We start from the raw sequence: 72089 nt of genomic DNA, 5'->3' as shown, positions 1-72089 counted from the left end.
ACTGATTAAAATTTCCACTGTAGACCTGGTATAGTTTGACTAAAGACCTCATGAATAATGTAGGTTAATAACAGGTATGAATCCTTTCTAGAACTAGGCATAAATCCTTCCCACCTGAAGAAATGTTGCAGTGCATTGTATGTTCCTATGCACCAGTTCACCAAAGCAGTTCTCCTGCTTTCTGGAAACAAAACAACTGTTCATCACCCCCCACACCTTGCCTATTACCCCAGGCAAGGACAAAAATACTAGTTTTAGTTAGGTGATGGGATTCAGGTGTCTTTGTGCCAGCAGAGCTCAACAAAACAAGGAGGAGTTAACGAAATTTCACTTTTTATAAAAGGAAGCTCAGGCTGGTGGAATCATTTATTTTTCATTTACTAAAGCCTATCAAGTCTCAGAAGCTTCAGTACTTTTGAATGGAAAATACAATTGCTACAGTAGGGGTTTAGCCAATTTTTTCTTAAAAATACCAGGGGGTAGCTACATTCCACACTGAACTTTCAAAGAGATCAAGTATCCTGCAATGAATAGGATAGATGAAAAAATGTTCTCTTTTGTAACCATAGGCAATCCTTGATTCCATAGCAAGGTTGTGTTAGCAATCAAAATTTCCCAAATCATGGCATTTGGAAGCTAGAAGAAATCTCCATATCACCTGAATTACTTGAAATCAGTGACTATTAAGCTATTAGTTAAAAAAAAAGAGTGTGCTTAATGAACTACCTATGTTATTAAAACCATTCTAAAAGATCAAATAAATAAATCTTCAGCCTTGACTAACTGGTGGAACTATTCAGAATCCATGTGATATTTTGCAGGAAGCATTAGCCTATTCAGCATTTAGCCATAATAATGGATACTTCTCCTTCACTCCAAGTTTAAAACTGCAGCAAATTCATTAAAATTCATGTTTTAGTCACATAAAACTGAAATTTATGAGAAGTTCAACCTGTCACTTTCCTAGGAATGCGTTCTGATGAACATCCATTGATGACTGATTAGTGGGGAAAAGGAAAGTTGTCATATTGAAATTACACACCTCTGAAATGCTGTGTGTAGTAAATCCAGCATATAGTCCTTTTATTATTTATTAAATTATAAAGGAAATGAATATTGATTTCTGTAATTGAGGTAAAAAAGTAACCAAGTAATTGCTTTGTGCTAAGGCAAGATAAAAACTATATACCATTTCATGGAAAGAATGAAAAAGGTATGAATATATTCTTAAATCATTGCCTAGGTAATTAATAAATATAATGAAAGCATTTCACCTCTAGCAACTGACAGAAACATAATAAAAACTCCTAAAAGTATCCAAATGTCACTACTGCAGACTGTGGAAATAACTGTTGTTCCCGTGCTGTTCTCAAACACACCTGCACACTCAGATGGTAAATTGTCACCAGGAGCTCGAGTTGGAAAAAATGAAAAAGGAAAACCATCTTTTTACAGTATCATTTAAATTTTTTAGAACATAGTATATCCCAACATATAAGAAAAGAACAGCTTTCTTTTGTTTGGTGTGGGGAGGGATCAATCTTCTTTTTCTCACTCTAAAAGAGATACCTGCTCATTAACAGAAATTTCAGAAATTCAGAAAAGTATAAGAAAGGAAAGATCTCTCTCACAAATCCACTATTTTGGTGTATAATTTTGATATATTTCCTGTTTTGGCCAGTGCATAGTTCTTTTATATTATTCTGATCACATGGAGCGCAGTTGCAATTGAGGAATGTCCAAAACTGGTTGGTAATCACCAAAGATTATTGAAGCTGAGTGACAAAATAATCTAAAACCAGAAGGAATATTTATATCAGAGGTATAGAAGGTACTATACATAATATCTATGGAGGTAATATATACCCAGAGTAGGTAACATGGTTTGGGGCAAAAGAAAAAAATATATCCCTTTATGAGCTCTGAAGACAGTTTCAAGTAGACATTCTGAACATATTTTGAACAATGTAAGTTTAATTGGAATGCACTGTGTATCTTTCCCTTGAGATTCAGAGCCCTCAATGTGGCTCTATTCCCCAGGAAAACCAGTCAGACCCTTGGTAGCAGGTTGCTTACATTGGATCTCTTCCATTATGGAAGGGGCATTGATTCAGTAAGTGACTATTCAGGAGGTGAGAGTACTTTCCCTGTCCACATGCTTCTGCCAGCACCCACAATATAGATTTAGGGAATGTCTTATTCCCTCATGTTATCCCACATACAGCTGCTCCTGACAAGTGAACACATTCCTCAGCAAAAGGAGAAGGGAAATAAGCTCACATCCCCATGATTCATTGGTCTTACCCTGACAACACAACCAGCTGGCCTGACAGAGCAGTGGACCAGACCACTGAAAAGTAGGCCACACAGCCAGCTCGGTTAACTTGTGTGCGACAGTCTCTTGTAAGTTTGGTTCCTCAGGAAGCTGACCCTTCCAAGGTGATTAGCACAAGAAAGTCTTGGGGTTAATATCTGTGGAAGAGATGGAAGGAAGTAGGGTTGAGCAGAAACAGAAGCTGCAATTCAGGCTGAATGGAAGCCTCAGCTAACCCTGCAGGGAGAGCTGAAGATGAGACTGTCCGGAGTTGGGGCAAGAGGATGGGCCTCTGTACCTCCGTGTTAACCAGTCATTCAGTGCAGCAGACCCTGGGAAGGGGATGTGACCTCTTCAGCAGAAGCAACCCTGGAAGGAGCCAAAAACTAAGGGCTCTCTGTCAATCGTACCCTCAGTGGCTGGGAATTAGTATTTTATTTCTGAAAAGGGACCTGGATAATGCACCACAGTGTTTACCTTAAGTCCTGTCCTAAGAATGCAGTACATGCTCGGAACCAGGAAAATAACCACATGGTTTCTGGGAATTAGATGGTGGAAGCAAGGTGATTCCCTTCACTATTATCCCTAATAACTTACCTTCAAAGTGTTTGCTTCCCATGTCCTGACATCTCTATGCTCTGCTGTTGTGGTTGTCTTGGTTCCCAAGAAAAGAATACTTCCACCAGGAAACAAAGACTTCCTTTTAACTAGAGGGTGAGACTGCTTCCCAGCCACGTCTGATTCTTTATGTCACTGAGTTGGCAAAGGATAAATTTCTGTACTTCTAGGGTAATTGATTCTGATTATTAAGGGAAAATTGTGTTGCTTTTAAACAATGAAAAGAGGGAGAAGTATGCATAGAATCCAAAAAGTAAAAGTCCATTGAAAAGTCAGTGGGATACTCCAGTAACCTAATGCAGGAAGGACTGCTAATAGCACCAACCATTCAGGAATTAAGATTTTAAGTCACTCTGCCAGGTAAAGAAACCTAACCACCTGAGGTACTGGGGTAAGAAAAGAGAACATGGAATGGGTGTTGGAAGAAAAGATTCATATATACCAAGCACAGCCACATGGCCAGTGTTAGACACAAGGACAACAGTGGCTATATATTTTTCCTTCCTTGCTTTTGTAGTATATCTATATTTATTAACTGTTTTTTCCCTTTCTATGTCTAAGGTTATGTTTGTTCATAGTGGTTAGCCTTATAATTCAATCTTTAATTTATAACACATCAAAATGGAATTATAACTAATGTAGGAAAACCATAAACATCCAGAAAGGCATGCAGCTAGAATGTAGCCCTGCTCTCTATAAATGCCTGAAAGAGCAAGGCTGTTTATCAGAAGGCCATCCTATTGAGCATGATTCTCACAGAAGTGTTAAAATGTAGATTTCATACGTGTGTCACAAACCAAGTCTATATTGAGCTCCTACAACCTAAAACATGCCAGTTTCTGTCCACAGAGTCCAAGACACAGGAAACCTACACTATAAATTCTCTTCTCTGTTCCTCTTACTTGAAACATTCATCCCATCAGCATGAAAAGAGAGAGAGAGAGCTCTTGAAACACTCACTTTGCTTGGCTCCAACCATGCCATACCTTCCTCCTATTTCTATATTCATTCAAAATCTCCTCTGCTGTCTCATCTTCCTCTATGTAGTTTTTAGTGTTATCTTGAAGCTCAGCCTTTTTTTTCAGTCTGTACTCTCCATCAGCAATCTCATCAGTGCACATGAATTCAATTAGCAATTAATATAGGTGTTTCACAAATTCATACTTTAACACAGGCCAAACCTTTCCTCTGAACTCAACCTATATATCAAATGTGCTACTCAACGTCTTCATTTGGAAATCTCCATGATGTATCAGACACAACACATCAAAGCTCAAATTCACTCTTTTCCCCAAAATCTGGTGCTCAACTCAATGAATGGCACCACTATCATTCAGTTTCTCAAGGCAGGAACCTAGATGTAATATTTATTGCCTTCCCCTGACACCTTACATCCAAATTAGCTTGTCCAGTTGATTCAGCTTTTAAGTTTCTACATCTGTGCATTTCCACTGCCACCATCCTATTCCAGAGTGACAGGTATAGCATGGTGCCCTCAAAGAAGAGTTCCTGGACTCAGTGAATACCATGGTTCTTGGGTTTAAGCCCAACATCATTACCACTAACCATAAGGCTTTGACAGGTCTGTGTCCTGCCTATCATACTCTTCCCTTCCCATGACCACAGCACATTGGCTTTCTCTCAAATCTGCAAGCATCAATCCTCTTTTCTTCCACAGGATCTCTGTACACACTGCTTCCTTGTCTGCAATAAGCCTGGACCCCTGTCAGGAATTAGCCTTCACACATGTACACACACACATAAACACACATGCATGTATGTGCACACACTCACTTAATTAATTCCTATTCAGGTTAATCCAATTCATGATAATCTCTTCTTCAGAGGAGCCTTCCTCAATGCCACAGTCAAGATCCAAAAGCTTTGCTATATACTCTCAAATCACATGTTTATTTCCTTCATAGCTTTTAATTAAACAATCATTTCTGTGATTATATTATTTAATTTCATTTCCCCCACTGGACTGTAAGCTCCACAAGAGCAGGACTGTGATAATTTTGCTCAGTTTATCCTCAGCATCTAGCACAGTGCCTCACACAGAGGTAGCACTTTCTAAAGGCTTGTTGAATATAAAGTGGCAAAAAAGGGTGTATAAAGACTTTTAGTCTTGAGCGATTTTCTAAAAAAAATAAAATGATTTAAAATTTGTAAATCACTTTCACACACATAATCTCATTTTATCTACACAAAAGCCTATGAGATGAACTGGTTACAATGCTTTTCCACCTTTCAAATCTCTGCCCCTTGCACTATCAGATGTTCATTCCAGTCTTCCTAGTCCAAGTACAGGTATTTCTAGTCTATGGCCAAATATGCCTTCCTGAAAAACCTCATGTGTTTATGGGAAAAGCAGGGTTTTGTCAGACCAGTAAAAACCTATGAGACTCTATAATCAGAAAACAGACAAAAACAATCACAATCCTGTTAAATCCATGAGTATAGTTAATCCTCTGTTGGCATCTGCACCTAAAATCACCCTCAATACATCCTTTGCAATCTTATACCCTTGCGCCTGTGCTTCCTACTTTGAGATGTAGATTCTTACAGAATCTATTTCTAATAGAGGTCAATTATATAAAATTTATATAAAAATTTAAAATTCAATCCAGGAATACTCTTCTCCATTACTTTTTTTTTAACATGGGAGCAATGTGTTATCTGCTGCTGCTCCTACATTTGCAGCTTCCCCAAAAGCTTCTCATGGCAGAAATTATCCCATTTCTTCAAGCCACTATGCTAGAAAGGCACTTCCTTAAATGAAAGGAAGTCACTTCTGAAGTATTTTTCAGCTGTTTTCTTAAAGTGTTCCTAATTGCTAAGGCTTTCTCCTCAATTGTGAAAGAGTTTACATCTGACAGCTATAAAATATTAACATTCTGGGACATAAAATGGCACACATTCCATATTATGCCAACATCACCTCCTGATTTGTCAGTTGCATATAAGCTAATCCACATTAAAGAAACATGCATTTCAGCAGAACAATTTGTATAGTGTTCATTTCATTTACTATATCTCTGATATGAATGGAATTGTCAAGCTCATTTCAATATTGAAATTTTATCTCATTATTGAAAGTGTGTCTCTTCAACTTACTACCATTTGTACAAAGAAATGTATACTCTAACAACTGTAAATCTATCTTTCTTATCAAGGTGTTTAATAAATGACAGCCAAGGAAAAAGTCTTTATCAAAACAGAATGCATCATTAAGGGTTTTATTTTTTTTTTCCTTTAAAAGTTCAGTGTTGTTTCCTGAAGGCTACATAGACACCTCAATAAACATTAAAAAAAATTTTTTTATAAAAAAAAACCATTAGGTTAAGATTATCTGTATTACAGAATAAAAATATGCCATTTTGATGTCCATGCAATTTATGAACCCAGCATCTTCAAAGTAATACCATATACTAAAAACTGAGTCTAACTGATTTGTTCCACAATTTGAAGCTGTCATGCAGTTGACAAATAAGAAAAATCACACCAACTAGAACACATCCCTATGAGCACAATGCTACACACACTGGAGGTCAATATCTTTCTACAAGACTTTGTCATATGCTCAGACATTTTTCCCAACATATGACTTATCCTTGACAAAAACTGAAGGCATTTTGCTGTGCTTATTCTGTTGACATTTTGTGAAATATTCTAAAATGGAATCCCTTTTTCTGTGGTCTTCAAAAAAGGAAACATAATTTTCTCAAAATTTTTCTTTAAATAAGGCAAAGTGCAATGGATTCTAAAATGAAATCAATATATTTCACTCTTCTTTTAACCACAATGTATATAAAACAAATTTGCTTAATATTTCATATACACATGACAGTTAGTAGGAAGGTAGCAAATTTAAAACACCTACTCCTCCCTATTCAACTGCCAAAAAACCAGTAGAAATGTATTTTTAAAAAAACCAATAAGTTACGCTATTTACCGAACTAATAAGGTTCAAAAACAATGGCAATGTGAATAAAAGTAATATATATCCAAATCCCACACTCTTGGTGGCTCTGAAAGACAATGTGAAGAGCAACCATCGAAATGGAAGAAGATCTTTTGAGTGGTACGTCCAATCATCCACTCCTTGTGGAAGGGGAGATGGTCTGAAGAATGGCTCCACACTGATTGGTGGGCAGAAGCTGGCTAGGTGGCAAGGGTTTTAGAACAAGAATTCAAGATTAATGACAAGAAGGTCTGGGAAAGAGGGATGTAAATGGACTTCACAGAATGGACACAAAGTGGGAAAATACTTCTGCTGTATTTGTGTGTACATAAATATTCATCAGAGGTCACTACAAAACAAATGGGCAAGGGGAGCCATCCTGTGAATGTCAGTCATCACATTTTCACTGCCATTCCAGTATTTAATCTGCAGGCCATGTAAAAGTGGCTATGGTGGTATGAGTAGAGGCAATAGATCAGATCATCAACCATTGTTCATCTGGTACTATGAGTGCCCTTTCTGCCAAACACAGGGAACCACGATGAGACATCTAGAACAACTATCCAGCCATCTGCTGGTGAGATGATTGTCTTAAACTCCTCTCACCATGAAGAACACATGGTCTACATTAAAATAAAGACCACTGTTCTACCAGTTACCACTATCCATGGACTTTTGAAATGCCTTTATTTCTATTCTCTTACTGTATTCCAGAATTGATGTTATTCTAAGGAGTTTTGCTTCTGACAAAAGACTGAATTTTATGACCAAAAAATGTGAAGTCATCAGCTGACACCTGTGATACTTCCTGTTATTTTCATGAATCATCATGCAAAAGCAGGTGACTCCACAGAACAACATACTGACTTATTGAAGACTCAGTTGCTGCATCAGCTTGGAGGCAACACCTTGCAAATTCAGAGTGTTCTCCTACTGGAGAACTGGATATGCTATATGCTCTGGATATGGTGCCATTTTTTCTAGTGATAGAATCCATGCCTGGTGGGAACAGCACTTCTTATCATTACATTTAATTGCAAAACAAAAGTTTTCTATCACAATGCATAACGTTAAGTTTTACTGGTTTAGCTCCCTTAAAACCCAAGGGAAGAATGCTTCCAGAAGGGACCAAATTATTGGCTTCACTAAACTTGAGGTTGAGACAGTTATATGACCCTTATAAGCATTTTAGGCAGTTTAAGTCATGAAACAAATAGGAAAAAAGAGAGAAGGAGAATTATTATGATGTTTAAGTAATTACTCTTGATTATCAAGGAGTAATATTTTGCACTACACAAAGAAAGTGGAGGGCCTCCCTGGTGGCGCAGTGGTTGAGAGTCCGCCTGCCGATGCAGGGGATACGGGTTCGTGCCCCAGTCTGGGAGGATCCCATGTGCCGCGGAGCGGCTGGGCCCGTGAGCCATGGCCGCTGGGCCTGCGCGTCCGGAGCCTGTGCTCCGCAACGGGAGAGGCCACAACAGTGAGAGGCCCGCATATCGCAAAAAGAAAAAAAAAAAAAAAAAAGAAAGTGGAAAAGTATATCTCCTTCCTTTCACCATGTCCAGTGGTAAAAGTTTATGGAAGACTAGAACAACCCAGCACAAGCAGGACTGTCAAGGTCCCCATTGCCTCAGGATTGAGGTTTGAAGTATCTCAACTCACCCAAGTTTAAAAATTAATTTAAAAAAACTAACTCAGGTGCTGGCTTAGGAAAAAAGGAAACATAAAATAGAAAATGAAGAAGATACAAATACCAATTATAGCTCCATGACCAGTTGCAGAAAGAAAGACTATAGGGGCTATATTCTTCTTTGTTCTTAATATATACAATATTTTCATTATATTATTAGCCACTTTCTCTCTTTTTCCTCTAACAATTTACATAAACTTGTTGCTGAGGGTTAACTCAAAATTTAACCTTCAGGTTAAATATGTCAAAGTAGAATTGTGACTAAAGTAAAAAAGGAATAAATATCACCCAGAGATGGTATAGGAACTAATGGGATTTTAGGTCTTACATTTTGGGAAAATGATTTTATGAAGAACAATTGTACTGTGTTAGACAGGAACATGTTGTTGTTATTATTTTAATGATTGTTTGAAATGGTTGTTTCAATGGTTTTTTTAAGAAGGTTTAAGCTTGAGGACAAAGACCTTACCAGCTATCCCATCATTATATCCACAATATGACAGCCAAGTGCCTAGCCCATACATAGCGAGCACCAATAATTACTGAAGATCATAAATATGGAACCTAGATCATGGGTTGAGGCAAAAGAACTTTTAATGAAATTAGGGGATTAACATTTCCATTGTTAGCAAGAACAGTAACTACTGGCCTCTGCCACAAAACTGGAATCTCACTGGCATGCGTTTTACCACCAATTCCACTTATCTCTATACAAGTAATTATCAAAACTATCAGGCTTTTATTTAACCCATAGCTTTTGCTCTACAACTGACTGACTGATATTTGTAATATTCAACAACCATTACAGCAAGTCATCCATTAATTCACCTGATTAGAGAAACTATGTCCTAATATTGATTAGTCTTTCAATGATTTCAATTACATTTATTATTTTAGGACTCATAATTCTAGAATTTGCAGTAGCCTTCATTCGAGCTTACATATTTACACTACTAGCTATCCTTTATTTATATGATAACATTTACTGACCCACCAAACACGTATCTATCACATAGTAAATCTTAACCCTTGGCCACTAACAGAATTATCCACCCTTTTAATAACGTCAGGATTGATTATATGTTTTCATTTAATTTAACAACTTCATTAATTTTAGGCTTGTTAACAAATATTTTAACAACATATTAGCATGACCAGATACTGTGAGAGAAGGTACATTTTAAGGTCAGCATAAAAGAAAGAGAAATGAGTTTAAAAGTTAAGATAATAGGGACTTCCCTGGTGGTCCAGTGGTAAGAATCCACCTTCCAATGCAGGGAACATGGGTTCGATCCCTGGTCATGGAACTAAGATCCCACACACCTCGGGGCAACTAAGCCCGCACACCACAACTATTGAGCTCACATGCCTCAACGAGAGAGCCTGCGTGCCACAAACTACAGAGCCCACACACACTGGAGCCTGCGTGCCACAACTAGAGAGAGAAAACCCTCATGCCACAACTAAAGAGAAGCCGGAGTGCTACAACAAAGTGGCCACGCGCTCTAACAAAATATCCCGCACGCCTCAAGAAAGATCCCGTGTGCCAGCAACTAAGACACGATGCAGCCAAAAAAATAAGGAAAATAAATATATAAAATAAATAAATATTTTTTAAGTTAAGATAATAGTACAGATGAGAAATTATGTAAATCTGTACAGAGTAGTGGCATTTGGATAACGAGAAAGGCAATTAAAAGTATTTATGAGTCAGAGCTGCTGAGCTGAGTGACCACTTGATGTGGGGTAAGAAAGAAAAGGAGAAGACTAGAATAACTCCCAGCTTGTTGGTTATGCAACTATGTGGATCATGGTGACACCAAATGAGCCTGGAAGGAGAAGGAGGTCAGTTTTGGAACACTGTGCATTAGGCATCAAGACACTTGGTTGTATTATACAGAGTTCTCTGGACTGGAACTTATTTGAGAGTCATCGGTGTCTCGGTAGCAGTTAATATCATGCATTTTATAACACTTCTCCCATAAATAAAATATTTACTACTTGCTCTTCCCTTACTCAATCTGTTATCTATATAGACACACTGGCTGTACTGATCCTGTCTCAAAAAGCAGTGAGAGTGAAACAGGGTAGACCCAGAGGGCTAGCAGAGTTGTGGGCTAGTTACTGCTCTGGGCTTAAACATGGATAGGTTAGTTGCATTCTCTCCACCTTCAGTTCATAAGCAGCTCCTGAAGATCCGTGCAGAGGAAGTGAGCATGTGCCCAGGATCCCCTCTGTGTCAGCTGTTGAGCACCTTCTCCCTGTTCCACTATATCCAGTGCCTAAATCTGGGAAGTGAGTCCAGCTCTAGCTTCCACATAAACTCAGATTAGCCTTCCTCTACCACTCTGTTATATATGAGATCATGGGGCCCACTCCCTCCCCCAAGGGCACAGCTCACTCCTTTGCCGGGACTTATGAGCTCTGGCTCCTTCTTATGCCTATTAACAGTCCCCTCAGTCATCCTCTTTTCCCACATTATACCCAAAGGACCTTGAGCAGTCACCCTCTGATGGCTCACCAAGACAGTATGGAGAGATGAGGACTGAGAGTGATGTTATATAAGAGGGCAGAGAAGAAGAGGCACCAAAGGGGAACTGAAAATGGACAACCAGAAGCAAAAAATGTTATTGATAATCAAAGCAAGAATAGTCTTAGTGTCTGAAGAGAAGAAAAATCAGTGGATTGAGGAATATGAGGAACTGGCTAAGAGGTAGGAAATAGAGGTCAATTTCTCTAGAAGCATGGTTGTTAGTCCTAAAAGATGTAAGACAAATTGCACAACACATATACTGTGCAAGTTCATGAACTTTACTCTTTAGAGAGTTCCTGGGAACCCATTTATCTTTACTGCTATTTCTGCTTCTAATATGCTTGGTTATCTAGATTCTCATACCGTACAAAATTATAATGAACAAATCAGAAGGGAGAATGCACTAAGAATAATAAATAAAACACACAATTTGAGGGCCTCCCTGGTGGCGCAGTGGTTGAGAGTCCGCCTGCCGGTGCAGGGGATGCGGGTTCGTGCCCCGGTCTGGGAGGATCCCACATGCCGCGGAGCGGCTGGGCCCGTGAGCCATGGCCGCTGAGCCTGCGCGTCCGGAGCCTGTGCTCTGCAACGGGAGAGGCCACAACAGTGGGAGGCCCGCGTACCGCAAAAAAAAAAAAAAAAAAAACCACAATTTGAGAAAAGAGAACTAGGGGGAAAAAAGAATAGCAGTCCTCAAACAGAACAATCCAGCATCATTTAGTGCAAACATAAACTACTCTAAACAATACAGCCTGAGAAAAAAATCATTGCATTTCAGCATAATACAATAAACAATATTCTCAAGATCAATCTTAGTTGTCAAGAAAATGCTAAATGATGCTCAAAGGACTCGATCTTAAAAGACTATAAAGTGAAAGAGCTTTACCTAAATTTTTTTTGGAAATTTGAATCCTTAAAGGGGTAGTTTTCAATTACCTAGGAACACACACAAATACAAAACATGTTATTGCCCAATGATGCTTAGCAAATGAGATTTTACTCAACATAGAACAGGAACGGTAACCAGTTATCAAACTCAGAGAGACTAAGACCAAATCAGCACTGGATAATTTGGAAAAAACTCATAAAATACTCTCTGCTTATCATTTGATCCATTGATGGATTTTCAGTTAAACATTTTTCTTTATGTGTTGATTTTATCTTCCAGACAACTTCTGCTTCTCATTGCTGTTACATAAAGTATATCCTATATGGAATGTTTAGAACAATGTTCTTCTATGTTCTTTTATTTTCTCTGAACAATAAGACCAAGTCTATAAATGTGAGATTTGTAAATACTGAAGGTGGGAACCCTCTGTATTCACAATTCTGAATGTTCACCCTCAATACTGACAATATATTTCCATCCACTGAGGCCCCTCTTGACCCAGCCCCGAGGTCCAGGCGAGCTTCTGTAATGATGTTCCTCAAACCAGTCCCACTTGTTAAAATAAGAAGTAGCAGCAGTGAGAATGAACAATATATTAGCATCTATTGGAAGCTTACTTCTTGCTATTGCACTGAAAGAAAAGATTTGGAGAGAAAGTCTGTATTTGGGGAAAAGAAAAACTCTTATGAAGAAAACAAATTCTGCTTTATTATTTGTGCAACATAGGTAAAGGTATTAATAAATTGATTAATGATTTTTTATGTCTGTGCTTTATAGAAAGGATTTATCTATCTCATAGTTAAGATTCACCCACACAGGAGAAGACAAAGTGTGCAGGAATCACTATGACCCTTACTTGTCATAGCCATAGTTTCTTTCTAACTGACATAATCTACAGTGTAATAGCGATAGCTTTTGATTGATTGTGAAATGGTTGAACACCCTGATATATCTCTTTAAAAACTTTCTGTCTACACTCTAGGTGGAACAGTTAAAACTAGCTGAGAACTTCAACTTGTAGAATATCCAAAATGAGTTTCCAGGACTCTGGGCACAGAGTATGGGAGACAGAACAAAGGAAAAGCTGAAGACTCAGGCCACGGTGACCACACAAGAGAGGGATGCTGAGCAGAAGAGAATGAAGGTGATGAGACAAACCCAGGAGACACACTGAGTCAGGAAAATGACACCTACTTTTGCTTCACAGCCATAAAGAGTCCATTAATATTTTGACTAACCCGATAAAAAGGCCTTGCAACCCTGGGCATTTCAGCTTCATCTCTGCCTTTCCCAGATTGCAATCACTTCAGTGCCTATATAAAGCTGTCTAATAAAAAAAGTATTACTGCTAATTTTAACATATTGTACTTTTCAAGGTTGCCCAGCCACAGTTATGCTCTCCTGCTGCCATTTCTCAAGTGAATTACGTCTTTATTTTCCCTCTCCCTCCCTCTGTTTTTGCCTCCCCCATGCAGGGTCCTTCACGGTCTCAATATTCTCTGGATAATAAGGCTGCTTTCCATCAGGTACAAAGAAATGGAACTCCACTTGAAAAAGGTGTTAGGTATTCATGAATCAACGGAGCTAAGGATTTTTATCCACGATTATTTAAACTAGAAAAGGAACCACAAATGTACAAACTTGACAACAGGTAAGTGCTTGGAAAGAAGATTTTTAAGGCTTTTAGAGGGGACAGTTTTTCCAGAAAACTGTAATGCCAGAAAAATTACAATAGCAGAAAAAGGAGGGATCCTAATGATCACTAATTACATTAGGAAAGCAAAACAGAGCAGATATAATCTCTAGGGTTGAGCTAGAGAGGGCTGTGTCGATGATGGCAGAGTAAACTGCTCAGAATCACCTCAATAACAAGGCAGATGGCATTCACTCGTTCTGTGACCTTGGACAGGTTACTATACCTCTCTGGGATTGTTTTCTAATCTGTAAATATCTTAAAAGATTACTGTGGGAAATAAATGTAATGCTCTAAGAACACAAAAATCTTAAAGCAGTGCCTGACACACAGTAGGTGTTCAAAAAGTGTGACCCATATATATATATATATATATATATATATATATATACATACATACAAAATGCCACCACTGCCATCACTAGACAGTTTTTATTCACCTACCAAAACCAAATAATAGGCTTTCCCCAAAGGATAGAGGCAGAGAGTCTGAGGGCCTATATGAATTATTGGCCAAGAGCCTCTGGTTGGAATTCCAACTTGCCCTGCTTCTCCACCTGTAGTAACCCTAATGCCCTTTGTGTATGTTGATATAACTCATTTTTTGTTAATTTCTGTCTGGATGGTCCTGAATCTTATTATAGGATATATTTGTCCTAGATATTCAGCTTCCCCCAGACTCATAACTAAATTAAGATTGTTGAATTTTTCACATCCCTTTTCGTATTCTAATCGTCAGATTTTTATTTTTTGAAAATCTCATATGTAACAGCCCCTGTATAAGCCTCTTTATTTTTTGTTTGTTTGTTTGTGGCATATGTTTAATGGATTTATTCATTCAACAAATATTTATTGAGTGTCAATGATGTGTCAAGCATGAGGGGTACAGCTCTCACTGATGATCAAACAAATGTTAAATTTTCTCTTTCTTTACCATTCCCTACTATTTTCTATAACCTCTATCCACCAAACTCCTAAGGATTTGAAACAGTAGAATTACTCTCATAATTGAATATGTGTATACATAACATTCATCTTTTGTTTAGAAAACACGACCTTCTGAACTTTCTTCTTTTAAAATGGATCACTAAAGCAGCACCCTCTAGCTCTGCTGACAGTTGTGCATTCCACGTGGACTAAAGCAAGAGCTGGGTTCCAGGCCAGATTGCTGCCTACCTGCTTTGTGATCGATCCATCATTGCCAGTTCACTTCAGCCTCTCAAAGCCCCTGACTTTACAGTCTGCAAGAGAGCAAGAGCCATTCGTGCCTTGTAAACTGTAAAGTGCTGTAAGGAGTTGCAAGGATTCGGACCCAAAGCCTGAGGCAAGAGGCAGAGGCAGCCAAGGTCCCAGTGCTGTCCCATGAGGTGTGAGGCCCCTTCGTCCAAATCCACTTCCTTGGGCGGCAGTCAAAAATACAATGGCGACATCTGCCCCACTGTGGGAGATGTGGGACTGTCTGGTGAGGACTCACACGGGGCTGATTGCCTGAGTCTCATCAGCCTGCATCCAGACTAGGTCAACTTGGCTTCTGTCAAATTGCCTGCCTCTCTAAGGCACAGGAACCACAGTCACGGGTTAGACAGAAGCACTGGGTCCACTCTCTGGTCTCAGCTGTGAGATTCAGCTACATTGCTTTCAGGAGGGGAAGGAAACTTATGATGGGACCATGAAGGGACAGGGTAGGGTGGCCCTGGGACACAAGCATCTTTAAATTCATTATCCCTACTCCTTTCAAAAACCTGCATATTAGGTATTATCATCTCCAGTTGACAGCTAAGGAAACCTAACCAAATTCTGCCTGAATTTCCAGATTGATGACACTGAATTTGAACCTTAATATGTCGAGATTGTTTTGCTTTGCTTTTTCTATCACTTCATGGTGAACCTGGCTCTTTTCTCCTCTGCTCGGCATTTTGCTTTTAGCCCAATATTCTCTAAGTTTATAACAAGTCAACTTTTTTTTTTCCCTGAGACAATGGGAAATAAGATTTGAAAAAAAATTTTTAAGTGAAAAGAAAATAAGAATCACCTATATTCTCAGGATACAAAATTGGTGTTTAGATCTATTTGCTTCTAGTATTCTAATACTGTCTCCATGTATAAACTTTTTTAATGCACAAGTAATATATGAAGAAATTCTCTGTAAAAAAAATTTGAAGATCACAACTAAAACCAAAAATCTTATTTTTAGTCCAATAATAAAATTAAAATTTCCTTTGATTATCACTCCAATACTCAACCCCAATTTCCAAGACACTGTGAGTTGGTGTATATCCTTCCAGTCCATTTTTATACTTTCACATAAATATATTGAAATGTAATAGCATATTTTGTGGATGATTTTGAATATAAATATATCATAGTGAATGTATTAATTTACAGTTTGCTTCTTTATTGAACAATTCTCCTTGAAGTTCTTGTACCCTTTGTTAGGTTTATTCCCAGATACTACATAGATACTGTTGCAATTTTGTTGTTTTTTGGGTTTTGGGGTTTTTTTAATTTTATTTTTCTTGTTTTTAGGTTCCAGCAAACTATACCACACTGCCACAGGAATCACTCATGGCAAGCTTGACTGGAATCAGAGTTGATTACTGAAAGTCATTTTTTATTAATTTTTATTGGAGTATAATTACTTTACAATTTGTGTCCATTTCTGTTGTACAGCAAAGTGAATCAGCTATATGCATACACATATCCCCTCTTTTTTGGATTTCCTTCCCATTTAGGTTACCACAGAGCACTGAGTAGAGTTCCCTGTGCTATACAGTAGGTTCTCATTAGTTATCTATTTTATACATAGTAGTGTATATATGTCAATCCCATTCTCCCGTTTCATCCCACCCACCTCTTCCCCCCTGGTAGCCATATGCCCATTGTCTACGTCTCTGTCTCTATTTCTGCTTTGCAAGTAAGTTCATCTATATCATTTTTCTAGATTCCACACATAAGTGATATTATACATTTGTTTTTCTCTTTCTCACTCACCTCACTCTGTATGACAGTCTCTAGGTCCATCCACATCTCTGCAGATTGCACAGTTTCATTCCTGTTTATGGCTGAGTAATATTCCACTGTATATATGTACCACATCTTCTTTATCCATTCTTCTGTTGATGGACATTTAGGTTTCCATGTCCTGGCTATTGTAAATAGTGCTGCAGTGAACACTGGGGTGCATGTGTCTTTTTGAATTATGGTTTTCTCTGGATATATGCTCAGCAGTGGGATTGCTGGGTCATATGGTAGTTCTATTTTTAATTTTTTAAGGAACCTCCATGCTGTTCTCCATGGTGATTGTATCAATTTACATTCCCATCAACAGTGTAAGAGGGTTCCCTTTTCTCCACACCTTCTCTAGCATTTTTTGTTTGCAGATTTTTTGATGATGGCCATTCTGACCAGTGTGAGGTGATGTCTCTTTGTGGTTTTGATTTGCAGTTCTCTAATAATTAGTGATGTTGAACATCTTTTCATGTGTTTGTTGGCCATCTGTATGTCTTCTTTGGAGAAGTGTTTATTTAGATCTTCCACCCATCTTCTGGTTGGGTTATTTGTTTTTTTGATATTGAGCTGCATGAGCTGTTTGTATATTTTGGAGATTAATCCCTTGGTTGCTTTGTTTGCAAATACTTTCTCCCATTCTGAGGGTTGTCTTTTCATCTTGTTCATGGTTTCCTTTGCTTTGCAAAAGCTTTTAAGTTTCCTTAGGTCCCACTTGTTTACTTTTGTTTTTATTTTCATTACTCTAGGAGGTGGATCAAAAAATATCTTCCTGTGATTTATATCAGAGAGCATTCTGCCTATGTTTTCCTCTAAGAGTTTTATAGTGTCTTGCCTTACCTTTAGATCTTTAATCCATTTTGAGTTTATTTTTGTGTATGGTGTTAAGGAGTGTTCTAATTTCATTCTTTTACATGTAGCTGTCCAGTTCTCCCAGCACCACTTATTGAAGAGACTGTCTTTTCTTCATTGTATATTCTTGCCTCCTTTGTCATAGAGTAGGTAACCATAGGTGCATGGGTTTATCTCTGGGCTTTTTATACTGTTTCTTTGATCTATATTTCTATTTTGTGCCAGTACCATACTGTCTTGAATACTGTAACTTTGTAGTATAGTTTGAAGTCAGGCAGCCTGATTCCTCCAGGTCCTTTTTTCTTTCTCAAGATTGCTTTCATTATCCAGAGGCTTTTGTGTTTCCATACAAATTATAAAAATTTTGTTCTAATCCAATGAAAAATACTACTGATAATTTGATAGGGATTGCATTGAATCTGTAGATTGTTTTGGGTAGTATAGTTATTTTCACAATACTGATTCTTCCAATCCAAGAACATGATATATCTCTCCATCTGTTTGTGTCATCTTTGATTTCTTTCATCAGTATCCTATAGTTTTCTGCATACAGGTCTTTTGTCACCATAGGTAGGTTTATTCCTACGTATTTTATTCTTTTTGTTGCAGTGGTAAATGAAATTGTTTCCTTAATTTCTCTTTCTGATCTTTCATTTTTAGTATATACGAATGCAAGAAATTTCTGTGTATTAATTTTATATCCTGTTTGTTGCAGTTTTGAATGGAATCCTTTTCTTATTCCATTCTCCAATGGGCTATTGCCAGGATATAGAGAGGCAATTGATTTTGATATGCTGATCTTATATCCAACAACCTTGCTATACTCTTATTACTTCTAAGAAGGCAGGGCTTTTCTACTGCCTTATTACCTCCAGAGAAACTGAGTGCCACATTTTAGTCCTGAAAACTGGGCAATTTGAGAAAGGTTCTGAATATAACAATATTACACTACAGTAAAACTGTGATGCTCCATGAAGTTATTGATAATGGGAATTGGCCTGTCATGCATTGCTGATTTATAGCTCTATCAGACATTACACACACATCTACCCTCAAGATAACTGCACTGACTTTCTTTCTGTGTCTTTTTAATGTCATAGCACAAAGTTATAGTTATACTCACTTTTCTGAAAGCCAAAGTCATGTTTAATTCTCCTCTGGTGGACTATGGTGATGAAGATGATGGTAGGTTTCTTAGGAGTAAGCTGCAGGAGGTAAGAGGGAAGAGATGTGCTCTAAACAAAAATTGAAATTTAATGCAATGTCACCAGATTCCCATAGTAAGCAATTAATAAAGAAAAGATGAACAAAAAGTTTATAATTGTTATTGAAGAGAAAGTAACACCTTACAGATAGTGATGTCAGTTAAAGCTCAAAGGTAAAATGACTTCATATATGTAGATTTTCATGCTAGTCCTAATTATTATTTGCATTATTCCAAGAAAGCCAATGGACTTTGGTCATATCTACCTGTACAAAATGAACCCATAGTATAATCCATCTGCTCATTTCAATAGAATGAATGGTTAATCAGCCTGGGCTATTCAATGGATTCATCAGTGATGATCATTATCAATCATAAGTGCCCAAAGTTAATAAATTGGCCATCCTTTTATTTTATCTTCCTAGTCTATGTACATAAACTTCTATAGAAACTGGCTTGCTTTTCTTTCTTTCTTACTTTCTTTCTTTCTTTCTTTCTTTCTTTCTTTCTTTCTTTCTTTCCTTTCCTTTCCTTTCCTTTCCTTCTTTCCAGAGCATTTCAATCAAATGAAAGGAAAAATACCACCACAAAATTCATTTTCCAAAAGGATGAAATCTTCTTAAAGGATTTTAAAATGATGACTATGGACCACCCACCCACCCACACACCTGCCTCCTTCACTTCCCAGTCAGACTTAGGATTTGCAAAACACTATTGAAATGAACAAATAACCATTTGCTATAAATGCCTTGAAGAGAAATGATTTGTTTCAAGGCACAATGGATCTGAGCTCTCTCCAAACTCTCAAAGGCACTGGAAGTATGATGGCATCGGGGTGCCCTAGCCTCATGCTATAGGGCCTGTTTTTATGCAAATCAGGGTTTTTTTTAAAGTATTTCCCGAACTACAAGATAATTTTTTCATTCAAAATGAACATTATAGAGAAAGTAGGTGGGGGAAAAAATACAGACTTGACATAGATCTTGGCCTCAAAGCAGCTAGTTTTCCTCTTGTTACCTGGTTGAAAAAATGGCAAATTAGCCATGACTTAACTGGTTTCCTCAATCCCACTCCTACTGAAATGGAGGAAAGTCATGAGGTCTTTGAGGATAGAGATCTAACAGTTTGAAGATTTTTAAATAGTTTTAAATCTATTTAAAAGAAGCTGCAAGTTTTTATTTTATTCTTAAGAAAAGACAGTAGTGAAAACAGATGATTAAGGCAGAAATTAAGTAAGTAGGTGCCCCTGTATGGTGAGTAATTATGCTCTTCTGGCCCAGAGGATCACTATAATTTATGCTATGCAATGCAACATGAATCCTTCTATTGCAAAGCATAGATAAGCCACAAGTGAAGAAAATCTGACATGCTTTGAACTATATACATAGGTCACTCCCTAGAATATATATCCCATAATACTGTTCTTTGCATTCAGACAAATAACAAATTATCATTAATGAAAAGAACTATTTTTTCCATGGATCATGGTTTAAAGTGGTATAAATGAAAATATCCCAGAAGGATGTTTTAGTAGAGTCTCAATATCATTTTTAGATAGGTACTTGATATCAATAGTATTTTAAGGTTTTCCCATGAACTTAGTCACTATACAAAAAGATATTTTCTTATATTTTCTCTCAGTAGGAATAACAATAATCTACTTTGTCATATATGTGTCTTTTCAAAAACATTTGATGACATGGAAGCAAAATTAATTTATTCTCAGGAAGTATATTGAAACATACTGTGACTAGGACTGAAGGATAAATTATATCCCTTAAGAGGAAATCTTGGTAGAATGCAACAGGTTTAACTGTAAAGTGTTCTTAACTAGGAAAAAAGAGAATAATTCTTATGAGTACATTGTAATAATAGTTCAAAAAGATTTAATCAGGTCAAGCATGCAATTTTCTTTTTTTCAGGAGTGGAGGTTTTAAAGTGCTTTAACTATTAGCCCTACATTTATACTATTTTTTATCCATGCTCAGCCTTTTGTTGAAAATGTAATACTGAGTGAAGAGAGAAGAGGAAAAAGAGGATAAGAGAAGGGAAAGAGCATGCAGATAGGAGCCGAGTGCTTTGGCAAGCGGAGCCTGTTCTAGAAAGAACATTACTGTCAGGCTCTGTTCTGCCCTGTATGCGAGGAAAGAATCGGAACATACTTAGGGGAGCCCTGCTATGCTCCTTAGGAGGTGACTAGTATAGTGACAGCTCAATGGCACGGGGTACACCTCCTAACAATGGCTTCTGGTGGTGTAACATGCAGTGGGTGCCAGCTGCCAGGAACCTTGAACTCACAATTATACGCGCCGGCGTTTCTATGTAATGACCTTCCACTTACGACAATCAGCTGCTGATTGCCCCGAGCAGAAGCCGGAAAGCATGCAAACCTAGAGGAGGATTTTAGGTACCCACGGAATAGGTAGTTCTCAGAGCATAAGTGAATTAGAGAGAATCACCCTCTCCTTACTTCCTTCTGAGAAACAACCCTTTGGAAATCCAAATAAGAAAAATATTTTCTTTTTAAATGGAGAAGAAGGTAGAAAGTCTGTGTGGTTTGAACAGCATCTGCCATGGTCTCCAGGCCACTCGTGCAGCTGAGATGTTGGGAGTAACAGAAAAGGTTTCTTGAAGATGGAGCAGCTACTCAGTTCTGAGGCATTGAGACACATGAGATGCTACAGAACTTGTTTCAGTCCATTTACAAAGGACGAAAAGAATCTTGTGGAGGGTTTTTACATCACTGAAGAAAAGGAGAGTTCTGAGACCAACTGTGGCAGTTTTCGGGACTTCTCAGATATGGGTTCTCACTATCCCATTTGCTTATGTCTGTATCAGTTGGCAGATATGCCATATTTTCAGGATGGCACATAATTATGCAGTAAATCTCCACACGCTAAGGTGAATAAATTAGTAACAGGAAAAAAATCTTACAGAGGCAAAAATTTGTCAAAAGACAGCTTTTAAATTACTTTTGTCTTAAAATTCTTCCAGAATTCTCTTCCTTATAAGAACTTCAGCCTACTATAGACAAAAATAAAAGCACTGCCCTGATCTTATCAGGGCAAAGACAGCAAGGAACTTTTCCCAGGCTGATTTGAGAACACTATTCATTCAGCACATAGAAATTAAGTCAGTAGTTTCTTAGTCCCTTTGGAAGTTGTTTCTTTTTTGTTTTGCTTTCCTTGGTTGTGAGGAAGAAGAGAAATGATATAAGAACTTAAGAAAACTAGGGAGAAATGTCATCATTGTGTCAAAATTAATATTTAGCTGAAAAGGATTCATAATTTTTAATGTATATTCATCACACACTCTGTGATGGTGCAAATGTTCTGGCTGGGGAATGCAAACTATTGATAATATGCATTGTAACTCTGCCTTGCCAACTGCATTAATTATAATTAACCAAGAGATTGACAGCTACATATTGATGGACAGTGTGGTGAAGATTCCCTTAATGTTACTATGTATAGTGTGGATGCATATTCACAGAATAAATAATTAGCATATTTCAGATTGATCACATCTAGTCTTGAATTTTTTCTGATATCAATAAATACAGTCAGAGCCTGCTGTAGGGTCTTTGTTAAGGCATGTCAGCTCCTGAGCCTCGATTTCTTAGTTGTCAAATGGGAAGTTAGATTAGAAGGTTATTTCTTCTCGGACAAGTTATATTTTAGGACTTAATACATTGCTAGCTCTGGAGGAGACCTTCAAGATGGCAGAAGAATAAGACGTGGAGATCACCTTCCTCCCCACAAATACATCAGAAATACAACTACATGTGGAACAACTCTTACAGAACACCTACTGAAGGCTGACAGAAGACCTCAGACCTCCCAAAAGGCAAGAAAATCCCCATGTACCTGGGTAGGGCAAAAGAAAAAAGAATAAACAGAGACAAAAGAATAGGGATGGGACCTGCACCAGGGGGAGGGAGCTGTGAAGGGGGGGAGGAAAGGTTTCCACACACTAGGAGCCCCTTGGCGGGCGGAGCCCCTTCGTGGGTGGTGGAGGGGGTATCTTCGGAGCCGCGGAGGAGAGCACAGCAACAGGGGTGCGGAGGGCAAAGCGGAGAGATTCCCACACAGAGAATCGGTGCCAACCGGCACTCACCAGCCCGAGAGGCTTGTCTGCTCACCCGCCGGTGTGGTCGGGGGCTGGGAGTTGAGGTTCGGGCTTCAGAGGTCAGATCCCAGGGAGAGGACTGGGGTTGGCTGTGTGAACACAGCCTGAAGGGTGTCAGTGAGCCACAGCTAGCTGGGAGGGAGTCGGGGAAAATGTCTGGAATGGCCGAAGAGGCAAGAGACTTTTTCTTGCCTCTTTGTTTTGGGGTGCCTGAGGAGAGGGGATTAAGAGAACTGCCTAAATGAGCTCCAGAGATGGGCGCGAGCCGTGGCTATCAGTGCAGACCAGAGACGGGCATGAGACGCTAAGGCTGCTGCTGCAACCGCCAAGAAGCCTGTGTGCAACACAGGTCACTATCCACACATCCCCTCCCAGGAGCCTGTGCAGCCCACTGCTGCCAGGTTCCCGTGATCCAGGGACAACTCCCCCAGGAGAACACATGGCGCGCCTCAGGCTGGTGCAATATCACGATGGTATCTGCTACTGCAGGCTCACCCCGAATTCCATACCCCTCTCTCCACGGCGTGAGTGAGCCAGAGCCCCCTAATCAGCTGCTACTTTAACTCCGTCCTGTCCGACCAAAGAACAGATGACCTCAGGCGACCTACATGCAAAGGCAGGGCCAAATCCAAAGCTGAACCCCAGGAGCAGTGTGAACAATGAAGAGAAAGGGAAATTTTTCCCAGTAGCCTCAGGAGCAGTGGATTAAATCTCCACAATCAACTTGATGTACCCTGCATCAGTGGAATACATGAATAGAAAACAAATCATCCCAAATTGAGGTGGTGGACTTTGGGAACAACTATATATATATTTTTTTTTCCTTTTTCTCTTTTTGTGAGTGTGTATGTGTATGTGTCTGTGTGCAATTTTGTCTGTATAACTTTGCTTTTACCATTTGTCCTAGGGTTCTTTCTGGCTATTCTTTTATTTTTTTAGTATAGTTTTTAATTGCTTCTTATTATTGGGGGCTTGGTTTTTGATTTGGTTGCTCTCTTCTTTCTTTCTTTGTTTTTTTAATTACTTTTTAATTTTTTTATTTTTAATAATTATTTTTATTTCAATAACTATTTTATTTCATTATTTTTCTTTCTTTCTTTCTCCCTTTTATTCTGAGCCATGTGGATGACAGGACCTTGGTGCTCCGGCTGGGTGTCAGGCCTGTGCCTCTGAGGTGGGAGAGCCTAGTTCAGGACATTGGTCCACAGGAGACCTCCCAGCTCCATGTAATATCAATGGGCAAGAGATCTAGCAGAGATCTACATCTCAACATTAAGAGCCAGTTCCACCAAATGGCCAGCAAGCTCCAGTGATGGACACCCCATGCCAAACAACTAGCAAGATAGGAACACAAACCCACCCATTAACAGAAAGGTTGCTGAAAGTCATACATAGTTCAAGACACCCTAAAACACACCAAAAGACATGGCCTTACCCATCAGAAAGACAAGATCCATCCCAGAATACAGGCACCAGTCTCCTCCACCAGGAAGCCTACACAAGCCACTGAACCAACCTTAGTTACTGGGGGCAGACGCCAAAAACAATGGGAACTACAAACTTGCAGCCTGTGAAAAGGAGACCCAAACACAGTAAGTTAAGCAAAATTAGAAGATTAGAAGACAAAAACACACAACAGATGAAAGAGCAAGGTAAAAACCCACCAGACCAAACAAATGAAGATGAAATAGGCAGTCTAAATGAAAATGAATTCAGAATAATGGTAGTAAAGATGATCAAAAATCTTGGAAATAGAATGGAGACAATACAATAAATGTTTAACAAGGACCTAGAAAAACTAAAGAGCAAACAAACAATGATGAACAACACAATAAATGAAATTAAAAATTCTCTAGAAAGAATCAATAGCTGAATAACTGAGGCAGAAGACCAGATGAGTAACCTAGAAGATAAGATAGTGGAAATGACTACCACAGAGCAGAAAAATAAAAAAGAATGAAAAATATTGAGGAGAGTCTCAGAGACCTCAGGGATAACATTAAATGCACCAACATTGGAATTATAGGGGTGACAGAAGAAGAAGAGAAAAAGAAAGGGACTGAGAAAATATTTGAAGAGATTAAAGTTGAAAACTTCCCTAATATGGGAAAGAAATAGGTAATCAAGTCCAGGAAGTGCAGAGAGTGCATACAGGATAAATCCAAGGAGAAACACGCCAACACAAATATTAATCAAACTATCAAAAATTAAACACAAAGAAAAAATATTAAAAGCAGCAAGGGAAAAACAACAAAAAGCATACAAGGGAAACCCCATAAGGTTAAGAGCTGATCTTTCAGCAGAAACTCTGCAAGCTAGAAGGGAGTGGCAGGACATATTTAAATTGATGAAAGGGAAAAACCTACAACCAAGATTACTCTACCCAAAAAGATTCTCATTCAGATTTGACAGAGAAATTAAAACCTTTACAGACAAGCAAAAGCTGAGAGAATCCAGCACCACCAAACCACCTTTACAACAAATGCTAAAGGTACTTCTCTAGGCAGGAAACATAAGACAAGGAAAAGACCTACAATAACAAACCCCAAACAATTAAGAAAATGGTAATAGGAACATACATATTGATAATTACCTTAAATGTAAATGGATTAAATGTTCCAACCAAAAGACATAGACTGGCTGAACGGGTACAAAAACAAGACCCATACATATGCTGTCTACAAGACATCCACTTCAGACCTAGGGACACATACAGACTGAAAGTGAGGGGATGGGAAAAGATATTCCATGCAAATGGAAATCAAAAGAAAGCTGGAATAGCAAATCTCTTATCAGAAAAAAATAGACTTTAAAATAAAGACTACTACAAGGGACAAAGAACGACACTACATAATAATCAAGGGATCAATCCAAGAAGAAGACATAACAATTGAAAATATTTATGGACCCAACATAGGAACACCTCAATACATAAGGCAAATGCTAACAGCCATAAAAGGGGAAATGGACAGTAACACAATCATAGTAGGGGAATTTAACACCACACTTTCACCAATGGACAGATCATCCAAAATGAAAATAACTACGGAAACACAAGCTTTAAATGATACACTAAACAAGATTGACTTAATTGATATTTATAGGACATTCCATCCAAAAACAACAGAATACACTTTCTTCTCAATTGCTCATGGAACATTCTCCATGATAGATCATATCCTGGGTCACAAATGAAGCCTTGATATATTTAAGAAAATTGAAATCATATCAAGTATCTTTTCTGACCACAACACTATGAGACTACATATCAATTACAGGGAAAAAAAATCTATAAAAAATACAAACACATGGAAGCTAAACAATACACTGCTTAATAACCAAGACATCACTGAAGAAATCAAAGAGGAAATCAAAAAATACCTAGAAACAAATGACAATGAAAACATAACACTGAAAACCTATGGAATGCAGCAAAAGCAGTTCTAAGAGGGAAGTTTACAGCAACACAATCCTACCTTAAGAAAAAAGAAACACCTCAAATAAATGACCTAACCTTACACCTAAACCAATTAGAGAAGGAAGAACAAAAAAGCCTCAAAGTTAGCAGAAGGAAAGAAATCATAAAGATCAGATCAGAAATAAATGAAAAAGAAATGAAGAAAACAATAGCAAAGATCAATAAAACTAAATCTGGTTCCTTGAGAAGATAAACAAAATTGATAAACCATTAGCCAGACTCATCAAGAAAAAAGGTGCAAAGACTCAAATCAATAGAATTAGAAATGAAAAAGGAGAAGTAACAACTGACACTGCAGAAACACAAAGGATCATGAGAGATTATTACAAGCAACTATATGCCAATAAACTGGACAACTTGGAAGAAATGGACAAATTCTTAGAAAAGCACAACCTTCTGAGACTGAACCAGGAAGAAATAGAAAATATGGACAGACCAATCACAAGCACTGAAATTGAAACTGTGATAAAAAATCTTCCAACAAACAAAAGTCCAGGACCAGATGGCTTCACAGGTGAATTCTATCAAACATTTAGAGAAGACCTAACACCTATCCTTCCCAAACTCTTCCAAAATATAGCAGAGGGAAGAACACTCCCAAACTCATTCTACGAGGCCACCATAACCCTGATACCAAAACAAGACAAAGATGTCACAAAGAAAGAAAACTACAGGCCAGTATCACTGATGAACATAGATACAAAAATCCTCAACAAAATACTAGCAAACAGAATCCAGCAACACATTAAAAGGATCATACACCATGATCAAGTGGGGTTTATCCCAGATATGTAAGGATTCCTCTACATATGCAAATAAATCAATGTGATACACCATATTAACAAATTGAAGAATAAAATGCATGTGATCATCTCAATGGATGCAGAAAAAGCTTTTGACAAAATTCAACACCTATTTATGATTAAAAAAAAACCTCCAGAAACTAGGTATAAAGGGAACTTTTCTCAACATAATAAAGGCCATATATGACAAACCCATAGCCAACACTGTCCTCAATGGTGAAAAACTGAAACCCTTTCCACTAAGATCAGGAACAAGACAAGGTTGCCCCCACTCACCACTATTATTCAATTATTTTGGAAGTTTTAGCCACAGCAATCAGAGAAGAAAAAGAAATAAATGGAATCCAAATTGGAAAAGAAGTAAAGCTGCCACTGTTTGCAGATGACATGTCACTATACATAGAGAAACCTAAAGATGCTACCAGAAAACTTCTAGAGCTAATCAATGAATTTAGTAAAGTAGCAGGATACAAAATTAATGCACAGAAATCTTTTGCATTCCTATACACTAATGATGAAAAATCTGAAAGAGAATTTAAGGAAACACTCCCACTTACCATTGCAACAAAAAGAATAAAATACCTAGGAATAAACCTACCTAAGGAGACAAGAGACCTGTATGCAGAAAATTATAAGACACTGATGAAAGAAATTATAGATGTTACAAATAGATGGAGAGATATACCATGTTCTTGGATTGGAAGAATCAACATTGTGAAAATGACTCTACTACCCAAAGCAATCTACAGATTCAATGCAATCCCTATCAAACTACCACTGGCATTTTTCACAGAACTAGAACAAATAATTTCACAATATTTATGGAAACACAAAAGACCCCGAATAGCCAAAGCAATGTTGAGAAAGAATAACAGAGCTGGAGGAATCAGGCTAGCTGACTTCAGACTATACTACAAAGCTACAGTAATCAAGACAGTATGGTACTGGCACAAAAACAGAAATATAGGTCAATGGAACAGGATAGAAAACCCAGAGATAAACCCATGCACATATGGTCACCTTATTTTTTTATTTATTTTTATTTATTTTGCAGTACGTGGGCCTCTCACTGTGTGGCCTCTCCCATTGCGGAGCACAGGCTCTGGATGCACAGGCTCAGTGGCCATGGCTCATGGGTCTAGCTGCTCTGAGGCATGTAGGATCTTCCCAGACCAGGGCACAAACCCATGTCCCCTGCATCAGCAGGCAGGCTCTCAACCACTGTGCCATGGTCACCTTATTTTTGATAAAGGAAGCAAGAATATACAATGGAGAAAAGACAGTCTCTTCAATAAATGGTGCTGGGAAAACTGGACAGCTATGTGTAAAAGAATGAAATTAGAACACTCCCTAACACCATATGCAAAAATAAGCTCAAAATGGATTAAAGACCTAAATGTAAGGCCAGTCACTATAAAACTCTTAGAGGAAAACATAGGCAGAGCACTCTATAACATAAATCACAGCAAGATCCTTTTGACCCACCTTCTAGTGAAATGGAAATAAAAAATAAATAAATAAATGGGACCTAATGAAACTTAAAAGCTTTTGCAAAGCAAAGGAAACCATAAACAAGATGAAAAGACAACCTCGGAATGGGAGAAAATTTTTGCCAATGAAGCAACTGACAAAGGATTAAATTTACAAACAAATCAAAAAAACAAACAACCCAATGCCAAAATGGGCAGAAGACCTAAATAGACATTTCTCCATAGAAGATATAAAGATTTCCAACATACACATGAAAGAATGCTAAACTTCACTAATCATTAGAGAAAGGCAAATCAAAACTACAATGAGGTATCACCTCACACCATTCAGAATGGCCATCATCAAAAAATCGACAAACAATAAATGCTGGAGAGTGTGTGGAGAAAAGGGAACCCTCTTGCACTATTCGTGGGAATGTAAATTGATACAGCCACTATGGAGAACAGTGTGGAGGTTCCTTAAAAAACTAAAAGTAGAACTACCATACGACCCAGCAATCCCATTACTGGGCATATACCCTGAGAAAAGCATAATTCAAAAAGAGTCAGGTACCACAATGTTCATTGCAGCTCTGTTTACAATAGCCAGGACATGGAAGCAAACTAAGTGTCCATCAACATATGAATGGATAAAGAAGATGTGATACAAATATACAGTGGACTATTACTAAGCCATAAAAAGAAATGAAATTGAGTTACTTGTAGTGAGGTGGATGGACCTAGAGTCTGTCATACAGAGTGAAGTTACTTATAAAGGGAAAAACAAATACCATATGCTAACACATATATATGGAATAGTAAAAAAAAATTTTATGAAGAACATAGTGGTGGGACAAGAGTAAAAATGCAGACCAACTAGATCATGGACTTGTGGACACGGGGTGGGGGGAAAGGTAAGCTGGGACAAAGTGAGAGAGTGGCAGGGACATATATACATTACCAAATGTAAAATCGATAGCTAGTGAGAAGAAGCTGCATAGCACAGGGATTTCAGCTCGGTGCTCTGTGACCACCTAGAGGGGTGGGATATGGAGGGTGGGAGGGAGGGAGATGCAAAGTAGTAATATAAGTGAGTCATCTATTCTAAGAACTAATATATGAATTTTAAATAGGAAAGCATTTTCAATCACACACACAAATAGAAAACTTCTATGCACTAGGATGGGCTCAGAAAGGCCACACCTTCTCATTTTGCTAGCTCCCAACTTGAGTAGGTTGGTTGAATGGATGGCAGTTGGAATTTCATGGGCTCTGGGGTCAGGCTGACATGGTTTTAAAGTGCTCTACCACTTATTAGCAATGACCTTGGACAAACTATTCAACAACGATTCACTTTTCTCCTTAGCAAACTGAGAATTACAAAAAAGTACCTCAAAGGTTTGATTTCAAGATGAGAGAATAATGTGAACAAAGCATTTAGCATAGTGTTTGGCACATAGTAGATACTATATAAATTATGGTTACTATTGTAACTGAAACAGAATTAAAAATGGGACTCCCTGTGACTACAAAGACATTGAATGGAGTCTATCAACCTTTTCTAAAATTACAATGGTGTCAGTAAACAGTCAATGCATAATACAGCTTTAAGTCCTCTTTCCACAACTATTTCAGTTTTGTCCAATTCTCACTCCATTTTTGCTGATTCCTGCGTTTTGCCTTCCTTTACGGAGGAGATGCTGAAGTGTTCAAGAGAAAGGAGTAAGACAAATACTGCACCCACAGTCCTCACATTCAACCTTCCTATGAAGTGGAAATTGACCACTAACTGCTAATTGCACTCTGTTCTTGAATAAGGGTTTTGGAATTAAAGTGGATCCTGTTGTTAGGCAATGATATGGTTGGAATCAGTGCTCAAAAGTCTTTACCACAGAGTATAGTGAAGCATATTCCTGTTACTCTAGAAATGTTATTAACAAGGGTTTAAGTAAATCAAGGCATATTATAGATCCTTGCTAATTTAATTAGGAAACACTCTGAAATCCATAATTTCATAATCTACCTGCTCCTCCTGAGGCTGTTTGTTCCAGACACCACCATGGCTGGGAACTGGAACATCTAACAATGCAAACTAATGAAATGTGAGATTCAGTGTTCCAGGCCAGCAAACAAGCAATCAAAGAATATGTCATTTGCTTGATTGTACAAATCATTGGGAAATGGTGAAGAGGGTGTTTTTCAGTACTCTTAACAAGTTCCATTGCACACCCTATAGCTTGTCAATGCTCTAATCTCCTGAGATGATCACTGATGTATACTTAATTAGTTTTCATTGATAGACTGCAAAACTTCTGCATGTTGTTTATATTATTGAGTGACTAATCTGTTTTATTCACTTCATGAATCCTAGATTTGTATAGTCCTGAAACCTTGCCATGGATTTAGACTTAAAGTTTTTTCTTTGAAGACATGCCCTGATTCTGAGAGAGAGAGAGAGAGAGAAGGAGAGAGAGAGAGAGCATGCAAAAGAAGTCCAGATCTATTGTACTTCCTATAAAGTGGTCTACAGATGAATTAGTTGCTGCTAAATAGATGATTCATTTAGTGTGCAGGCATTCCCCACTATCACCTCTGTCTTACTTTTTGTGGACTTTCAAATCTTGACAGTACTGTAAAGTGATGGCTTTGTTCATTTCAAAGTACAAAGAAGAAAAAAGTCTATCAACAAAATTTCACTGAGTACTTTTCTTAATGTTTTGAATTCCAGCTGTGTTGTGTTCTCTCACATAAAAGCAGACAGAGATGTACATACTCTCAGACAAGTTTGACAAACAAATCAGAAGTTCATGCAGGGCTTTCCCCATAGCTTTTAAACAGCAGTATCAGCCAGGCTCATACTTAAACTGTGGTTGACCCTCCTGATAACTAAAACAATATATGTTATGACCTACCAATATCCTTGTGCAGGTCCCATGATTTTAAATCTAGAAGAATTCAAATAGATGATTCAAAGCATATGTGTTTATTTCTCATAAAATTTTGTTGTATTTTTCATCTCCTGCAGTAGCGTCTCCCAGAAAGGAAAGCGTGAAAATCATTGCAAATGAAATCTTAGGACAAGCAACATGCTCATCTCACACCAGAGATTAACATATTTTGAAGTATTTTGGAATACCTGTGTATTCTTGTCCAGTGTTATCAGCAAAGTTAAGGCCCAGAAACCCATGGCCATTTGCGGGGTGGTGAGGCTGAGACAATTCAAAAAGTCAACTTGTGAACATCCTCAGCATCCCGTCAACCAGCAGGAAGTGATCTTCTGTGAGAGAGAGACCTCAGAGGAAAAGTTCCAAGTTTCTTTGGCTTCACTCTCTGAAGCTCTAGGTAAGGCACAGGATGAATAATCTATCAAAATGAACATAAATCTGAAAGTGTAAACCCTGGGTTCTATAACATAACAAGCCATACAAGAGAGTTGAACTCTTTGCTGTTTTGTATTTACTTTCATAGAAGCTTCCCTGAAATGGTATTAATAACCTTCCTATCACTACAGCTTGGATAGCTATGAGGCCGAGATATTGACACTCTGGTTTCATTACCCAGAAAACTATGAAATGAATTTAATGATCAAGAATCTGGCTTGTCTTGAAACAACAATTTCCCTCAGTTTATTCATATATGAAGTAAAAATAATAAGGCAATGTCATTTTCATGATAAGAATTCAAGGAAACAATTTGAAAGCCACTGTAATGGTGAAGAAACATAAGGAAAATATATCTTAATCATTACTAAAATAGAGACTCCATTTGACACCTTATAATTTTAAAAAACAGGAAAATAACTTTTTTTTTTTTTTTTTTTTTTTTTGCGGTACGCGGGCCTCTCACCGCTGTGGCCCCTCCCATTGCGGAGCACAGGCTCCGGACGCGCAGGCTCAGCGGCCATGGCTCACGGGCCCAGCCGCTCCGTGGCATGTGGGATCTTCCCGGACCGGGGCACGAACCCGTGTCCCCTGAATTGGCAGGCGGACTCTCAACAACTGCACCACCAAGGAAGCCCAGGAAAATATCTTTTTAAGGAAGCAAACATCTTTTACCTCATCGATTTTCACTGCTCGTTAAGACCTGATCAACTTCATTGGACTTTCATTTCCTTTAATTTTCCTGTTCTCCTCTTGCTCAGCACCTCTCTGAATTAGTGTTTCACTTCAAACTAACACTGCTGTAAGCTACTAGAAGCAGTTGATACTCCTCTCTTTCCCCTCATTTCCTACCTTGATTGCTAAATTTTGAGTCAGCCTGAAATGTAGTAATAAGAGATGACCACCTAGTGGGATTACAAGGAGCCTTGGGACTCTCACTCCTGACTTGCACGCACACACACACACACACACACACACCCCTCCCCCAATGCAGGCTGTCAATCTCCAGGTCCCATTATGGTCTTGGTTAGTCTACTAACATGAAAAATGTCCATGAAAAGCAACTCAACAGGATCACCAATTATAGACAGTTCAGTGTGAACAAATACATCATTTTTTAACAGGGTTTAAAACAGTAGACTGGGGAACCCAGGTGTCTGTAGGGATATCTACTGGGAAGAGGTCAGAGCTCAACAAGTTAGTGCAGAATACAGAAGAGGGAAGGTAACATAGATGACCATGAGGTCTTAATTTTGCTTGGAGGTGCACATACACACAAACATCCAAAAATGTGCCCAAGAGTTCAGCTCCATTCTCTGTCACAATCATTCCAGGACTCTTGGTCCTTGCACCTGTCACAGCTCTAAAATATTATAGTATCATGTGTCATTTACATTCATGTCTCTCTTACAGAATTACAGATGCCTTGAAGGCACAGTGTCTTAATTTTTTTAAATATCTGTCTTAGCACTAAATATGGAGTTGACAGCACATCAAAATTACCTAGAGTTTTATAAAAATAAAGATTTCTAGGTCCTGCCCCAGACCTAGTGAATTAATATCTACGGAAATATGACCTGGGTACCTATATCTCTTATAGTTCTAGGGATGATTTTGATATGCAGCATTAGTTGAGCATAATTATGTTAAATAGATGTTGAATGAAGGAAAGAACTCTGTTTATATCCTTTTTACCTACTGTCCACACTGGGAAATGTAAACAGAATTCTGGATATGCACAACTCCAGGGATCCCCACTCATATAAACCACAATGTGAATGGGCCTCCCTAGAGTTATGTGACACAGTGGCTCTGGAATGTACTCAGAGACCCTGGTTCACAATGTTAATAGAGAAAAATTTGCTAATGCCTCCAAGCCTTCCGTCTCTGCAGCTTCAAAAACTTATCACTGGAGAATGTAAATTGGTGCCGCTACTATGAAAAATAGCATGGAGATTCCTCAAGAAATTAGAAAAAAAAACTACCATATGATCTAGAAATTCCATTCTGGTTACTTATCTGAAGGAAATGAAAACATTAACTAGAAAATATATATGCACTACCATGCTTATTGCAGCATTATTTACAACAACCAAGACATGGAAGCAACCTAAGTGTCCATTGATAGATGAATGGATAAAGAAAATGTGATAAATATATAGAATATTTATATTTATATATATATAATGGAATATGATTCAGCCATAAAAAAGAAGGAAATCTTGCCATTTGTGACAATATGGATGGACATTGAGGTATTATGCTAAGTGAAATAAGTCGGACATTGGGAGGCAAATGCCATATGATCTTACTTATACGTAGAACCTAAAAAAAAAAAAGAAATCAAGCTCATAGATACAGAGAACAGATTGGTGATTTCCAGAGGTGGGTCAAAATGGGTGAAGGGGGTCAAAGGTACAAACTGTCAGCTGTAAAATAACTGAGTCCTGGAGATGTAATATGCAGCATGATGACTATAGTTAATAATACTGTATTGTATTTTTGGAAGTTGCTAAGAGAGTAGATCTTAAAAGTTCTTATCACAAGAAAAAATGTTGTAACTGTGTGTAGTGATGGATATTAACTAGACTTGTGGTGGTCATTGGCAATACGTATATACATGTATCAAATCATTATGTTGTACAATTAAAATTAATATAATGTTATATGTCTATTACACTTCTATTTTAAAATGATAATAATATAGTTATTAAAAAAGGAAAAAGTACTGTGTGGTTTACTTATGGATCAAAAGAAAAACTTTCCATGAAAATAAAAGGAACTGGTGTTTCATCTCTAATTCTCCCCTCAATAATCTCAGACTACAACAGACTTGCTGTGGCCTTATTAAGCATCTAGCAGCATAATTCTAAGGCATTGCATCTTTTGATGCTAAGAGCTTATAGGTCCTAACTACCTACTTAACTACCTATTTCTTTCCTGGAGGTTTGCTGGGAACTCCCATGAAAAAACTGCAGCAGAGTCCCCTTCCAACTCTGCTCCTTTATGACATGTCTCTTCCAAACAACAAAACAGGCACTTTACCCAAAGCACTGAAGTTTTGGAAAATGGATTGCAGCTGTCGTTTTCCTTGAGTAGACCAAAAGTCAAGTTCCAAATGTAGTAATGTGTTTGCAAAAACAGTAAAAGTGGCACCAACATTCATAAAACATGGGACGTTGATGCTTAGAAGAACTCTCTTCTATCACAGAATTTGTGTTCTACTGCAAATACATCAAGTCTTGGGTGGACATTCCAAAGATGAAGGGCTCTATGACTGCAGGACAGATTGCTTGGACTGGTATATTATGGCTGGAATCATCCTCTCATTTTTCCTCCAAATTCTCTCTACAGTACTACTTTTCGAACTTTAGTGTGTTTACTAATTGCCTGGGACTCATGTTGACATACAAATTCGACTCAATAGGTCTGAGGCTAGGCCTGAGTTTGCAATTCTAGCAAGACCCCAGGTGATGCTGATGCTGCCTGCCCCTCAGACCAGACTTTGAGTAGAAAGTAACTGAAGTACTGCAGAGTTAGCACACAAAGAACTTTGGAAAATTTTCTCTGGAGTTCATAACCACATTGTGATATCTAAGTACAGAATGTCTTTGTCCCACAAGGTCTTCTGAAGGTAATCTGAAAAGTTTATGAACTAAAAGAAAAATTTCACAAAATGTTTTTCAGAGCCATAGATTTTTATTGTCATTAATTTAGCATGATTAAGTAAATTCTAAGGGCAGAAGTTAGGTAATAGGCTCAAAATGTAATTGTGATATGTCCACATTCCAAGTATTCCCTCTGCTGCTACTGACAATTTTAAATCTTTACCAAAAAACAGTAATTTAGAATGTGCATGAAAGAATTTCAAGACACAATCCAAGGGAACCAGAATTGTTTCTACAAGAAAATATCCAGTACTTCTAGGAAGCCACTCTGCACACAGAGGGCTCTTCAGGGCCATCAGAGCCACTCACGAGCAAGTGGAATAAAATGCAGCAGAAATCATGGCACACAGGAAGTGACACACAGCAGAATCTGTGGGTGACTTGCATTTGCTTTGACTGCCACTTGCAATCTGCCCTCACCTTTGTCCCTGCCTTGGCATTCTTGTTCCTGATTCTGAATTCACCCCTGTTTGCATGATATCTTCAGAGGATATTTCTTAGAGTTCTATTGGTGATTATGCAAACTTGGATTTGGGATGAGAAAGGTGAAACATGTGTGGGAATTTTCTTCTACAGGTGTATTTTCTCCTTTTGTTGAGACATTCAAACTGAGAGCAAGCACAGCACTGATCAAAATTTACATAGTGGGTGTTTTAGATCAAAATGTATCATGAATCAAAAAGTAACTTTGTACTGGCAATGAAACCCAGCCAGATGGATGCCCTAATGTATTAATGTTATTTCCCTGCATAAGATGAAGTGGTTAAGCCAATAGTATATATCCTGCTTCCTCTGCTATGGCCTTAGAACAAAAATAAGCCCCACACGGTCTAACAGAACAACCTCAAGGGAAAGAGGTTAGAGAGAGGCTGACCTGCTTTGACGTACAAAAGTGAAGTGGGGAGTTCTTATACAATATCATATTCCTGGTCAGTTACCATAATCCTTGCCAGTCTGTTCAGTTAACCCCCAGACTCATCAGTCTAGGAAAAACAAGGATAATTTTCCCAGCATCACCTCAATTCTAACACTGAATCTCCACATCTTGGAAACCCCCTCATCCTGGGGAAAAGACAATTGTTTATCCTAGCCCCGAATTCTAATTCTACTCCTCTGGTCTACCTATGATGTAAGACACCTGTGCAGCTAAGTTATGGTTCAGAAGGTGCAATCGAAGCCACAGTTCCCCGGGGTAAATACACCTATACCCATGAGTCTATTCCACTCTAGTGAGTGAATTGGAAGCAGAAGAGCGGCTGATGACATAGGCTATTACTTTTTTTTTTTGCATGCATCATATAAGTGGTGTTTGTCTTATGCCCTGCGTGAGGATGCTGAATACAGTCAAACCATGAAGTAAGATATGGAGCATTGAGATAGTTACAAATGACTGAAGTTGATCCATGGGAAGTACTCTATAGCATACCCATTCTTGACATGACTTGCTTTGACATTCTGACTCCAACCCACCCTGCCTCATACACTGCCATAACCAGTCTTGACATGTCTGTGACCTGACAGTCCCCCTCATCCGCACCAAGCTTCCAGCTCATCTCCAGCTTTCCCAGACTTTTGGTCTTATCTCTAGGGATCATTAATGGCAGAGTCTATTATCACCCACGAAGGACTACTAAGTCCTAACGAAAGTAACTTACTTCTACACGGGGAGGGGGACGGGTAAGCTGGGATGAACTGACAGAGTGGCATGGACATATATACACTACCAAATGTAAAATAGATAGCTAGTGGGAAGCAGCTGCATAGCACAGTGAGATCAGCTCAGTGCTTTGTGACCACCTAGAGGGGTGGGATAGGGAGAGTGGGAGGGAGGGAGACACAAGAGGGAAGAGATATGGGAACAGATGTATATGTATAACTGATTAACTTTGTTATAAAGCAGAAACTAACACACCATTATAAAGCAATTATACTCCAATAAAGATGTTAAAAAAAAAAGTAACTTACCTCTGAAGAAAAGAGACTGTACCTGAGAAAATATTAAAAATGAAACTTAGAGGATTCATTGAGTTATAAACTGTGTTGCAAAGGATTACATTGAAGGGGAGGAGGAACACAGTGTAACAGGTGTAGGTTTTACTCGAAGCCTGTGTGTTTCTCACTAGATTCACAAGGATGGCATTCTTCTTTCACACATTCAGCTAATGTTTATTGAGTCTCATGCTGGTCAAGGAGTTGTATCCCTTGTTTATGGTGCTGTGATGGGAGGTACAGTTAGAAAAATATACCATGGAAGATTTTACTATAAAAATTAATGAGATGCCTCAGAAGGAAAGAGGGGCTGTAACATTCTCATACTTACAAAGCTCCTAAGAAACAATCTAGAATACTCCTTTACTGAGAATTCTAAGTACCAAACCAAAAGGCTTAAACCATATCTTCTGTGTCATCCCTAAACATACCCTAGCCTTTGAGAGTCCTCTCTCTGTATTCCAGACATTTGGGTCATGCAACAAGGGGCCCTGGGCTAAATATCTGCTCTTAACATAAATCTGAGCTTCCAGTTTGACCTAAGAAATGTTGGTCCTCATTTCCATAAATGATGATTCCACCATAAAATGGTTAAAAACAAATGATAGAAGACATAATTCTAATCAAGACATTTTCCTCTTTGGAAAAATGTCTAATTATGAAAAATTGCTGACCTGTCCTTTCTGGATGACCATGTGTTGATATTAACTTGTCAAACCCCAGGGGTTAGCTCATTTAATTTTTTTGTAACGTCGTTATTTCTCCTGAACTCCCTACGCACCTGCAACTTTGCATTCCTACCTGAAGTCTCTTTCCTTGAGAGCCTGACCATCATGCTAGGTTGAGTGATAACAGATGGCTGTGCGGTGCTGTGAACTATCTTGGACCACTGATCATATTTTATTCCAATCCACCCCTCCCAGCTCTTCCAAGCACACACATACATGCTCCATAACTCACTCAGCCAAATCCTGATAGAGCACTTCCTTTTCACTCCCTGCCAGTATGTTCCGTTCACAAAGAGAGTCATACATTGAAAAGAAATAATTCACTTTCTGCAGAATAATTCTGAGCCTCATGGTACTGGGCCAGTGGCTGGCTGTTTTCCACTTCTGCTTGCCTCCTGCTTGCCTCTCCAATTCACTGGATTAGTCCCAGACAGCACAAGATGCCAAGTGAGCCCTGCTCAGATGGCTCTAACTTTATATCAGGCAAGAGGAGCCCAGGGCTTCTCACTATGCTGATGGCACCGAAGTACCCTGGCTTCTTAAGTGGGAGATCCGGAATAATACAATTCATTTTTCATTTCAAAATGACCACAGAATCCTTTAATTGGATACCAGCCTGTTGGAGCAACAGAGAATCTTATTCTTAAGCATAATACAGACTTCTAAAGGTTGAAGAAATTCTCATCATCATTTTCATCAGTTGGCATCCCAAAGAGGTCCCATAAGGCTGCCTTGCTGAGGGCCTCTCTAATAGGTAAAGCAAAGCTATAGCAAGTGCCTCTTGGCACTTAAAGGTGCCCTCACTGCTCCAGATGGATCTGCCTTATACAAAATTTTATGCTATAGTGAGTCCCCTGTGTGTTTAATGATGTGTTTGCCCTGCATTGACCAATTAGGAAGGAAATAACATATTGCAGGGAAAAAGAAACCCTACTTGACTCCTTAAGTGCTTATTTTGTTACATAAAAAATGGGCATGAAGAAAAAAAACAAGACAAAGTCCTAAGATATTTTAACCTTCTTTTTGAGTTTTGTAGCAATTTTCTTTAACTCTGTGCTTTGTGTTTTCCAACTGAGCACTTAAGAGCATTCAAAACTAACTTTAAAATACCTGCATATTACATAAAACCTGATATACCTGCTTTTGGGGTGTGTGTGTGTGTATGTGTGTGCATGCATGCGCACATGCACGCATGTGTTGTAGGGCTAAGAATCTTAACACTATACCCAAGACAAAACAGGAGTTATATTAATCTCTGTCTTTTTATTCTGATGATGTTGGATAAGCTATAAGGCAGGGGTCCCCAACCCCTAGGCTGTGGACCAGTAGCAGTCTGCATCCTGTTAGGAACTGGGCCGCACAGCAGGAGATGAGCAGTGGGCAAGCGAGCGAAGCTTCATCTGCCGCTCCCCATCGCTCCTCATCACTCGCATTACTGCCTGAACCCTCCCCCAACTTCCTTGGAAATATTGCCTTCCACGAAACTGGTTCCTGGTGCCAAAAAGGTTGAGGACCACTGATATAAGGGATATACCTTATTCCAATGCACTTGAAGCAAACATAAGAATAGCAAAGCACTTGTATGCTGAATTGATATATTGCTTCTAATTTTAAAATTAAGATATAATATTCTCCCATTTATATTTTAAAACAAAAACCATGCAATTATTCATTTTAAATATATAAATCTTGCAACCACTTAAAAATGCATCACATATTTTCTGAAAGGCAGTAGAGTGTCATAGTCAGGAACATGAAGATGGGAATCAGACAAAGAAGGGTTAGAATCCTAGCCTGGCAACTTAGTAACTTTGTGAACTGGGGCAAGTTTTTTAACCTCTTTGGGTCCCTTTTTTTTTTTTTTTTTTTTTGGCGGTACGCGGGCCTCTCACTGCTGTGGCCTCTCCCGTTGCAGAGCACGGGCTCCGGACGCGCAGGCTCAGCGGCCATGGCTCAGGGGCCTAGCTGCTCCGCGGCATGTGGGATCTTCCCAGACTGGGGCACGAACCCATGTCCCCTGCATCGACAGGCGGACTCCCAACCACTGCACCACCAGGGAAGCCGCTGGGTCCCATTTACCTCATCTTTCAAGTGATAACAGTAACATCTGCCCCATTGATGTTGTGAGGACTAAGAAAATAAACCACTCAACATAGTAGTTGGCACATATTACATATTTAATAAAAAGATATGTTTGTCAAAAAGTTCACATCATTTTTATAATTATTTAATAAGATTTCAAATGTGTAGCTTGCATCAAAAATGTTTTAGTGACATTAATGGACATTTATTGAGAACCTACTGTGTTCCACATATTATGCTAATCATGGGAACGATAAAGAAAAATGCAAGCTGCTTGTTCCCAATAAAATCATTATCTGCATAAAGGGTTGCTTGAATTATACTGAAAATATTCCTACCAAATAAAGAAAATGAGAAAATACAGATGCCTGGCTTTCCTTTTCACAATTTTCCATTTAAATACTAATGCACAAAGAGAAATGAAGAGTTTCAATAGTTCTAGAAACTAAGAACTGACCAGTGATCTACCAGACATTAGCCAAGTCCATGATGAAGTCATGAGACAGAAAGCAGGGCCTTAAAAAACTGAAGGAGGCAGAGGAACAGATTCCATCCAACAACACCCAGTGGGTACCCCTTCTTCTCTGCAAAAGCAGGGGAGATACTCTATCCCCACATAGGGGATTTCTAGGCTGGCCAATGCCATTTCTCTCTCATTTCTATGACCCCCATCATCTCCCCAACTCCTTTTCTTGCTATGTACATTGTTTATCTTAACTTTCTATCTTCAAATAATCTTAGATCTACAGAAGATTTATAAAGCACAGAGAATTCCCATAAACTCTTCAACCAGCTTCCCCTAACATAATATCTTACATAATTCAAATATCAAAACTAAGAAATAAACATTGATACAATACCATTAACTGTACTAGAGACTTTATCCAGTTTTTACCAGTTTTTCTACTAATGTCTTTTTTCTACTTAAGGATCTAATTGATATTACATTAAATTGATTAAATTAGATAATTGGCATTGTGACTAATATTACATTTAGCTGCCATGTCCCCTTAGTCTCCTCTAATCCATAACAGTCGTTAGTCTTTCCTTGTCTTTCATCGTCTTAACACTTGCAAAGAGTACTAGTGAGTTATTTTATAGTGTGTCTCTCCATTGGGTTTTATATGATGTTTTATCATAATCAGATTGCAGTTATGACACCAGAGAGATGATGTGCCCTGCTCAGTGCTTCATATTGAGGAATACATGATACCAATATTTCTTAACTGGTGATGTTAACCTTGGTCACTTGATTAAGGTGGTGTCATCCAGGTTTCTCCACTGTAAAGTTACCATTTCCCACTCTGTAGCAGATACTTAGTTTGGGTCTCCCTTATTTTTATTTCTCATATTAGAAAGTCCTTCTGTTTCACCTATACTTCCAGGTGTGTTTTACATTGAGGCTCGAGCATGACCTCACAAGAGTCATTCCCCAGGTCCTTGAGGGTTCCCATAACGCTGAAGTACCTCATAATGAGACAAAGGCATGCAAGTATTGTCTGAACTCTTTCAACTGCAAGTTACAAAAGCCCAGCTCAAAACAGCTTAAGCAAAAAAGAGAATTTATTGGCTCACGTAACTGTGAAGGCCAATAGTGAACTTGTTTAGAATTGTCAAATCTTTGGGTTCAAATAACACCACTAAGGTTCTTCTCTCAGCTGTGCTTCTGTATTCATTTCATTCTGCACATGTTCCTTCCACGGGGGTGGAATATGATGGACCAAGAGCTCCAGATTCTCACCCTTTCAGCCTAGCACCCCCGTGAATGAGGGCATTTCCATTTCTGCATATCCATATATCAATTCAGTCAAAGATTCTATTTGGCTACTTAACTTTTTTTTTTCTTCCATCAGATTTTGATTTATTTTTTGAATGAGTGAAATTTTATTGAGGACATAGGGAGTTTACTACAAACAAAAGAGGAAAATTTATCCTGAAAGTAGTTTCACTTTTATCAGTATTGTTAATATAATTTTCTAGGTCTAAGGTGAAGCCTCTCCTACCTAGAGTGCCACTTCGGCAAACCAAAATTTAGGTAACTTTCATGTCCCTGAAAATGCTCCAACTGACTAGAAATGCAGTGTATCAGTGAGCCAATTCCCAAATGCCAAGTCAGCTCTGGACACTAATTTCCTTGTTTCTTCTCACCCCAAACAAGCTTGACTATGTGGCTCCAGCCAGTCAGATATTTTCTTTTTTTTTTTTCCCCTCCAAATATGGAACTTTTATTTTTTATTTATAATTTTTTAACATCTTTACTGGAGTATAATTGCTTTACAAGGTTGTGTTAGTTTCTGCTGTATAACAAAGTAAATCAGCTATATGTATATATATATATCCCCATATCCCCTCCCTCTTGCGTCTCCCTCCCACCCTCCCTATCCCAACCCTCTAAGTGGTTACAAAGTACCGAGCTGATCTCCCTGTGCTATGCAGCTGCTTCCCACTAACAATCTATCTTATATTTGGTAGTGTATATATGTCCATGCCACTCTCTCACGTCGTCCCAGCTTACACTTACCCTTCCCTGTGTCCTCAAGTCCATTCTCTACATCTACGTCTGTATTCCTGTCCTGCCTCTAGGTTCTTCAGAACCTTTTTTTTTTTTTAGATTCCATATATATGTGTTAGCATAGGGTAATTATTTTTCTGTATCTGACTTACTTCACTCTGTATGACAGACTCTAGGTCCATCCACCTCACTACAAATAACTCAATTTTGTTTCCTTTTATGGCTGAGTAACATTCCATTGTATATATGTGCCACATCTTCTTTATTCATTCATCTGTCGATAGACACTTAGGTTTTTTCCATGTTCTGGCTATTGTAAATAGTGCTGTAATGAACATTGTGATACATGACTCCTTTTGAATTATGGTTTTCTCTGGGTATATGTCCAGTAGTGGGATTGCTAGGTCATACTGTAGTTCTATTTGTAGTTTTTTAAGGAACCTCCATACTGTTCTCCATAGTGGCTGTATCAATTTACATTCTCACCAACAGTGCAAGGGGGTGCCCTTTTCTCCACACCCTCTCCAGCATTTATTGTTTGTAGATTTTTTGATGATAGCCATTCTGACCCGTGTGAGATTATACCACATTGTAGTTTTGATTTGCATTTCTCTAATGATAAGTGATGTTGAGCATCCTTTCATATGTTTGTTGGCAATCTGTATATCTTCTTTGGAGAAATGTCTATTTAGGTCTTCTGCCCATTTCTGGACCTGTTGTTTGTTTTTTTGATACTGAGCTGCATGATCTGCTTGTATATTTTGGAGAGTAATCCTTTGTCAGTTGCTTCATTTGCAAAAATTTTCTCCCATCCTGACGGTTGTCTTTTCATCTTGTTTATGGTTTCCTTTGCTGTGCAAAAGCTTTTAAGTTTCATTAGGTCCCATTTATTTATTTTTGTTTTTATTTCCATTTCTCTAGAAGGTGGGTCAGAAAGGATCTTGCTGTGATTTGTGTCATGGAGTGTTCTTCCTATGTTTTCCTCTAAAAGTTTTATAGCGTCTGGCCTTACATTTAGGTCTTTAATCCATTTTGAATTTATTTTTGTGTATGGTGTTAGAAAGTGTTCTAATTTCATTCTTTTACATGTAGCTGTCCAGTTTTCCCAGCACCACCTATTGAAGAGGCTGTTTTTTCTCCATATTATATTCTTGCCTCCTTTATCAAAGGTAAGGTGACCATATGTGCATGGGTTTATGACTGGTCTTTCTATCCTGTTCCATTGATCTATATTTCTGTTTTTGTGCCAGTACCATAATGTCTTGATTACTGTAGATTTGTAGTGCAGTCTTAAGTCACGGAACCTGATTCCTCCAGCTCTGTTTTTCTTTCTCAAAATTGCTTTTCATGGTCTTTTGTGTTTCCATACAAATTGTGAAATTTATTGTTCTAGTTCTGTGAAAATTGCCATTGGTAGTTTGATAAGGATTGCGTTGAATCTGTAGATTGCTTTGAGTAGTAGAGTCATTTTCACAATTTTGATTCTTCCAATCCAAGAACATGGTATATCTCTCCATCTGTTTGTATCATCTTTAATTTCTTTCATCAGTGTCTTATAGTCTTCTCCATACAGGTCTTTTGTCTCCTTAGGTAGGTTTGTCCCTAGGTACTTTATTCTTTTTGTTGCAATGGTAAATGGGAGTGTTTCCATAATTTCTTTTATGATTTTTCTTCATTAGTGTATAGGAATGCAAGAGATTTCTGTGCATTAATTTTGTATCCTGCTACTCTACCAGATTGATTGATTAGCTCTAGTAGTTTTCTGGTAGCATCTTTAGGATTCTGTGTGTATAGTATCATGTCATGTGCAAACAGTGACAGTTTTACTTCTTCTTTTCTGATTTGGATTTATTTTATTTCTTTTTCTCTGATTGCTGTGGCTAAATCTTCCAAAACTGTGTTGAATAACATTGGTGAGAGTGGCCAACCTGGTCTTGTTCCTCATCTTAGAGGAAACGAGATTATTTTTTCACCATTGAGAATGATGTTGGCTGTGCGTTTGTCATATATGACCTTTATTATGTTCAGGTAGGTTTCCTCTATGCCTACTTTCTGGAATGTTTTTATCATGAATCGGTGTTGAATTTTGTCAAAAGCTTTTTCTGAATCTATTGAGATTATCATATGGTTTTCATCTTTCAATTTGTTAATATGGTTTTGGCTACTTAACTTTTGTAAGACCTCTGCTGAACCAATTTCTACGAACTATGGAATGGTACACACTGTTAGCAGATTTTTATTTGTGCTTCTTTGGGTTTTCCTGATATTTTATAATAAGCATGCATTGGTCTTGAAATACATTTTATTTAATGGTAATTAAATAAAATACATATTATGTTTAAATGAGAAGAATGTTGATTATAAAAGCTCATCAATGTCTTGTACTTCTCATCTAGAGGGCCTCATAGAGTCTCATAAACTGTTTGAAGGTCTTTAAGGAGGTAAGAGACTCTATTAGGAGTCCCTATTGCTGTGATCTCCTACTGAGAAACTACCACTGTGGCTCCTCTGACAGATGCAGTCCCTGAGAGGTGATGGTAAATGTTAGCACTTGTAGTAGAACTAAGCACCTCTATGAGGTCTTCACTGCTTGATTGTCTGAGGCCTCCATTCCGGTGTGATTTACCCTCAAGAGAAAAAAAATTAATCTTTCACTGTCTATTTAACATTCAGTTATGGGCAGAGATCACTGATTTTTTTGGTAATACTCCTTGTTAAAGAGAAAGAATAACAATTACCCAGCAGAAAACCTAATAAAAGATTTAGGTGCCTAAAAATCTAGGTGGAAACTTGGATCAGCACAAATTTTCTTGAGACTATCATGGGGAAGGGAAGTTCATCTCAGGGAACATAATTAGTTAACCTAAGCAGACTAAAATTAGCCTATGGGCACAGCACCTGGAATATTCTAGGTCACTGTACTTTAAGAACAATTGACCTAATAAAATAATTCACTGGGAATTTCCCCCCAAAACAGAATGATATATTCCAGCCACAGCAAAGCCAAGAAGGCATTAGGGAGGTTTTTCAACAAACATTACCAACACACAGGGAAGACTATACATTTGCCTATGTTTCCTGCTCCTTACTGAATCAAGAACAGAATGCTAACAATGCCAGACCTAGATATTTCAGTCTAAATTATATCTCCAAGTAAAAATGCTAGATCTTTTCTAAAGTCAGAGTTCCTAAAGCATCTGGCAAATTTAATAATGCATGGACAGGGAAGAGTATTTAGACTCTCAAAACATAAACAGCACTGACTGTTAGAACTTTAATCCTCATTTGCCTCCCAAAAGGAATCCTACAGTAAATGAAATCAAATCCAACAGAATCTCAAATGTTATACTTTTTGAAAATATACTACTATACTGTGCAGCATCATGTGTATAAATTTATTCCTTGTTAGTAGTAGTTTTGTGTAATCAAAACTATAATCTCAGCCTTATTTTATGTTTTCTCCTATATGCACACATGGAGATGTTTTAGGATCTATGCAAACTGGTATACTTGAGCCTCAGAGGCCAAACATGTCTGCATTATGGTTCATTCAAATTCCCCTGGTTAATTCCATAATTACCTTAATTAAGCATAATTAACTTACTTAAAATAACTTTAATTAAGCTACCATGATTAGCTTTTTAAAAGGGCACTGTGATTTTAACTGTTTCAAAACAAATATTTTGTTCTTACAGCTATCTCCTTGGATACAGCAGTCTCACATTACTTTATTTCTGAACTCTTCCTCTCTTCAGGGAAAGAAATGGGACTAAGTTAATCCCTATCATAAACCCACATTGAATTAACTTCCTTTTTTTTACCCTAATTATCTAGATGTTAAATTGCAAGTGATTTCAGGAATATTGATTTTATTGACTTTTATGAACTTACATAAAACTCATATGGTAAATAAAACTCCAAATGCAGGGCTTCCCTGGTGGCGCAGTGGTTGAGAGTCCACCTGCCGATGCAGGGGACACAGGTTCGTGCCCCGGTCTGGGAGGATCCCACATGCCGCGGAGCGGCTGGGCCCATGAGCCATGGCCGCTGAGCCTGCGCGTCTGGAGCCTGTGCTCCGCAACGGGAGAGGCCACAACACTGAGAGGCCCGCGTAACTCCAAATGCAGAGGACAGACAATTAAAGGAAAAAACTGTTTTCTTACACAGGCATTCAGTGATAATGATTCTGAGGTTTTCTCAGGTAAGCATCTCAGTTAAGTAAAAGTAGAGGAAAATGTCATATAAACAATTATACTGCTCTCATCCCAGAGAGGTTCATGTCTAACACACGGGGCTTCAGTAAAAGATAATCCTGAGTTTGCATCTCACCTCTTCCTTTAGCTTGCTAAGTGAAGCTGGACAAGTTCTTTTAGCCTTACTTCAATATCCTTTTCTTTAAAATAAGGATAATTCTAGTTTGAAGATATATTGTGAGGATTCAATGGGATAAAATTTGGCCAGTACCTGGTACTCAGTAGGCACCAAAGAAACGGTGGTGCCTTTCTTTCTGCCTTCTGCATTCTTCTTCTCTCAGATATCAATTCATGACTCAGAATGGCTTCCAAAATAGGTGGAGGAAAATCAGAGATGACTGAGGACACAGAGAAAATGATTCTTTGAAAAAATCAACTTTGACTACCTTATTTTCTCCCAGGCATCATACTCTGTCTGTCTTCTGTGTTTTTGATCACACAATTCTTTCTATGTGATATGCTTTCTCCCTTTTAGTTATCTCTATCTGGTAAACTCTTTCTCATTGATTAAGACTTATATGAAGAGTCACCTCCTCCCAGAAGCCTCCTTACCTGACATAATCCTCAACACCCATCCCCCTAAAAAAAAGGCCAAACTGGATGTCTTCCCACAGAGCTACCATGATAGAGGTATGTATATGTACAGGTTCTACACATATCTTTGCATGTGATGACCCTGAATATATATCCAGCATTGCCTTTTTAAATGTCATTAGCATTGCCTATTTATATGTCTGTTTCTTCCACCTAATTGAGCTCCTTTAGGGTAGAAGCTAATGGTTTTCATTGTTGTATCCACATTACCTTTCATAATGCAGGCACAGAGAAGGCATTCAGTAAACATTTGTTGTATGAATGAATGAACGACACTATAGTAATTAAGAGATCTTAGTTTGGAGTCACAGATATGTGGGTATCCATTCCAGCTCTACTATGTATTTGTTGTGTGAACTTGGACAAATAACCTTTATGAATTTCAATTTCTTCTTCAAAAATAGGAAGGATACTACCTATCTTACAGGATTGCTGGCAGGATTATGGGTGATAATGCAAGCAAATTATGCAAAGTGCTTAGCACATTTAATAAATGATATGGTGGGAGTGGAAGTGTGTGCAGTATGTGTGTATATATGTGTAAGTTTAATTTCATGTTCTAGCAATAGATTAAAAGCTAAAGATGTTATTTGGGGCATTGACACTCTTTCTTGCCATATCACAGAATTGACTATCTTTTCCTAGGAGATATGGTATAGCCATATGATTCCTGGAACTTTGTCCTTTGGAACAGGAGACAGTAAGATGAAATCTATGTTGTCTTGTAACAAGGGCAGAAGCCAGTCTGGAGGAGCAAGAAAAACCTGGGCTTTGAAATCATATCAAATAAGTTTCCATGCTGAATTCACCACTTTCTAGTTGAGAAACTTGACAAATCACTAAACCTGTCGGAACCTCAGTTTTCTCAATTAAATAATAATACCAAATTTTCATGGATTAAGTGAGATGATGTACAATGGAGCACCTACTACACTGTTTGGATCAATCATACAATGAGTAAGTGTGATTGTCCCTGATACAAACTTTCTTTGAACACTTCCTCTCCACGTGCACAACCTGCTGCTGGAAGAAAAAGGAGATGAGAGTGGCCTGGCGCTAAGGTCTGAGGCCCTAACCTATTGATTCCAGAAAACCCAAGCCAATCTATTCTGTCACTTTTGGTTTATCCTGTGTTCCTTATTGTTTCTGTATTAGGTGGAAGTAAGAGGGTGTTTAAAGGAAAAATAATGGAATAGGACTAAAGGAATTAGTGTATAGCAACAGAAAGGGCAGGAAAGTCTGATTTATTTCCTGTAATCTCATGGTTTCCTCTCATGCAATGACCACAAGGTACATAATAGCCTCAGATCCAACCATCAGCACCTTTCGGGCACATACACAATGCTTTCTCCATTTTCTTGATTCCTTGACTTCTCAGTTTCCAAGCAGCTTAACTTCAAAAGTGCTTTGAAACATTCTTCCCCTTCAGGTTTAAACAAGTGAACTTTAATCCTCAGCTTATAAATTATAGGAATACAGTCCCTTGTCTGTTCATCATAATTTCTCTCTACTTCTTTTAACATATAGTGACTAGGCAAAGAAAAAAAATGTCCTAGAGCAACTTGTTTGTTAAGGTTCCTCTCACTCCATGAATCTTTGCCCTCCCTAACTGCCAGCTGCCTGACTCAGTGTTGGAGAATGAAACTTGGGGGACTCTACACAAAATTCCTATTCTTTGTCTTTTCCTAGGTCTCTGCCCCGTCTGCTTTCCTACCCCAGTAAAATGGGCTGGACAATTTCAAAAACAATAACTTTTGGCACTGCGGATATAACAACAAGTCAAAGCAGGTCCATTATCTGCTCTTAAGTCACTCATAGGCTAGTAGAAAGGACAGATGTTAAATAAAGAGCCACATTAATTAATGTGTAGTTTCAGGCTGTAATATGATGTTACTTTGTCCATGAAAAAGTTGTAATATGGATGCTTGGGATATTATGACGGATTTTGGCCTCAGTCATTATCGAGAAGCAGAATAAAGGAAGAAATAGAAACAAATATTGCTACATACCTATGAGGGTTAATTCTCTGTGTCAGCTTGGCTAAGCTACAGTGCCCAGTTGTTTGATTAAACACTGGTCTAGATGTTTCTGTGAAGGTATTTTTTTACATGTGATTAACACAGTCAGTTGACTTTAAATAAAGTGGATTACTGTACATGAGTGAGCCACATCAAATCATTTAAAGGCCTTAAAAGTAAAGACTGAGGTTTTCCAAAGAAGAAATTCTGCTTTCAAACTGCAAATTAGAAATCCTGCCTGAGTTTCCAGCCTGCTAGCCTGCCCTGCAGATGTCAGACTTTAGACTGCAACATCAAATCTTGCCTCAATTTTCAGCCTGCTGACTTGCCCTAAGGACCTTGGATTTGCCAGCTCCCATGATTACATGAGTCAATGCCTTCCTCAAGCAGTTACATGGAGCCAATTCCAGAACAGGGTTCTGTTTCTCTGGAGAACTCTGACCAACACACTACCCTTCTCCCAATACTACACATGCATCACACACACACATACACATACAGGGCTACAAACCCTAAACATCACAATGTTATCTATGCAGTGGCAACTCTGCCCTCATCCAAGAAATGAATTTTGACTTCTTCCAATGCTGGATACTGAAATAACCCCAAAAGTATCTTGGCATACATAACAGTATACTTAGTGGAACATTTCCTGTTGTCTCAAAGGTTTAGCTGAAGCCCTAAGCTAAGGATAAACATTGTAAAGTACCCCCAAAAAATATGCCAAAACACCTGTGCATGATTTTCTAAGAGCTGGCCCAAAGCTAGTTAGGCCACCTTTAATTCATCACCCACCTCCAGGTTATATAAAGAAAAGGCCATGTGGAGATGAATGAGCAAAAACTGTTGAGTCAAGAATACTCTATGGAGAGTTATGGAATGCTGGGTGTTGGGGACTTTCTCCCATCCCCACTGCTACCTGAAGCCAAATGGTTCCCCCAAGAGAACCATTTGGAGAGTTTGACACATAACCCTAGTATTTGAAAGGCACAAAACCTGGTGCCTATAAACGTCCAAAATGACCAGGTAACCAGAGCAGAGGAAGAGAGAGGGGAATGTATTGTAAGTGACCTGAATTTCCAGAATTTAGTGTGGCACAGGGGTCAAATTTACCCCACAAGCCCAATGAATGTGGCAGAGGGTGGCCAGGAATGAGTCATCTTGAATGATTTTGATGAAGAAATTTACCTGCCAGGTGCAGGGTCTGCCACAGCAAAAGGCTGTGTAAGGTTTACATAAAGAAGTAGGGTGTGAGGAAGGTGAATCAGGGAACAATGTAGTGTTATTAGTTCCCCTAAGGTGTCCCCTAGAACCCAGAAGTGCTCCAGAAGAGAAAGATTCAGCTTTGGTGCATCATCTCACAGAGAGTGCCTATGACAGGTCACCCACAACCCATCCAATAAGCCTTTGTCATTGTCCTCCAGTTCCTGCCCCTCCTTCTCTCTGACCCTGAAGGTCCCAGAAAGAGCAGAGTGAATGGAGAAGAACAAAGATGCCTGCCCTCCTCCCCATGCAGGTTTCTGAGCCTCAGAAGAGGACAAACTTTAAATTAGACAAGTGGGACTGAACTTATTAATACATGAAACTGGAGAAGTTATGGATCTGACACATATTCAAAAAACTAATGTTTAAAAAACCTTATCCAAGATTCTACCCTAAAAGCAGTCTTGCCCACTCTGTGCCAAACTTTGTTCCTCAAAAGCATATTTCTTTGCTATTTCATTTATTCTATTCAGCATGTATCCCAAATTTCCATCTTACTCAAACTTCCTAGACTAAATGATTTCCATTTATAATTCTATCTTACCCTAACATAATTTTTAAAGCATATTTAGATAAAATACACTGCCCTTTTAAAATAGACAAAATTTTTCGGCATGCTAAAAATTATGTCTGAATAACTAGTAATAGTAATAAAAGAAGAAGATATTTTTCAGATTTTTTTTACCAGAAAACAGAAAAGTAGGTAGAAATGAACATTTACTAAAATGTTTATGAAAAAATATGTTATACCACCTGTATTTAATAAACAAAATGCTTGTGAATACTTTCCTAATAGTAGCAGACCAATCAGGAATATGGCTACACACCCACACACATGAAATAAGTAATAGTTGTTCTTGTATTATTCATGCAACAACAGACTAGATGGATGATAGATGATGATAGATAGATAAATAGATGGATGGATAGATGACAGAATGAGTGAGCCAGCTATCAGGGCATTATGTTGCACTGTAAGAGATTCAAAAGATGAAGGCACTAGAAATAATGGTAAAATGAGTAGAAATGGTGAATTTAGATGATAAGCAGAAATTATTTTAATTAAAATAATAGTAATTATACAGTGTTTTAAATGTTTGAATTTAAGAACATTGGACAATGAACAAGATAATCTGATAATCCTGGCTCCTCCATTTAACTAGTTAGGCCACCTTTAAAAAGCTGCTTAAACACTCTGGGCCACCATTCTATTTATTTATAAAATGAGTAGATTAGATTATACAGTCTTTAGAATTACATCTATATATAAACTTTTATAAGTCAATTTCAAATCTCATCCTTCTCCTCTTTTTTAAAAAAAAATTATTTTATTTATTTATTTATTTTTGGCTGCCTTGGCTCTTTGTTGTGGTGCGTGAGGCCTCTCATTGTGGTGTCTTCTCTTGTTGCGAAGCACAGGCTCTAGGTGCGTGGGCTTCAGTAGTTGTGGCACACGGGCTCAGTAGTTGTGGCACATGGGCTTAGTTGCTCCACTGCCTGTGAGATCTTCCCAGACCAGGGATAGAACCCATGTCCTCTGCATTGGCAGGTGGATTCTTAACCACTGTGCCACCAGGGAAGTCCCCTTCTCTTTTTAAAGTTACATCTCATTACTCTTAGCCCTCCCACCTCCTCCCTATAGTAATGATATTATACAGTAACAAAGACAGGAAGCAGACAGGATTGAAAAGAATATAAACGAAATCTCTACATCCCTTTGTCTTAATTGTACTGATTTGTGCTGATTTGTTCTTTTTCCCAGTCTTCATTTGATCTCCCTAACAGCATGCTTCATCAGAGAATAAACTTGTTTGGTTTTTTTCCTTTGAGTTAGTTAGAGACGAGGTGTGAGAAAGTCCCCCTTGCTCATCCTAACAGAGCAGATCTCCTCTGATGTCTGCACGCAGCTTGCCTCGAGGGTGGCTGTAGGTTCTTTGAATGCAAGATGCAAAGTTATTCCTCGGAGGGTAGGTAGGAAATAAAGTGCAATCAGACCCATTTTTTTCTGCAGTTTGAAAGGAGAAATCTATAAATTCAACACAATTTCAAACATGATCCCAATGGGTCTGCCTTGTTTTGGATGTTGATAAGCTGATATTAAAATTTGTATTAAAGAACAGAAAAAATTTGAAGAGAAGAAGAGGGGAGTCACTCTGCCATATAGCAAGTCTTGTTACAAACTAGATTATTTAAGACAGTACAATATTTAAGCAGAGACAGATGGCTAAACCAATGGAAGGGAGGAGAGAGTCTGGAAACAGACCTATGCATATCTAGTAACTTGCAGAGGAGCCAAGGAAACATGGACAAATCAATAATGGTGCTCATACAGGTGGTTAGACACATGGGAAAAAAGTGGATTTCCTGCTTTACCTCTTACACAAAAATAAATTCCAAGTGGTTTAAAGGCTTAAATATGAGCAGCAAAACTTAAGAACATTTAAAGGAAAAAACAATAGAGTATTGTGTATTAAAAGACCCAAAAAATGAATCACAAAGGAAAAGATTAATAAGTTAGACTACATTAAAATTAGAAATTTCTGCATATCAAATGGCAATATTAAAATAAAAAACATCAAAAGACAAACCTTAGCCTGAAGGAAGGTACCTGTAACCAATTTTAGGTAGAAGAGATCAATATCCAGGACAAGCAAGCCAATAGAAAAATAATAATGACCACAATATTAAAAGGTAATCATGGAAGAGAAAAGATGTTCAACCTCACAAGAAATCAGGGAAACACATAAGAAAACTAAAACAAGTTAACGTTTCACACCCGTCTAATATTACCAAGTGTCAAGAAGTTTATGGAGTAATAAGAAATCGTATACACTGTATTGACAGTAAATTGGTACAATCACTTTGAAGAGTAATTTAACAATATCTAATGAATTTAACTATGCACAGATCTTTTTTTACCCAGGTAATCCACTGGGACAGACTACTCATTTCATGAGCAAAATTCTGACAGAAGACAATATCTGAAATTTGGGGGAAACAATGAATTCATTTTGGAGCTCACGTGAAGACGTGTTGAATGAAATAAAGTCTTTGGTTTGGCAACAGGGTCCTCTTTAACCTGGCTCCAAGCAGAATGTCCTACTCAAATTCTATTCCATAGGCAATGAGGATCATTTGATGACTGATAAGCAGGAGGATGGCAAACTCCGAGCAGAACTTTGGGAATTCAAACTTAGGACAGCAAGGAAACCTCTAAATGATATAAACTAAAGAGTGACATGATCCAATACACATTTGGGAAAGATCATTCAAGCATAAAGTGATCATTCCATCTCTGTGTATTTGCTGCCAATCAGAGTTGATGCTCAATAATAGGGCAGGGAAAGGGCAAAGGGAAAAATGACCAGTAGAAAAGGTAGGTGAACAGAACACACTAGAAGACAAATTGTAAGCTCTTCAGTATGAGAAGTTTGTCCAACACAGATCAGATCACTGCAGAAAATACACTGGTAGAAATTAAGAAACAGAGTTCTATGGGATTTTAAGATACTATGATAATTTGCTTGTGACTGATGCTTACTTTCTTTTAATAAAAAGTTCCTCTTACAGTAAAGCTTCTCCCTTTTTGCCAACAGACATTTTGATATGAGAATTACGTATGTAAAAATGTTTCCCTTCTTATCACTCACATAATTTTTTTCACTGTCCTACTATTTATGCAGCTCCTAAGAGAGTAATCCATAGAAAAAGTACATCAATACTGGAGAAATGTAAATACAATAAAAGAAATACAACTCATATGCCCACCCCAATCTCACTTTGAAAATCAACCAAGATCCTTTGCTATGATTTAATAATATTCTTTACAAAGATGTGTAATCAAAAGAAATTTCCATAATCAAATCCCTAAAATAGTAAAAGCCTGTTTATTATAGATTATTGTCTATTAATATAATAGGTTATATTACAGAACTTACTATGTTGAGAGGAATGATATCACATTCTTATTTTCTCTTAAACACAAAAGAAACTCAGTATACATAAATGGGATATATTATAACTAACTCCAGTATATGAAAAATACTTCTCAGAGTAGTACTATAGCTACTGTCAGGTAGAAAAGTATAAGAAGTGACTCAAATAGTTATTTTTACACCATACTTATTTCTTTTGTTTCTTTTCTTACAATATCTGAAACTGAAAGAATATCTGAAATATTTTTCCCAAAATTTATCATAAAGAACTACTAATTCCATTTACTAAGATTCCATTCACCAATTTCTACATAATACTAGAACAGATTTCTGTTTTTCTATCTCAGATATATCATTGAGAGATGTATAAAATTCACCAGCTTTTATACGAACATTTAAAAAATACATTCACATTAAGAAAAATGTAACAGTTCTCAAAATAGTGCTTTGTCTAAAGTGTTTATTAGTTTCACTTTAGTGTTAATTTTTAGTATTTAATACCATATATTGACAAGTTCCTTGTTTATTTCCCTGCCATAAGAACCCTTAAACTTGGAAAGGAACATTTAAGTACCATGAATTTGAGCTGTTGATTCGACTATCCTGCCTATGTGCTTCCTTTTTTTTTCCCCAAAAAAATGGCATCAGTTAGCCCTTCTTGGCAAACAAATACAACGTCAGACTTCTGAAATTTCATAAGAAGATTTTCAGAAGATGTGCTTTCCATTTTCAGAAGATGTGCTTTTTCAGCTACACCTATAATCACAGAACTAATATAAAACCACTTTCTCCAAACACAGCAGGGGCTAGGTTTAGATACTGTCAATATTTTGTCCAAACCCACTTCACAAATAGAACAAGCTGGAAAAACAGAGCAGACATGGGGAATCTTAGGTCACAGTTCTGTGTGTAATTATTGTCATGACTATTGTTATCATAAAATATATAGAATGCTAGCGCCACTAAGGAGCACAAAAAAAGGGCTGAACTTTTGACTTCAATTTTGTAACATTTTTCTCCATTATTCTTCTTGACCTATAACCAGCTTGTTTCTGCAGCTATTACAATAAGGGAAAAAACACTCATCCTCCATATCAATGTAGGAGTATCTTTTCTTTCTTTTTCTTTCTTTTCTGTAAGTGTCTCCTGAATACTCACTTCAGAAAATCACAGGATGACTTATTCATACAGGTATTTTCCCTCAAAAACAGACTCTGCTGAGATCCCAGTAAAAAGGTATCATTATTAGAATCAAATAGAAATGCATTTTATGAGTTCATTAAAAAATAAATTAGGAAGACTACCATTTCCTTTCAAAATTGCTAACACGAGTCTATGAAAGAATGGGCCCTCACTTAAGGCTTTCAAATTTCTGACCAGGAAATCTAACCCTTCAGTGTTGTTTTGATTAGAAAATACTGCTTACCCAGTAAAGGATCACAACTTCGGAAGTGGAAGTAAATTTTCCCTATTTGTAGAGCTTCATTTTCCTCAGAGAAAAAAACATTTTGTGAATATCTAAGAGACATTATTTTAACTTTCTGACATTCTCAATTACCTTCCAGATAACAAAAAACAAAAATCTTTGGCATTTCAGCACTAAATAAAGAACACTGACATTTAACTTTCTGGGTTTTTTTTTTTTCACTTGCTAAAGAGCTTATAATTATTGACATATTAATATGTTTATAAATATATTAATTTACCTATCCCATAGGTTACCACTAATGGAAATTTAACACACCAAGGATTTATAAAATCTTTGGCCAACTCATTTTATGTCTTTTATTTTGCACAAAAGGATCTTAGCCAGAAATTTTGCTTTGTTTGTGTGGAAAATAATTTTTAATTGCTAATGGGGAACACGTGTGCTTTGAGTTGTGCCTTGCTCCCCTGAAAGCCATGTTCCCATGAGCCTGTCATAACCTGCATTCTGGTAATAGCCCCCATTTCCTACCATTGTCTCCTTTCACCTTGCAACCTTGAAATCTCCTCTAGGGTGGAAAAGCTATAACTTCTCTCCTTTTAAAAGTAATTCATGACCCTAATTTAATATATTTAAACTGTGGGCTAAACATTCAGATGATGCACCAGGGTTAAAACATCCAGCTTTTGTTCTCAAAAGGAGGCAGTTTCATAATTCTATGAATTAATTCTAGTACATTGTCAAGAAGAAACAAATAATTAAGTACCCACTGAAGCAAAACAAATACTCCAATATCAATACAGCACATAAAACACCACAACTTGCCAGGTAACTTAGCATGCTGGATTGCTTTCAATATAACTGACAGCAGCGGCCCCAATTCTCAAGATAATCCGGAAATTTTATCATGTATTGAAATGCAATTCCTTTTAAATGTTAAACCCTGCACATTTTAACAGCAGTTGTTTCACAGCCTCATAAATATCCCTGTTTATTCTGCTATCAAACCAGGCTAAACCCAGGAGAAATGACCATAGAAATCCAGGTCCAGCACTCTCTTCCCCTTCAGAAGGGGCCCTAATCAAAACCACTCAACATTCAAAAAGAACTGAAATTATAAGAGCAAACAACAGTGGGGTTTTACTCACTTATGACAACTGTGACTGAAGATATGATGAATCCCCTCATTAACCAAAAGCAAAACAAGAATTAATGAGTAGAAGCAGTAGAGTTTGGAGACAGGCTGAAATTTTTTGGCCTCTCTTTCTCATTGAGTTATCCTAAATGCCTAGTTCAGTGTCTACACATAGTAGGTATTTGTTGGATGAATGAATGAATGAATGAATAAATATGTTTGAATCCTACACTGGCCCCAATTCTAAAACTAGTTTACAATAGCTTTTCTTATCTTGGAATTAAAATGCATTAAACTTCCATGGTATATCTTCAGGAACTAGGAACCCGAAATAAACTCTTTCTCCCTCTCTATCAACCTTCCCATGCCTTTAATTCAGTTATTAGGCTTGGCTTATATATGCTTTCATCCAAGCTTTTACATGCTAATAAAAGTGAGAGAAACCCTAGCTGCTGTAACAAATAAAGCCAAAAATTTCAGAGACACTACTTAATTAAAATTTCTTTCTTGCTCACCTAATAATATTGAGAAAAACAGGAGGAGCAGCCCTTCCATGAGGTCATAGGAACTCAAGATCTCATAAATTTTGCCATCTTCACCTCAGAGCTTATACATTCATCCTGGGGGTTCTTACCTTCCCAACTAGCTGGTGGGATTCTTTCCTGCCTGGAGAAGAGTGTGACAGAGGCTTTTATGAGTCAGACTTGAAAATGATGTGCGTCACTTCCAATTACTTTCTATTTCCTAAAACCCAATCAATGGCTGTATCTAATTGCAAGGGAGTTCTGGAAAATGCAGTCCCCAGTTGAGCGGCCACTTTCTCACAGACAGCACTACAACATCAGCACTACAACACAGTCAGGTGTGGGCAAGGGCAGTTCCATGTCTCTTTCACACGTTTTCTTGTCAGAAACAGGAAATCTAAGGCAACCTGGGACCATGACTGGATGCTCTTGCCTGATACTGTCAACCTCAGGTTACCTATAAGTTACCTTTGAGACACATGTTGAACAAGAAACTATGGAGAGACTCAACATGACTGAAAACTATTGTTTTTTTTTTCATTTCCTGTAAGTAATTTTGAAAATAAATGCTAATTGTGACATCACCCAGAAGCCATCCAGTGTTAGAATTCAGTTTACAATATGATTTCCAGGTCCCATGTGACTACTAGTTCAGATGCATAGGAAGTGGTAGTAGAAATCGACTTTTTAATCTCCTGGAGTGTAATATGTGATTTCCAAAGCACTTCCAGTTTAAATCAGTGAAAAAGTGGGTCTTTAATACATTCACAGATTTCATACTTAGAAGGGTTATGTGCCATAAACATGTTCCTATTCATTTTCTCCCAAAGAGTCTGATCATAATCTTAACAGAAACTTGTGGTTCTGGATGCCAAATTTAAAGAGTTTCACAAAGGTATTTTAAAAGGCTTTAGTGACATCAACCTCTGCCTCTGACCCTCTTCTTTTTGCTGGCAATTCCAAGAGGACTAAATAGATCTCATGAAACATTTGGAACTCTTTCAAGTGGTCAGTAATCCAAAGGAAATGCACTAGTTAGAAAACATTATTGCCTAAGTTATTTCAAAAAGCCTGAGTAGAGCACTAGGTTATAATCTTCTGATAAATTCAGTCTGCATTTAAGGAAAATCATCTGACACAGGAAAAAATTACAAAGACTAGTCAGCTGCCTCTTCTATTGAACAAAACTGAAGAACAAAGTAATTTTCAAGAGTGGCCATTGGAGGTAAAATATTTGTCATGGTAAATGGTAAAAGTAAGATTTAAAATTTTCTAGAAACAGATTAAAAGTTATAATCATTGAACCTTCTTTATATGTCACACAACAACTCATTAATTTCAGACAGAATGAGGGATTCAGGAAACCTCTCACATCTCCATACAACACATCACTAACTGCTTTCGCAATATTTTCTACCCACTCGCCTGAATTATATGCATGTTCTTGCAAAGTATTTTTCTCTCTGAAATTCACAACAGCAAAAACTCTATATATGAGCTCTACTTTTATGTGAATTTAATTTAACAGTGATTTGGTTAAGTATAATTGAGGGCACCAAGACAGGAAAAGAAAAAAGTGTGCTAACAGAGCTGACAATAGTTTGTGCGTAGCAACTTGGTCCAATTTAGCTTTTGATCAATAGTGGTGCTGGGGAGTGAAGAGAAAATAGATTGAGCATATCAATTAAACATTGGTCTGAAATAATAGGAGCCACTGTAGATGGACCTCAACTACATTTGAATAATGTGATTTTCTAAAAGGTCAATAGAGCTCCTGGTTATCTACAGACTCTACTTTTACATCACGTTTAGAAAACTGCAGATGCAGTGCTGGTCTGCACAACATATAACATTTTCCATTTTGCAATTTATGATCTGAAAGAAACGCTTCATTCGGATGAACAATGCAGGGAATGACAAGTACTCTCAGGAAGATAACCACATGCCGTGGATTTATTTTCCCCTGTGAGGCTGCTCCAACATGTGTGCAACTGCGTTTCCCAGGTAATCTCTTGGGGACTCTCCAACCAGCTGCTCAGCCACCTTGTCTACCCTTTTCAACATAACACATTATGGTATCAATGAAAGTTGATCCCCATAAGATAGCAGCAATATAAACTCAGAAAACTCTTTCTCCTCTTTATATTTACAATTTTGTTCTCTAGGTTAGCATGGCATTACACCTGCTTATTCTTGTTAGCCTCTCAGGGAAAAAAGTCATCCTATAATCTTGTTCTAGTCTGTTTTTCATTTCATATATAAATATTATGCCCAGTCAGCCTGGAGTAGCAGGAGTATAGGCAAGAATATATTCTTGTTCCAAATCACTCAATGCTATATTGATTGGAGGGACTTTAACTTTCTCATGTGAAGTATTGTGAAATATACTACACAAACTAATTATTTAAGCCAACAATCTTAGTGAGATGATTCAGTATCTTTGTTATTCTGAAAAACCTCCACAATAGATATATGATACTTCACATGTAAACTCTAAGTACACTAATTACAATGCAGGGGGAAAACAGCCTTTGTTTTGTAAATGCCTAATATTATTGAGCATCTGAGCATTCCAAATGTACACATTAGGCATTGATTAAGCAAAAAATCTCTTTGTCAGGTTATTTACAGAGGCCAAGAGAAACAGCCTTCCTCAGGTATTTCTTTTGACCAAAATTCTCCAATCTGGTCCAAAATGTGTAATGACTAAATTTAAAATTTAAACAGGAGAAAGCAAAACAAATTGATGTCTATGTTTACAGACCAAACTAATTTTGCTTAATTATCTTGGACAAGACTAATCAAATAAAGTCACTATTTTATACTATGAGGCATTTTACCTATCTATAGAAAGACAGGCTTGGGTTGAATTAGGGAGAAGCACAAGAAGGACATCAGTAGCTCTTTATAAGCTGCCTCTAAGAAAGCTATAGAGCATTGAAAGTTGTATATATCACCTTGAAAATAGCAGGACACTATCTAGAAAGAGGGAGAGAAAAAGAATATATAAAAGGAAAATGAAAGGAAAATAAAGGATGACATACAACAGTAATATGGCCGATGATGATCCTGTGATTTTAAAAAAATATTTTTAAGTGGCTGTATTATCAGTCATTCTATGATTATGCATCAGTTGAATTCTACTTATACTAGTCATAGAACTAACTAGTAAACTCAGGGAAAAGATCTAAAATGAGTAGAAGTAAAGGAGCAAAATTATTGGAACTATTTCTCCCCCTATTCTTACTCCATCAGGAAAGAAATAGTCTGGGACTTCCCTGGTGGCACAGTGGTTAAGAGTCTGCCTTCAAATGCAAGGGACATGGGTCTGAGCCCTGGTCCTGGAAGATCCCACATGCTGCAAAGCAACGAAGCCTGTGCACCACAACTACTGAGCCTGCACTCTGGAGCCCGCGTACCACAACTGCTGACGCCTGCGGGCCTAGAGCCCATGCTCTGAAACAAGAGAAGCCACTGCAATGAGAAGCACGTGAACTGCAACAAAGAGTAGCCCTGCTTGCCGCAACTAGAGAAAGCCCGTGCGCAGCAACGAAGATCCAACACGGCCAGAAACAAAACAAATAAATTTATTTTTTAAAAAAAGAAATATTCTGGGAAGATGGTGGCCACATAGTTTATGCATCTTCCTAAATATTCATGTAAAGTATCTAGATACAAAGAAATATTCATATACAACATTTGTTTAAGAAGGCCCATAAAGAACAAGGCATCCCCACACACCCTAAATCGCAAAAAAAAAAAAAAAAATGGGGACAAAACACCAAAAATCACAAGATCTGTGTGGTATCAGTGTTTGTGAAGGAGAAAGCAAAGGAAAACAATAAGATGTCTGATGGTTGTGAGCATACGAAATGCTAATAATAGGCAACACATGCTCACTGGAAATCATGACAAGTGAATCTGAGAACAGTACCTGAAAGTGGAAGGGATTTTGTCCAATCTAACAGTGGGAGAGTCCAAGGAAACTGTATTAAGAGAAAAGGAGCTAGAGCAGTCTAGACCCTATGAAACTGATCAGACAGGGTTTTCTTCTGAAACAGAGCCCATGTTGAAAAGAAACTTCTAAGAACTGAATCAAAATTTTACAGAACAAGGGAAATAAAAATGAAGGGAAGTAAATGTCCAGATGAAGCAGATGCGGGAAATCGCAGAAAGCAAGCCGCCAGTTTATGAACAGTACTCGAAAACAATGAAAGGAGGAGCACTATGAAGTCAGAAAAGCAGTATTAGCAATAAGATAAAAGATAAATAAGGTTTTGAGTTACCTTTTCCTATAACAGGAACCAGGACTTCTTGGATAAATGGTTGATTCCATGTCTAGGGCAAGATATGTACAAGATGAGCCTGATATACCTTGTCAAAAAAGAAGCAAAGATTACTAGAAATATGGCAAAAAGACTCAGTAACCAACTTTATGAGGTTTCCACCAGTCAAAGATAGGATAATTTAGCTTCAATAAAGAAAATAATTTTCATGTATTGAAATGAATAAATAAATCCATTCATTAATAATATTTAAATTACTTATTAAAGTTTAAATGATCACCTTCAAAGGATGGTAAATAAAGAGAAAGAATCAAGCATTTATTCTGCCTTTCCTATATGACTATACCACTGGGTAACCAAATAATAGATGAAGGGAATTATCTGTTTATAAGAATATTCTAGGGCTTCCCTGGTGGCGCAGTGATTGAGAGTCCGCCTGCCAATGCAGGGGACACGGGTTCGTGCCCCGGTCCGGGAAGATCCCACATGCCGCGGAGCGGCTGGGCCCGTGAGCCATGGCTGCTGAGCCTGCGCATCCAGAGCCTGTGCTCCGCAACGGGAGAGGCCACAACAGTGAGAGGCCCGCATACCGCAAAAAAATATTCTAAAAAATAATTTTTTAAATGATCGACTATCCCCATTTGCAACCACCCTCTACTCAATGAATTAATGTATTTATATATTATCAGTGTCTGCTAACAAAAACAGAGACAACCAGATATATGTCCCTTCTATAGTCTTGCCAAAGTGTCATACGTGAGGCTGATCAGCTCTCTGGATCCTGCTGCCAATTTTCAGGAAATAGACAGGCAAGAAGAAACATGTTAACTTAGTCAAGAATATACAGTTAGCAAAATTCAGACAATAGGAAACTTGACAATTCAAATTGCCTAGGTCCTTTAACAAGAAAATTATAAGGAAAAGAAAGGAATAAGGTAGGGGTGGGGAGAAGGCCTGTAGATTAAAAGAGAATCTACAGACATCATTTTTTTTGGCTGCGTTGGGTCTTTGTTGCTTCGCACAGGCTTTCTCTAGTTGCGATGAGCGGGGACTATTCTTCATTGCAGTGCATGGGCTTCTCATTGCTGTGGCTTCTCTTGTCACAGAGCATGGGCTCTACGCATGTGGGCTTCAGTAGTTGTGGCACACAGGCTCAGTAGTTATGGCTCATGGGCTCTAGAGTGCAGGCTCAGTAGTTGTGGTGCACGGGCTTAGTTGCTCCGAGGCATGTGGGATCTTCCCGGACTAGGACTCGAACCCATGTCCCCTGCACTGGCAGGCGGATTCTTAACCACTACACCACCAGACATCATTTTTTAATGGAAAATACTAAAATATAGTGTATAAGGATGCACTCTTGAATGGTAAAACTGTTCTTAAAAATGTAAGGCCATTATTACTCTAAAGGTCAGGGAGAGAGAGTAAAAAGTAGGGAGTGTTTGTAACTGGTCCAGGCCTCACCCAGGGGTTCCTGGGGTGGCTGGTAAAGTTCTGTCTCTTGGCCTGGGTGGTAATTACAAAGGTGTTGGCTTTAAATAGTTCACTAGCTGAAAACGATATTAAGAAAAGAAAAAAAGGAAAGAAAAGAAAAGCAACGGCAGACCCATGTCCACAGGAAGATGGTAGAAACTGTGAACAGGTTTGTTCTGTCTACTCAATCACAAAGGGACTGAACTAAAACTTCCACCTTTAACTTCCAGTGAAACCTTCAAGGATACAGAAGCAGAGGCCAGCAGCAACCCTTCAGTAGACAGTGCCCTATTTGCCCCAAATCTCTCTGCGTTCAGCTTTCTTGTCACAGCATTTTTTCAGGACTATGTTGCAGCATTCACTACGAATCCCATGATCAAGTAATAGAAAAACTGTCCTTGGAAAATTATACTTTGTATGGACATGAAGAAAAGAATTAGCCTCAATGTTCCATCATCTCATGTAAAAAACAAGAAGTTGGAAATGTTTCAGATGATTTTATTTTATTTTATTGTTTTTTTCTTTCTATATTCCTAGCTTCTGTAACAATAAAAAAAAAAGCTTTGGCATGGCAATATATTGTTATGTATTCTATAACAATATATGAAAGTATAATTTGATGGAGTGACAATTTTGGAGCCTGAAGCAAGTACAAATGTTTAACATTAGACAGAAGAAGATGAGAGAGATGGAAGCCAATTTCTTGAGTTGAATCAGATGCCACACTACAGTTGTTACTCTTTGGCTTCTCCCCACAGGTTTACCTGGCCACTAAATGTCTTATTGTGGAAGGGAGCCATAGCATGGTCTGTCTACCATGGTCTGATGGGGTCCCATGGAGGTCTTTCCCCACCCTGCCTTCCACTCTGAGGGAATCTGAATATCAGCTGGAGAGGGGGAAAAGAGCATCTACCACCTCTTTGGGCCATGAAGCGCATATACCAGAATCCTTTAAAATACGCAATTAGTTATTTACTGTTTGCTCAAACTATACAGAGTCTACAATGGGAGCAGAGATCTAGGAGGTTTCCTGCAAATGAATCACAGTCCTACCTATGGCATGGGACCGCATTCCTTAGCTCTTGGGGACAGCATGTGAGCTCTCCCTTTACCAACCAGAAGAGGCTTTCCCCTAGATGCCTCCACAAACTCTCTCCTACTGCCATTCACTCCTTTTAACCCCTCACCCTCCACACCCCAGTCCTAGGTCCCATGTTCTCTTCTAGGTGGCCTCCAGAGAAGAGCCTTAATCCATCCTTTCTTCCTCTGGTCCTCTCATTGCTCAGGCAGAAATGATACTTTGGATTCTCCACAGTGGCCTGACCTTCAAGTAGAATATCCAAAAAGCAACCAAGCAGCCCTGTAGCAGGAAAGGGAACCTCCTGCTGGCATACCTCCTCAACATTGTTTTGCTAAAGGACTAGCTTTCCCTTCCCCAGCTTTGAGTTACATTACAAAACACCTCCATTCAGGGCTTTAGTCTTCGCATCCAGGGAAGGAGGTGGGGTCACCACAGAGCTAATGAAAAGGGAACCCGGGTGTATGTGACAACAAAAGTGTCAGATTATATCATATACATTTATATATACAGGCTTACCATACCTTCTGTTTAAGTCCGTTACTTGAAAATCATAATGGAAATCCCCAGGGAAACAATATTAAAGGGAGGATTATGAAGGGTAAAGAAGCTCTGCTGTAAGGAAAGACAGGAGTTGGCTTCCAGAAGCTTGGTTTTAAGAGGTCTATATGAGTCTCCAAGAGAGCTTATGGTCACAGGGAGAGTTGTTTCAAATAAGGCATTGAAAACATCAGCAAAAGTTATGAGCAGGGCTTCCCTGGTGGCGCAGTGGTTGAGAGTCCGCCTGCCGATGCAGGGGACACGAGTTCGTGCCCCAATCCGGGAAAATCCCACATGCCGTGGAGTGGCTGGGCCCGTGAGCCATGGCCGCTGAGCCTGCGCGTCCGGAGCCTGTGCTCCGCAACGGGAGAGGCCACAACAGTGAGAGGCCCGCATACGGAAAAAAAAAAAAAAAAAGTATAGGTTCTATAGAACAATAACAATAAGCTTCTTTATTAAGAACTACTCTAGCTGATGTTCAAAACTCATATGGAAAAATAAAAGGGAAAGAAAAACCAAGAAAATTTTGAATAGTGGGGGTTTTTACAATAAGATATTAAAACATTTAAATCTACAGTAAGTAAAAATGTGTGGTAGTAAAATGTAAATAGATCTACAAACTGTCTAGAAATAGACCAAAATGGAATTTAATATGTAATAAAGTGGCATTTTATGATAGGAAAAAATCCACCATGACTTAAATCAAAAGAGAAACTAAAAATTGGCCAAAGTAATATAGCAACATACATCATAGGTAAATGTGTATATAAAGGTCTTCTATAAATCAATAAGATAATATCTAACATTCCAAAAGTGTGGTGAACAAAGGACATGAACCACTTTAAAAAGAAATACAAATGTCACTTCAGTATACCTAGAAATGTTTAGCATTTATTGTATCAATAAAAAGAAAACTTAAAACTATCAAATACCATTTTTACTTATAATTTGGCAAATATCAAAAGAGTTGAAAATCTTTGTGTGGCATGAGTGTGGAGAAATATATACTTGCATACTTTGTTCATGGGAATGTAAATTGTACTTTTTGTATAAGAAAATACTCTCACTGTAGGGAACTTTGGAAACATTTATAAAAAATAACTATGTGTATACTATTTTGGCTGAGCAATTTTACTTCCAGAAATTATTTTTCTCCATATACATGCACATGTGTGCAAATACAAACTTTTGAAGCTATTCACTGCATCACTATTTGAAATGGGGAAAAAAATTTAAAACAATCATCATAATGAGAGAGTTAAACTACGACTCATGTATACAATATAGTATATAGCTCTTAAAAAGGTATTTACAGTTGACCCTTGAACAGCACAGGTCCCCTTACATGCAGATTTTTTTCAATAGTAAATACTACAGTACTATATGACCCGTGGTTGGTTGAACTCATAGATGCGAACTGTGGATACAGAGGAACCAAGTATACAGAGGGCCAGTTATAAATGGATTTTAGACACTGTGAGGGCCAAAGCCTCTAACCCCTACATTGTTCAAGGGTCAACTGTACAACCTTATATGTACTAGCATTGAATAATCTCAACTAAATATCCTTAAGGAAAAAAAAAGTAACAAGGTTTAGAACAGTCTGTATAATATACTACATTGTATAAAGAAAGGATATAGCAGAGTGGTTAGGCCCAGCTTTGATTCCTAAGCTCTGCCACTTCTAGGCTCTGCCACTTGCTAGCTGATCTTCAGCAAATGAATTAACTTTTCAGTTCCTCAGTTTATCAATATGTAAAGTGGGCATAATATTCCCTAGGTCATAGAGCTATTGTAAGAATTAAGTAAATTAATATATAAGTAAGGCAAAGACTGCTAGTTGATCACCAAACACATTTCCTCTTCTTCCTGGTACACACTAGACTATACTGGCCAGCTTCGCAGTGAGGGTGAGGATGTGACTGAATTCTAGCCAGTAATTGGCAGACATGGCCCATAAAAGCCTTTTACGTGCTATCTTCTATGCTCTTTGCCCTTTTGCCAGGTCAGTCTCAAAGACACAGACGGAAGACTGCAAGGTCTCTGTCTATGGAAGGTCCCTTAAAGACTGATTCTGGTCACCACACACACATTGATGACTTTAGATAACTTTCTGTTGGGTTTGAAGAATAACAACTTTTAGGGTCAATTGTTACAACAGTCTTTTATTAAGTGTTTGCTGCTATTACCACAATTATTACTGTTGCTGTTATTAACACGTATCTCTGAAAGATACACAAGAACTTAATAACAGAGTTTGCCTCTTGCAAAGGGGATGGTGAGGCCTTTTGAACCTCCTGAATTTTGTGCATCTGCATGTCCTGTATGCATATATCACGTCTGTATTATGCCGTACATTCTCAGTGGGGGTGACATCACATCCAAGTACGCAAACATTGATTTTGGAGAGCCAAACGAAGTCTTTTTTTGTATAAAGTAGAGACTTCTATGAGGTACATAAACAGATATATAATATATGTGTGGTGTAAAAATTTAATATCAGAAAAAGTGATTAGGGAAAAAATCTCTTTTAAAAGGCTCTTTTAGGGGGGTGATAATGGAAAAAAAAACAAGGTTGAGAAATGTTGCCCCAAGCTGACATTGTATCTGCACATAACTAAATTTCAGTCCTATAATGCTTTATTGTATTTGTTTACTTACATATCTCTATCCCCTGTAAGATTTTGAGGACAAGATCCAAGTGTTCTCTTTTCAGCACTGCCTGACACACACAGTAGACCCTTAAATATATGTTGACTAATTAATGAACAAATCATCTGAATGACTATTTGCAAAACGCAGGATGAGAGCTCTGTTGATCTGGGAAAACAATCCCCCACCCAACACTCATCTCCAGTTTAGAGAGTAGAAATTCCTGGTCCCTGAACCTCCCTTGTCAGCCCCAAATCTTTCTTTCTCCTTCTTGAAGGATGTTTTGGGCAGGGAGCAGTTGAGGGACTAGCATCCTCATGAACTTCCTGAGGGCTTTATGCAGATGGAGAGTTCCCAAGGAAGGCATATGGGCTGATTACTTTCCTCCTTTCTTCTCCCCACCCTTTACAATGCTAGGTATTAATTCGGGTCATTTTAGGACAGGACTGCTTGTAAATATAGTTTTTCAAGTCATCACTAACAGCACAGAGCCAGGTCCCAAATTACTTTCTGGTTGAAAAATAGCTGAGGTCCAAAAGACTACACCCTAACTGATACAATGTGTCCAAGTGAAAAAAGCAGGAAAACTGCTATCAAATTGGATTTTCTGTGTCCCAAAGGCAGTGTTGTTTTTGACAGGGCTCAGTACAAAATACTTCCACTGATGAAAATGTATGGCTCCCAGCACTGTCTTTACCCACAGTGTGTGGGAGGGCAACATCAGAAGCCACCCAGCGCTCATTAAAGACTGACCTTAGAAAACATGGAGTCGCCTCCACCAGCCAACAGTAAATGAGAGACCGAGCAATATCCTCAAGGGTTTCCAAACAAGCAGTCGTAGAGCCGCCACTATTCGCTGCGCTGTGGGTAGCAACTGTCTCTCAAATGGGAATTGCACTTGGCCTCAGATAAAGAGATTCTGAGCACTTGATGCAGCAAATGATATTAGAATAGAAATGCGGCTCTCATCACACTGTTTTGCTTTCTTGGAGAAGCCAGACTGGGGATGTGCAGGTGAAAAGCAATTAACCTTTTAATACAGACATGGAGATTGGCTCTAGAATTGATTCCGGAAATAGCTGATTCCATTCCCTTGCCAAGATGAGAGAAGCCGCTGGAGCAAGCTAGCTACCCTTTTCCCACAGAGGGAAGGTAATCTCCACGGCTCAGCCTGGGGTCTTCTTTCTTCCCACCCACCCCTTCCCCCCACTACAGCGGCTCTGGCTGTGTGACACGCACAGGTGACACACATGCACAGGTGCAGGAGATTCATCAGAGCTGAGGTGGGACTGTGGTCCGTGTGACCTGTGCTCCGCAGGGAGCACAGCTCCTCTGGGCTGGAAAAGGAAGTCACCCAACCGAGGCACAGATGATAGGAAAGATATACTCCTTTGTTCATCCGAACTTTCATATATTCGACACTGTGCTTGGTCTTAGGAACATAATAGTGGAGAGATTTTTTAAAAAACAACAATTTTAAAAAGTGGTCCTTTCATTCAAGGTGCTTACAGAATAGATGCAGAGATAAGAAATAAGCAAAACACTAACAAATGAGGTCAGTTTGATCAAGGAGAGAACAATGAAGAAAGCAAGGTGTTAGGATTGAGAGCCTAGCCTAAGTTGTTTCCACCCTGAAATTCAAGCCTTGGCAGGCAAGTGATCTTTTCGCAGGAGCTGACTTCCTTTGGGAAGGGGTCTGTGAGCATGAGCTTTCCCCCAGGCCCCTGGGGGAGAAAATGAACGTGGGAGAGAGAGAAGTGTGTGTTTCCTGCTACAGCCACAGTCTCACCACTGCCCCTGCAGAGGAAGGGGCTAAAGACAGAAGCTAAGAAACTTAGCTTCTTAGCAACATGAGTGGCTGTGCTTGGGTGCCAGGTAAGAGGGAGATTCAGGGTGAGAGAGGGGGCCTTGGACCCCTTCCGTGGGGAACTGGCATGGCGGTTATGTAGTGAGCTGGCCAGGGCATGCAGCGCTCTGAGCAACACAGACAGCACCCCGGACACAGCCATCATTGCTGGGGTCACCCTGGGACTCCACTGACAGCTGCGCCCAGAGGACTTCACCTGGGGACTGGAGGGAAGGGACACAGGTGGGGTGCTCGTGAGCTTCTGTAAGACACTGTCCTGTTCTCGCTGTGCAGCAGCCAGGGGTGATTTTGACAGGAGGACACATCATATTAGAGACAAAACACACTAAGAATTGCAAATACAACAGAGCTACTGGTATTATGTACCTGGCCTTTGTCAGACACTGGTAGACTTTTGGACATGTATTAACCTTCAAAGCAACTCTACGGTAGATATCAGTAGCCCTGTTTTTTGGTAAGAAAACTGAGGTTCATGAAATCCTCCAATATCACAGAGCTATTCAATATTAAGTGACAGCAAATATTCAAAATTGAGTTTTGTGCCTTCACGTCTATGGTGTGAAACAGTCAGCCAGTTCTTGAGGAAGGAGCAACACAGAGTCATGTGAAGTTCTCCTCATTAAGCCCCACCTCCCTAGCCTCTCTCAGCTCCCAACTTAGACTTCAAACATTCAAACACTAAATAACAGTTGTTTGTATTTTCTCTCCCTCACTCTCCAGCATCCTGTCTCCTCTGCTCTGCATTCAGTGAAAACCAAAGCCTTGGTGTGAATCCTCCTTACATCTTAACTCCCTTCCACAGGACAGATGGTTATAAAAAGTAGCACGAGGATGGGCCTGCTGTCTGGTCTCACTCTATGAACTGGTAACCTCGGGTCCCAAGAAGCCATTTTCATTAGATGGCCACCTGATCCATCCCTTAAAGAGTATGCAATTATTCTTACCTTCCATGGAGTCCATAGATTCCTAATGAATAAAGTCCCAATAAAAGATTTCTCAATCCTTCTCATTTCCTCACTCTTCTATGATGATGTTTTACTGCTTGACTTGTTTGTACAGTATCTAGAATGCCCTATGGTATTTCTATGTTAATACATTTAAGGTCTGAGCTTGAGCCATTTTGCTTCCTTCCATTTTGCTTAAAAATGAAATAAGGGGGCTTCCCTGGTGGTGCAGTGGTTGAGAGTCTGCCTGCCGATGCAGGGGACACGGGTTCGTGCTCCAGTCCAGGAAGATCCCACATGCCATGGAGCGGCTGGGCCCGTGAGCCATGGCCGCTGAGCCTGCGCATCCAGAGCCTGTGCTCCACAATGGGAGAGGCCACAACAGTGAGAGGCCCGCGTACCGCAAAAAAAAAAAAAAAGAAAAGAAATAAGGATGCCATTAAGGATACACTTCTTCACAACATGGTAAATCAACTCTACTTCAATAAAATTTTTAAAAAAGAATGTGCTTCTTGCTACACCAATATTTTATATTCCTCTAACAAGTTTGAGGTCTATAATACAAAGGATTATAGACATTACCAAGTTTTTTTTAAGATTGCATTTATATTATCTACTATATTTTTGCTAGGAAGCACTTTACAATGAGGAGAGTCTGGAGATTATGTAGAGATAGCTATTGCCAAAAGGTCAAATGTTGCAGAAAATAAAACTGTCAATTTGCAGTTGATTTTCCACAGTTATGTAGTGTTTCTACACTTGATACCTGATATTAAATATGTATTCCTTTGCTACCATGTAATAGATGTGTGGATGATGATGATAAGGGAGATAAACATCAGACAAAGTATTCCTGAATACCAGAAAGATAACAAATTCTTGTCCAAATATGAGTATAAAGATCTAAGAACAGGAAAAATCTTCCATATTCCTCTCTGGGGGAGCATGTTGAACCAATGTACCAGATCACCACCATCAAGCACCAATTTGTCACACAAGAAATTCATTATGAAATTAGCAGTCTTTGCTTTTCTTTAAAAAGTTGAACATTAATTCAGAGGTCAGAGTGGAACAATCTAGTAGTGGTTGGTGCTTAGCAGGAGG

Source organism: Mesoplodon mirus (assembly GCF_964341445.2).
Source record: "Mesoplodon mirus genome assembly, chromosome: 17".
NCBI lineage: Eukaryota > Metazoa > Chordata > Mammalia > Artiodactyla > Ziphiidae > Mesoplodon > Mesoplodon mirus.
Note: the sequence above shows the minus strand (reverse complement) of the source record.